We start from the raw sequence: 55,897 nt of genomic DNA, 5'->3' as shown, positions 1-55,897 counted from the left end.
TCTACTTTTGAGGCTTCATATCTCTTTGCTGAGGGATTAAATTGAAGGTTCAGTTCTTCTATCCATTAAAGGAATGGTTCATGCCGGTAGGTATTTTTATAAACTGTCTAAGTTTCACTCATTAACATGCCTAAAAACTAATTTTAGAAGAAAAAAGCCGTTTTGCGGCTGATTTTTTTGTATTTTAGAATTTCGTATTTTTGCAATTAACTTTTTGAAACCTTAGAAACTGTTATTGTCCAATATTGAGATTTATATCTTGGATTTTTAGTACCTCTACTGTTTTGAAAAGTGCCCCAATGGCCTCCCAAAATTTGTGCTGCTTTTCATCGTGCAGCTTCTACTTCAATGTGTCAATACCCAGGCTGTATCTTGACAAAAAATATGCCGAGACATATGAGGGTTCATATGATGTCATCAAACGTGTTCTAGCTATCCATCTACATGCTCCATATCTTCATTCCGACTCAACCAAAGTTACAATATCGATGCCTACTCCTGATCTAGACTCACCTATGATACCCTAATTTCCCAATACGATTGTCACTCCGCAGATTACCTCTGAATAAACCAGTCATGATGAAATTGAACCACCTCATTATTCATCCCACACTTCGGAACCTTCCATGGCGCAATCACTGTCTCGAAGGGACCATTGGGCACAACGTCCAAAATGAGGGGTATGGGCACGGTACCGGGTCTGCAATATTGACAAGGCTCACACGATTGGATGGGGGTGGCAATGTCGTTGGAGTATCCTGGCCAAAACACGATTTGACGGGCCCGTTGCTTTGTTTTTTTGACGCTCTGGTGTTACGAATGTAGGCGCCGAATAACGCCCTTGACAGCTGACGGAGGCACCACGATCCGACATCCACGAAGAAGCACCAAGCCGTCGTCCACGGAGAGTTGGAGAGTTCGCTACCGAAAGATTTCCAAGGGGCGTACCACCAGGATAGGCATTTCTTTTTTGGACATTTCTGTCCACCCCTGTCCAAAAGTGTCTAACAGTGTCAAAAGTGTCAAAAATAAGGTTGGCCAAAGTGAACAAAAGTGTTCCAAAAATGTCCAAAATTATGAAGCTTTAGAACTTTTACCTCAAAAATTACTCGTTGATGGTTCCAAAAGCAAAATAAATCTTTAAAACTTTTGCCATATACCAAACATACCAAACAACGATATTTAAAAGACATGTTCTTATCTCTTTTTTATCTTATCTACAAAGCATTCAAAAACTGTAATAATTGGATATTGTATTCTGGTTGTATAGCTTCATTTACTGAACATTACTAACTTTTTTGCAAAAAATGTTTCAATAAAAATCATCGGTCATTTGGGATTTCCCCTTAAAAAGAGCTAATTCTAAAAATTGAACAATTAACCAAATGCAAAAATCTAATAATGACACAGTTTTCCTCTATTTATGGTTTTTCTTCCATAAACAAGTTACTTGAAATATTGTTAGGCACATTTTTTTACCTTTTAAAACAGCGTTTGACGTCAAAAAATGAGAAGAATCCCTTTCTTTTCTTAGAGAAAGATATTTCTTAGTTTTAGTTGTATAATGAAAGTGTAATTCATACACTCTTTACAAATATGAAAAAGGTATTATTGGATATTTGATATACAGGTGCTAAGCTTTTTTAAATTTGAGACTTGATTTCAGTTAAAATTACATAGCCACCAAATGCCCTGGTTGCAGTGTGGCTTTGACTTTACAACATTCAAAAACTATTAATGATATTTGTTTTGACTTTACGAAGCTATATTGCATGAAGATAATGAATCGAGATCTCAAGAACACATTTTAGTGTTTATCTTGGAATTAAAAATGTTAGTGAAATGATTTGTCGGTTTTCTGCAAAGGCTAGTAGCTACTTCATATTTATGTGGTGACGGATCATAAGCCCCTGCGCTCAATCTTCAATGATCAGATGATGAACTCGATAGAAAATGCCCGAATCTTGAGTTATAAATCCCGTCTTTCTCAATTCAAGTTTACCGTTGAATGGAGATGTTGAAAGGATCACTTTATCCCGGATGCTTTGTCCCGTGCTCCCATCTCAAATCCAGTTGACGAGGAGGACGATGATGTCTATGAGGATCAAACCAATTTAGAGATAGCCAAGATTCAAGCTTGTCGGACCGATATCTCCTTGGAACGGATGTCGGAAGTGGCACGTAATTGCTCTGAATATCTTCAACTAAGGTCCGCAGTCGAGAAAGGGACAGTAACCAAAGCTCGTGATGGATACGTCTCCCTTTTCAAGAGAGTGGCAGATGAGCTCTCCGAGGATGGAGATCTAGTCCTCCGGGGTGCTTGCATCGTCGTCCCCGTTCCTGCAATAAAAGATATATTGTACGAACTTCATTCTAGTCACCAGGGGGTCGAGCGAACGAAAAGAAGAGCAAGGCAAATCGTGTTTTGGCCAGGTTTTAATTCAGATATTACGAATATGGTAGAGTCTTGCCCAGATTGTGCCTACTTTAGACCTTCTAATCCTGCCGAACCGCTCTTTTCAACCGATCAACCATCCCGGCCATTTGAAATGGTTTCGGCTGATTTTTTTTCATTCGGGGGGAAAGGAATATCTGGTGTACTCGGACCGCTTTTCTGGATTCCCATTTATTGCAAAATTTGACGCATCTCCAACAGCTGTGGGTCTTATTCGGGAACTTCGTGGCCTCTTCTCCTTGACCGGTGTGCCCAATATTTTAAGGTCGGACAATGGGACACGGTTTGCTTCGTCCGTTAAACGGGATTTTTTCAGACAGTGGGGTATTGCTTGGAAACCATCTTCGCCGCACCATCCGCAGTCCAATGGGCATGCCGAATCGAGTTTGAAAAGTCTCAAACATCTTCTCGCCAAGTGCGGAAGGAGATGGGACTCCAATGAGTTTCTTTCCGTGCTCCTGGAACTACGAAATACGCCGCGTTCGGATGGCCTATCCCCAGCTCAGCCTGTATTTGGTCAGCCCATGAGATCAAAGCTACCAACTCATTGGCGCGCATTTCTTCCTGAATTTCAGGTTCAGTCTGATGTGACCGATGCTAAACGTCTTCATGATGACCAACAACGCAAGATTAACTTCGATCGGACCGTTCGTGCGCGGAAAAGGGTTCTGGTCGGCGAACGTGTCCTGGTTTAGGATCCCACAACACGCCGATGGGACAAACTGGCCATTGTTGTCGAGAATCGCTCACCCCGACGATACTTACTTCGATTCCCATCAGGTCGCTTATTGGAGAGAAATCTTCGATTCCTTCGTCGGGCGGTCCGTGGTTTTCCTGATCCGGACGCCGAAGTTCATGAAGACATCCAATTTGCTCCCAGACAAAGTGCAAGAGATCTACGGGCTTCAGATCGATTTCAAGCGAATTAAATGTATTTCTTATGTCTATCATTTGAATGTTATTTTTGTCCACTTTGTACACTTTTGTCCGCTTGGTGTCCAAAAGTCAAGCTGATTCTCAAAATTGCCCACCCTGCGTACCATATGTATATAATTACTAACTCAGGTAAAAGGAAGAAAGAGCCCTTTGCCATACTTCATGATCCGTTCTATAAAGTGTTGTTCTTCTGCTGAACTTTGTAGACCCTTGAGAGTAAAGCAAAGAAACTCCAAGCGTCTTTCAAGGGAGATTTATTGCATTCATTCAAGATTGATACATGCATACATTGAGAAACCTTTCCTCACATAAAACAGATTAGCAATCTAAGGCACACTTGTTGAAAACTGCAAGAAAATGAATTGTCTATCTCATGGTGTGGAAAAAAAGTCAACTTATGCCAACAGTGCGCTCCACACCACCCCTGAAATGTTATGAGACAAAATATCAGGAACAAACCTTTAAAGATTCCCACTGAAAGTCAAGGAACTTCAATCTGAGGTGTATAACTTTCTCACAAAATATTCTAACTGAGCCATTTATCGAGCATAAAAAGTAAAAGGTACTTTTTGAATAAATACCAATACCAACGATCAACTCTTATGCAATAGATTAAATGAAATGTGGCTTCTTTTGCCAATTACAGAGCGTAATTCAAATTTGAAAACTCCTATGCATAGCTTAAACCCACTGCATGCCTGACATACGAGTACATTAGAACAACAAATAAAATTGTCTTCCAGTTTCAAACGAACAATACTTCAACGCGTAAGTGTGGAAGAAATAAAGTGTCACATGTTGATTTCAGGGACGACATCCATTATTCATCACTTGCTGTCACATTAAGAAAGGTGTGTCTTCTATAAAATATGGCTCTCTCCAAAAATAATGCATATCTTGAAATGTTCTAGCATATAATTGCGATATTTTCTTTCGATATCGAAAAGTGTTCCATTAGAGGTTCTTTTGATATTTGGGAATGAAGATTCTGAAAAACACTTGTGCTCGCTGAAGGTAGTACGAGTACATATATAGCTCACATATATAGCTTAGGACCAGAGTCTCTAGAATTGGGAAAGCGGACCCAAGTGAACACTTTCAGAATGCTACTTCTCATTGCGTTGTGTTCATTGCTGGCTTTCCAAGTTGTTGGAGCGGACTATGATTGCTCTTTGGGCTATAGAAAATTCAAAGGCAAATGTTATGATTGTCCTTACAACAACTTAGAATGCAACCGACCCTCCGAATCTGTGATCTATAAAAATGGCGTGATTTATACTGTTGATAAAACCGATCCTTATTGGCACATGTAAGATTGAAATTGAACCTATTGCTTGCTTGAAGAGATACCAATGTTGTCATTTCGTTAGGTATCCAAAAGAGGCTATGGTTGTCGCTAAAGGTAAGATTACATTCGTTGGGTCAAACGTGGAGGCTATGAAGCATAACAAGCCAAAAAAATCTCGTATCGTTGATCTGAAATGGAAGACGATCCTGCCAGGGTTTCATGATCCCCATATGCACCCCCTTGAGGCCAACCATAAGGCCGCTGGAACTTGCGAATTGCAACGGGATACCAAGCCTGAGGACCAATTGCATGTGTTTGAAGAGGGTTGTTTTCACAATCAAAAGGGCACAAATTGGACATTAGGTTGGGGACATTCTGTTTATACGTTGCTCGAATACGTGGCTGATAATCCGGGCAAAAACCCCAAGGATCTTTTGGACCCCTTAATCGTAGACGATCTAGGAAATGCTATCCCTGCCGTCATGATGGAGTTCACGTCGCATTCCGTTTGGGTCAACTCCAAAGCTTTGGAATTGGCTGGCGTGACCAAAGATACCAAGAACGAAAATGGAAATATCTACATGAAAAACCCGAACACCGGAGAACCAAATGGGATTGTTCTTGAAAATGCTGGCATTGAAATGTTTGAAAAGGCCCTGGATCCAAAAATGTATCCGAATTTGCGACAAATGAACTATGATGCTGCTCTGGCTTCACTTTTCGTTTTGGCCAAACATGGAATCACATCAGCCGTGGATGCCAGAAACTATTGGAAACGAGAGCACGACAAGGCCTGGGAAAAAGTGGAGGCCGAGGGTAAACTCACCGCCAAGATGATCTTGAGTATGTGGGCCTATCCAGCCATGAATGACACGGAGCAGATTGCCAAGCTCAAAAGCTTCTTCCAACGGAACCCAGCCAAGCGGCTGAAAAAGTCTCAAATCAAAGTCTACATGGACGGCATCCTTCCCACTAGAACAGCCAAAGTTTTGGAGCCATATGTGAGGAAAGATCCCGATCTCCAAATTGGAGATCACGGCATGAACTATTTCACAGAGAATCGCTTATTTGAGTACTTGTCTCAACTGCAAAATTTGAACGGAGGCGAGGGATACGATTTCATCATCCATCAAGTGGGAGATGGTGCTGGGCGAGAGGCTCTCAATGCTATTGAAGATGCCAAACCTGATGCCACCGTTGAAACCCGCCACAAGTTGACCCATGTCGAGCTTTTGAATACGAAAGACATTCCACGGTTCAAGACTTTGGGAGTCATTGCTGATGGACAAGTAGGAAATACTTTTCAAGGCACTCTTAGAGTTGACCCATAATTATTTTGTTTTCGCTTGCGCACAGGTTGCCGGGACTTTCACTATGCCAGGTTCACCCGGTCACAAGGAACTAGAAAGCTTTGTGGGTAAGGCCAAGGCTCATGACACGATTCCATTAAAGAGTTTGGTGGATTCCGGAGCCAAAGTCACCATGAGTAGCGATTACGACGTCTCAGATGTGAACCCATTTAACGGTTTGGCCAATGCCCTCCAACGATCCGATCAATCCATTGACTTAAAGGTTAGAGTTTGAAGTTAATTGACAAACCCTTTTTCATTAAGCCGTTGTTGGCTTTGATTTAGACTGCTGTTGAGTTGTACACGATCAATGGGGCCTTTTCCATGAGGCAAGAAGATAGAACGGGATCCTTGGAAGTAGGAAAGGATGCAGATTTCGTCGTCGTGGACAAGGACATCTTCAATTTGGAGTATCAAGGACGTTACAACGAAATCAGAAAAACTAAAGTTCTGCTCACAGTTTTGGAAGGAGAGGACATTTGGAAAACGAATCAAAAGCTTTAAACGATCGAACAAGAATCACGATATTCCTTTTTTTGTCTGAACGTATCCACGTAAAATGATGGGGCCATTCATTATCAAAGAAGCAAAAAATGTGTTACATGAAACGCTGGCTTATTTCAAAATGCAAATAGACAAGGCTATCAATAAAGATCAATGACGTAACTGTTTCAACACATACTCCCCATGAGGGCATATATATTTAGGGAAATGATTTAAAGCCAGTTAGTAATTAATTTTGAATAGATCAAAATGCAGATGGATATAACACACCTTCAAATCTCGAGACCCGTTTACCACGAAAACTTGATAAAAATCAATTGTCGCACTTGGAGTATGCATCCCCCGTTTGGGCTCCCATGACCGTACCAAGTCTAAATAAGATTAAAAGAGAGGAGTTTCACGCGAAATATTACAGACATGAGCCATTTAAGTTATTGGGATCGGCTCAAATCCTTGGAGCTGCACAGTATTCAAAGAAGATACGAACGAAATATGATTATCTACATGTTTAAATACCTCCATGGCCTTTGCCACAAGCCGGGAACTGTACACACATTAAGCGATAAAAGAGACATCAGTGTACCATTCGATTTCTAGCGACCTCGATGGACAACGCCGATTTCGTTTTCATACTCGTCTTGAACTGCTGGGATTCCAATCCCAGTAGCGGTAAGGAAGTCCGCTAAGAAATAGATAAAACATCACAAAAACGCTTACGTTTATTTTTTTTTCTTTGGTGTCATGTGGTTCTTTGGTTCTTGATTTTATTGGAGAATTTCGTTCAGCCTTAGGATTGTCAGTTACCCTACTCAATTAAGCATCAGAACAAAAAAGCAAAATCAAAGGGAGGAGAAGTGGTGTAGTGGTTAGCGCAGTTTCCTAGCATGGGAGAGGTCACCGGTTCGATTCTTCTCCCCGACCTTTCTCAAGGAAACTTTTAGACGCTAACCACACCCACAGACGGAGAACCAATCCGATACCGGACTTGAAACTGCCTATCGGAATTTGGACTTGGATGATGCGATGGCTGGCTTCACTGGCCGGGCGAGGTGCACCCACAACCAAAAAAAAAGCAGGGAACCAAGGTTGCGTAAAGAACTATATATTTTTCTTCCGCAAATTCAATTTTTGTTTTCCTCCTCTAAATGCGGGGTTCAAATTGTACCAAAGGTGGCCATAAATAAATCGATCAAACCATGTCATTGGAAACTGGAGGTTCAATGCCTCACAATTCCAAATCACTACTCCAACCATGTGCGTAAGAGTCACTCAATAATTTGCGTAAACTGAACAATCTGATGGAGCAAAACAGTGCTAAGAATATTTTCCTGTTTTACCGATCTTGGTCGCCCTTAAAGTAATCCCGCACCTTATTTAATGAGTCAAAGATTGAAAATAGCTTCTTCGTCCTTTGTCTGAAAGTGGGGTCGTCTAAATGGACCATTAAGCTTATGTAAAAGCATTACGAAATACTGATGTGTTCAGATTGGCTTTTTTTCCTTGTTTGTTTGCTTATTCAAATAAACTAATTCTAAAAATGATTGTATTCTGTAATACAATGAAGGCCGCACGGTCATTCAAGGTGCAATGAGTAGATCGGTTAAGATCATACTGGTATTGTATTTCACAAACAACGGTATTCATAAGGGATTGGAGCTAACGCAGTAGCTCGAATTAGCATATCGCTACGCCTTCCCCCCGGATCAAAGATCTCACAAAGACCAATGAGGTCCTTGCATTTAGCACAGGAGCTGCACTAATAGCAGGAGACGTATTCTCATCGCAATGACAACCCATCGCATGGCACCATCAAGGGCTCGCAGAAGAATCGCAACGGCATGAGGTCTGTCATGATCAGGGCTAAGAAAAATCTTTTGGGGGTCAAATAATCACTAAAGATTATTCACAGCAAAAAAAGCTCTTTCAGGTAAAGATATAAGCCTTATTCAATGCAAAAAGGCAATTTCAAGATATTACATTACTTCAAAATCATTGAAATCAAAAGCCTCAGTAATTCTCTCCTAACTTAGATCCCAAATTAATACCCTATTCCGTGCAGGCTTCGAGGTCAACCCTGGTTACTCTGGCTGCCTTATCTCAGCCATTTCTCAGAGTGGAGAGAACGGAATTGAAGTTTCAAAATTCAACCGCAATGGTGCGCTGACGTCACTTTCGTACTATTCACGGACTTCTAGAAATATGGACTGCGAACGAGCTTGCCGGCAAATCGGCCTGCTCTTGGTCATAGCCACTCTGAGCCACTTTTCGAATTAAAGTAATAAAGTAAGAAACGTAGATCTATTCAATTAACGGTAGGTCAATTTTCTATCATTTGCATGCAAAGTTGATCGCTTCAAAGTTATGTTGTCAAAAGCTTATGTAGCTGACCAAGAGCAGGCCGAAAATTCTAATTTTATGTAGCGTTTACTACATAACTTTGAACATGTCTCCTGAGTTCCCTAATCACAGGTTTGGGCTCAAACTTGGCTGAGTTCATATACTCAACAAGACCTTGTGGTCGTATGAAGTGCTTATTTTGAATAAGATGAGCGATTTAGGAATTAGGATATTTTTGCTTCCGTTTGCAGTCCATATCTCCAGAGGTCCGTGTACTAGCTTAGTACAGGGCACTCGTTAGTACTGATGGGATCAAATATTTAATCACGGGAGGTTGCGTCATTGGCTACAATTTTACATTTTCAGCGGCATGTGGCATCATTAGCGGAATATTGGAAACCCGTTAGTTAGTGGCAAAAAGTAACTCTGATTTTTCTCCGATCAATACAGGGTTGCTTTTTTTCGTTACGTTGGAAACGGCTAGTGCTTTGACTTTCCTAGCTACCTAGCAATCCTGATTTTGGAAATTTATTTGATCCCATCGCTACTAGTTAGGGAGACGGAACCAACACCATGGGCTTACACCGCACACTTCGTGCCAAAGCCCAATGGTAGAGTCCGCCTTGTCATTGACTAATATTTGCCAAACTGGACGCAGTGCATCGGTACTACCAGGTCCCTCTATCAGAGGAAGCGTTAAAGTTGTGCACTTTCCACCTTCCTGACGGCAAATGCCGCCCTCTGATGGCACCCATGGGTTGGAAGGGAAGGGAGGATGTGTTCAGCTGTGAGAAAACAACCCCAAAAAAGTCTCTCTCCTGTAATTATAGGCCAATTTCTCTTTCTTTGACTATTGCGAAGGTGCTTAAGAAGATCATGAAGTTCAAATAGGTTGAATTTCTTTGTATCCATGAAGTCATTCCTTGTAGGCAGAATGGGTGCCTAGCACATTTTAGCACGGTTACCCAACTGATTGAGCATTTAGTGCAGGTCATTGAGGGACTGGAAAGGCATGAATCAGTCGATGTAGTTTATCTCGACTTTGCCAAGGCCTTTGACAAGGTAGATCATGGCCTTTTAGTTAACAGGCTCCATGAGATTGGGATCCAAGGCAAGGTTCTCAATTGGCTAAGAAGTTTCATTTGTGGTAGGAAGCAATAAGTTAAGGCCGAGGGATCCCTGAGTGACATGCATGAGGTCAAGTCGGGTGTTCCTCAAGGCTTCATTTTTTGGGGTTCTCCTTTTCAACATCTTCATTGCTCCACTTCAGAAGCTTAGTAGCAACGGCAGTGTCTCCTCCCATTCTGATGGTACAAAATTAGTTGGCGGTAGGAATCGTCAGCATTCCAGTTGTCTGATGGAGATCCTAGACCAAATTTACTCTTGGACTGCTAATAGAAATATGGCGTTGAATGGAATGAAATTCCGTTCAATGACCTGTGGGTCACGCCATTAGACTCTCCATTAGTAGATGATGAACGCCTTCACAAGATTTCGCCAATGAAGGATTTAGACGTAATCCTCCAAGATAATGGAAAGTTCAATGAGCATATCCAGTTGAAAGTTGGCAAAGCTTTTCAAACATGTGGTTGGATATATCGCACGTTCAAGTCCAGAGATAGTATCACGAGTACAACAGTTAGGTCAGCGCACCATTGCAATTGAATATTGAACTCAATATTGAATTCAATTCCATTTCAAGGCATTGAGTTTGCAGAAGTCCTAGATCTCAACCAAACACATCTTTGTAAAAGTTCGTGCCTTACGGGTTAGTTCTAAAGCTTACGTTACTCTTCAGGTATGATTAACTGCAGTCACACCAAAACCGGATTCAAATTATGTATTTTTCAACAGAAAATGTAGAAGTCAGCCCACCAAAGGTTGAAAGTGGAGAACCTGCTCTCTTCATCGACCTCGTCCAAGATGGCAGGCTTGTACAAACGTGCCAAAAAGCCCGCCACTAACTCGGAGAATCCCGTGAGTAAATTCCTCCTCCACTGTTAAGAACTGTTTGCATCAACATATCAACATCAGAAACAGTAGTGGAGGAGGTCCAGGGCTGCCCAGAAGAACACCATCCCCTTTTGCAGCTTTTCACGGATCCCGAGATAGACGTGGACTTCAAGAAGATGAAGAGCAAAGCCCCCTCAACATCAGGGGTCTCTCCATTCCAACTTTTTCTCCGGACCCACGCCCAGCCATTCCTCCGAGACCTCTTCCGGCTCGCCCTCCATTCTTCTTTCTTCACACCAGAGTGGATGGAATCAGCTATCATCTTCATCCATAAGAAAAGGCCCAGGGACATCCCAGACAACCATTGGACCATCGCCCTGGAGAACCCCTTCTTGAAGATGATATTCACCCTACTAGCTGCCTGCTTCTCCGAATTGACCGAGGATAGGAATCTCCTTCCCAAGTTCCAATTCGGTTTTCCGCTCAACCACTACGGTAACTACTCTCCTCTATGAAATTGTGCATTCCAACATCTGCAATAAGAGGAGAGTGTGCGGATGCTTTGTGGATTTCTCCAAAGCATTCGACAGGGTGGACCGAACGCGGTTATTCCTCAAACTCCAAGTGTGGGGAGTTCCGCGTACAATCTGAGTCCTGCTGTCCAACATCTACGCAGGACTCAGATGCTCCCTTCGTTCTGCTGAGGACCTATCCCCCTGCTACTGTATTTCCATTGGCCTTCCGCAGGGGGATCCACTATCGCCAATTCTTTTCAATCTTTATGTATCCGACCTGCCCAAAGCCCTCACACACCAAAGGCCCCACCATTAATCATGTTTCTGTTCAATATTTTCAATATGCAGACGACCTGGTTCTCTTGGCTGATTCAGCTGTGGAATTGCAAAATGCCATCATTGCACTCCACGGTTATTGCCAAGAGAATGGCCTTCAAGTCAATACAATCAAGACGAAAGCCATGGTTTTCCGTAAAGGTCGTCTGCCTCCCACCTCCTCCAAATCCACCATGGTCCGATTGAAATCGTCAATAATTTTAATTATGTCGGTTTCACATTCTCCACCCAACTCTCCTTCACCAATCACCTCCAGTCCGCAATAACTAAGGCCAGGGCCAGGATTGGATACATATGCAATAGACTTCCCATCAATAATCTTCCCCTTCCAATAGTTCTTCAACTCTTCCGGACCAATATCACTCCAATTTTCCTTTTCAAATTATGTATTTTTCAACAGAAAATGTAGAAGTCAGCCCACCAAAGGTTGAAAGTGGAGAACCTGCTCTCTTCATCGGCCTCGTCCAAGATGGCANTTTCAAGGCATTGAGTTTGCAGAAGTCCTAGATCTCAACCAAACACATCTTTGTAAAAGTTCGTGCCTTACGGGTTAGTTCTAAAGCTTACGTTACTCTTCAGGTATGATTAACTGCAGTCACACCAAAACCGGATTCAAATTATGTATTTTTCAACAGAAAATGTAGAAGTCAGCCCACCAAAGGTTGAAAGTGGAGAACCTGCTCTCTTCATCGACCTCGTCCAAGATGGCAGGCTTGTACAAACGTGCCAAAAAGCCCGCCACTAACTCGGAGAATCCCGTGAGTAAATTCCTCCTCCACTGTTAAGAACTGTTTGCATCAACATATCAACATCAGAAACAGTAGTGGAGGAGGTCCAGGGCTGCCCAGAAGAACACAAGTGGTGTCTAAAACGTTCAAAGTACGGTTAAGGGTGCCTGAAGGGTAACTGAAGCCATGTAGTACTCGTAGAACGGCATATTTTTTTCATGTGTTTGGTTTGGATCTGGGACTCATATGAAGACATTGTTTTGGAGTGGAATTGAGGGTTATCCATCCGCTTTGGTGCGCTTAACTTAGTGTCATACCAAGGAAGTCTTTAATAAGAGGAAGGAGTTTCATATTTTCTCGCTCTTTTTCGTTTTCCAAAGTGGGCCGAAAGCCCGATCGGGCCGAAGCAACGCACGCTTGAGCGGTTCTTCTTGCACATCAAACAAGCGGCCAAATGGCGAAGGGGCCAAGTCGTCAAATCCGTTGGATGATCATGGTTGGGCTTATTCAGTATTACTAAAACTGAAGTTAACTCGTTCCGATAAATGAGTAAAGTCACAATAAGATGACAAGCACACAATTTACATTAGTTTACTTTTCTAACAGCCTCTCCATTGGCACCAATGAACACCGCCAACTGCCTCCATAAGGATTTGAACGCCCATATGAAGAAGTCTACCATTGGGTGGAAGACTCTGAAGGCCCTCCTCTCCTCAATATGCGTCGAGATGAATAAATCAAATGGATTCAGGTTCAGGGATGAGGGTGGCCAAAATTCTTGGGGCCAGAACTTATTGGAGCTCATCTTCAACCCTAGGTACTGCTGCATAATGTCAAAAGTGTGACGGGGATCACCATCCTGCTACCACACCCAATTCCCGGCGCTGTAGTTGCTGCTAAGGGCCACTTTTCACCAAGAATCCGGCTATATGGGTGCCATCTAAGTTGCCCTTGATCTAGATCAATGAAAGTCGAAGTAGTTTGGTTCCTTTTCATTCTAGGCAATCACTGACGTTGCCAATGGCATCATACGCGTTCTTAACTCTGCAAACGGTGCTCCTGGCGATGCTTAAGTTGGTCCGCAACGATCCTGGCGCTGTCTTCAGCCTCGATCCGCAAAATTAATTTTTCGCAGATTTTTTCCATCAGTGCTTCAAACACAAAAAGGCAAAACTAAGATCAGGTGTGCAAACGAAAGATTTAGCTAGATATGCCAAGAAACCCTTACGATTAATTCGTTTTAAACATTGTTCTTAATCACTGAGCTACAAGGTTTTTAAACCGTGTCCGAGGACATATGGAACACCTAGTAGATATTGATCCAGTATCTATTAAGTCAGACTTGGACAAGTTTTTGATTAAAATACACGTACCTCATCAACCCTACTATCAAAGGCTAGCCAGATCCGCCAATTGTGATTTGTTGGTGCATTAAATAATATTTGAATATAAAACAAGTAATATTAATACCTTTTTCCGTCTTGAACTTCGGGGGATCCCATTTCCAGTATCGGTAAGGAAATCCGCAAAGAAAGAATGCGCGTTCCAATCTGATGATGCGTACTCGGTATCAAACCAATGATGGGTAATCGTTATCAATCTGATGAGCGGGTGCAATGAGGGGCCCTTTTATTGCGTGTTCATTCTCCTTGCATTTACCTGCTTGGTATTTTTTGCTATAAATGACTTAAAATGACTCACTCAACACTTAGGCACTACGAAGCATTCAGGTGCCAGGTGGGTAAATTCATTTGATATAATACGGCAGGGGTCACCTATGAGGATATGCTGTGAAATGAGCGAATTTTGGCTATTAATTGAGCAATATATCTCTAAATAAACATAATGATATCAATGAAAAAAAAAACATTCAAATGTTGAATAATCTCAAAAGATGCGATATGATTGTGAACTTGATCTTTAAATTGTAGCAATTAATAAATTGTGTGAAGGGACAAGCGTCGTTCCTCTTGGACATGCTCCGACAGGAAGCACTATTCGGGTTGCTCCTGAGTCCGGCAAGCCAGTCAGATTGAATTCCTTTTCGGCTTGATCCAATCCCATAACCGTAATCAAGTCCATACTCGATGACAACTTTGTCTCCCTCGTTATGGTGTTCACACGACCAGTCGGAGGTGAACGACTGCTCTCGCCATCTTACTTGATGGCCGGTGAACCTCGACTCGACGTCTTCGTTCCCTTTTGAACCCCCCGTGGAAAGGCTCTGTGATGGGCTCTGCTGACGACAGATTGCTTGATATATGGCCCACCTTGCCGCAAACAAAACATGGCTTATCCCGAAAAGGACAAAGTTGGCGCCAATGGGGATGACCACATCCTCCACAACTGGTTGCAACCACCGCCAATATTTCACCTGCACATTGTTCGGCCATGGTCTAGCCACGTTACAGTGTCCTTCAGCATGTTCTCATGTAAGAACGCCCTACGTACACGTCAAATCATAAATGTTGGGATCATCAAGCTCTCTCAGTTTGGCGAAGAGAGGACCGTCATCTTGGCAACAAGCCAGGCATTGAAAGTTACATTAAAAAGCAAAAAATATAAAGGAAAGTGAAATGACTGAGCCCATCAATTATCTTGCTTGATGAATCCAAATGAAAGGCATCCAAACGTTGCTGGTCATCAAAATCAATACAAACTGATACAAGGTGTATCCCACAACTCGTGGGAATTTCCCATAAATTTGGCAAAAAAATTAACTTTATGCCTGCCAAAAAAGATTCTGATTTGTAGCTGATGTGTGTGTGGGCCGCCGTGATAATACGGCTCGGGAATGGATAAAATAGTTTTTCCTCAACTTGACTTTGAACAATGCCAACCGTCTCGGTATCATTCCCCACCCTACTGATAAAACAATTAGCTCGGCCAATGGCTCTACCATCCATAATGTTGATTCCTCTAAAGTTACCTTATCGCGAGGCGAATTTCGCTTTTCAGGTCCAATATTCATCAGCAGTTCTACTCCTCGAAATTATTTGTCACTTGGCGCTTCCAAAGCTTTACATTTCGTCCCAGAAACTTTCCCAAATGCGATTGCTACCATAAAAGATTGATGATCCTCATCCAAGACTTCAAAAGTGTTTTCAACTGGGTGATCCAAATTAGGCCTGAATTTGGCTAGATTGACTTTTTAAGCATCTTTTTATTGACTTGGTCTCCAATCTTTCATATGTCTCGCTAGCAAATGTTTTTGGGAATTGAAGGTGCTAGTGGTTATGGCGAGAGCCTCATCCTACCACCGAATTTAGCCCGTGAAAAAACAAACCAAAAAAAAAAAAAGTCGGTCGTACATCGTCCAACTTGTTCCGAAAGGCCGTGTCATCTGCGGTATCAGATTAGTTCCTGGATTGTGGAAGTGGATAACGTCTGAAACTTTCTTTGAGAAAGATCGGGGAGGAGAATCAAACCGAGGGCTTACAATATCACAATAGGAAACTTCCTTACCAACTACATACGTCACGTCCCCTTGACTTTTAGTTTAGATTAGACAAAATCTCCAAAGAACAAAAATGAAATGATATCAGTGCAAACTGTCAAAGACTTTTCGTTTATGGATATTTCTGAATGACATTGTTATATCCAGAAAGAAGTGGGAACACGAATTGACGGAGACGTTTCCAATTTGCAAGTCAGAACACAAGTGAGCTTTATTGGTCAGCTCAGAGACATGGAAAGTGGAAGAATGAGATGGAAAGTAGAGGTATAGTAAAGAGACATCGAGCGTTCACAATTCGAATAATGGACAACCCTACAGATATAAAGGCTGAATAAATGCTTAAAATAGCCGGTGTTGGCAAGTTCTTGATCATGAACTAATGATGAATCCGCATTTAAAGAATTGAAAAGTCACGAAAGCTTTTAATAAACGAAATTACGTCGCTAAGATCGCTTCATTCAAACCATAATTTGGTTTCAATTGCAGGTAAAATATTTGTGGCAAAATGGCGGTTTTCTTTGCAAATCTTCGCATTCATTGTGATACTTTTGTATTTGGTAATAAACAATAAACTTTTTTGGTAGAATATCAAGCATGCACCAAAAACAAAGAAAAACACCTTATTGCGAGACTCAAGTGACATTGAATATCCATACTATATTATTGCGAATACAATATTTTTCCCTCTTTGGCGAAAGGGGTCCATTCCGGGAGTAAGGGTCGCCATTCGAGGCGAATATTCACCAGAAAAGATGAACGGGGGGAAAACCTGGGATCTAACCCAATAACCCACGTTTTGCTCGGTCGCACGTCATTCATCTGTGCTACAACCATCTCCCTAACTCTCAAATAACCCATGAATATAAGTCTACTTTTCCATTCCCCACCTTGTGTGTCCAGAGTTTGAACCTTGCTACTCCTTTCCTTCTGTGGTACAATTATCCGGTGTTTGAGCTGCTTTCTCACTAATATCCCGATGACATGCTGGTGGTGGACCGAGTTTTCAAAGCTCTTTGTAGATTGAATGCAATGATTAGTATAATTGCCAATTTGGTTTCAGGAAAATAGTATCCATTCTACAGCATGTTTTGATCACAATTAATCAATTGAAAATTGTAAATGGCATGCCTGAAAGGTCCCCGCAAAGGTTCATTATTTAGCAAGCAAATTATCTGAGCAGTTGTATATTTACGACACAGTCTAGGTTGATGTATCAGCTAGTTTGCCTAGATTTTTCTGGGACGCTCATTAGCTTGTCATTAAACGGTCCAAATTGAATACCTGAATCATATCCATGTGCTGTTCCAAAAATCCCAAAATATAACTTTGGTAATAAAAGGGAAAACCTGACGTTAGCCTCAATCAATATTGAGGTAATGTAAGTCAAGTCAAATCCTAATACGCTTGAGCGTTGACTGGTCATTCCCCACATGAATTGATAGGGCAGTGGCCTTGTAGTTTTAAAACTACTGTATTATGACGGTTTCATATATGACAGAATCATATCGTGAAAAATACCGGCCTTTGTGTCCATTGTTACATCTTCACAATTCCTTCAAAGTCCAGTCTTCTTTTTCTTGATAATTTTGACCGGCAAATAATGTGTTTGGTTGAGAAAATGTGTTTAGTTGACCATTGAAACACAAGCAAATGAATCTTATAAAAGAATGTTGATGCTACGGAAAGTAACAGTTGACCGATTCTCAGTGCTTCAGAGCATCAGAAGTGGACTTCGAATTGCTTCTTTGTCAAAACGAATAAGATCATACGAAGATAATTTCCATCAGTCTGAAATCAGATTCATTAGAAGTAAGGAAACGATACCTCTAATGACGGACTGAGGTCAATCCCTCCAATGTCATTACCTTTCTTAATAATAGCACAGCACAGACCACCCATAAAGAAAACAGTCATTGTTCTCGACCCGCAAATCGATTTTTGTTTGAAAGAGCAAAGTAACTCTACTTCAATTAACGTCATTACGACCTTATCGCAGGAAAACGCGGGACATTTTCTTGCAATTATGTTCCCTGTACGTTCCCGTGTTGTCTTCTTTCACTGATCTTTTTCTTATTTCAAATTTATGATAGTTTTTTTTTACAAATACGTTGAAATGGAGTCGAAGACGAAATGTGTTTATTCTCCAGTTCAGGGTGCCTCACAACCCCCTAATGAGGACAATGCGGAACAAAGAATGACGAACGAAATGACAAGGAACAAAACGAATCAAAGATAGTAATTGAATTGTACAGGACGAGACAGTCTTGGAGGGTTACGGCAAAGCTGAGCATGACGAGGAGGGCCAGAACTGGGGAAAAGCGACGGAGTGGGTGGCATATTTGTCAGTGTCTTTCTCAATTGTTGGCGAGGATGATCAAAACGAGAAGCAAGGGGACGTCCCCGTTTTGGTGGAGTAACAACAGGTACTGGAGTAGAAGAATCCACATGCGCTGGTTTGAGCCAATCAACTGAGACAACTTCCTCCCTTCCACCATAGTCAAGGGTGAAAGTCTTCGCTGCATGGGTCTATACTTTGTATGGACCAAGGTAAGGTGTCTCCAACGGGCCTGACTGAGGCTTGATTTCAGGTGGCGGTGGAAGCGTTCTACAAGGCCGTTGGAGCAAGGTTGATAAGATGTTGTCCTGTGTATAGATGAGCCATAAAGTTTGGCCATTGAGTCCCATCCTAGACTTGTAAATTGAAATCCCCGATCCGAGGTGATGTCGCAATGAATTCTACAGCAGAATATCCATCCGTGAATTAGGGCTCTGCCCAATAACGCAGTGTTTATATAGTTCAAAGGAATAGCCTCTGGACAACAAGTGAAACGGTCAATAATTGTCAGGAGATGAGTGAATCCTTGACTGGGTGGATGAGGGCCGATAAGATCCACGTGGATGTGGTGGAAACGCTTCGAAGGCACAGGGAAGATTACACGTGGCGATGGACTTTGGCCCGTTGACAGTCTAAGCATTCTTTGGCTCATTTTCGACCCGGGGCCGCCATGCCGTGCCAAACGAATCGCTCGGATATCATTTTAATAGTTGTTCGAATTGATGGATGGCTTAAACCATTAATTGCCTCAAAAGCCTTGCGTCGGAAGGAATTGGGTGACCAAGGTCTGGGACGGTTAGTAGAAATATGACACTGAATTATTTTCCCACCAGCCATGTCAACATCGCTCCAAACCAAGCTCGATGGGGAGGACTGAATTCTTTGGAGATCTAGATCAAAAAGTTGGGCGTCAGCAACATCATCAAAATTCACAAACTCCCGCACACTCCTTACGGTAGGTAAAAACGCTCCGTTGATGCTTTGATGTGTTTGATGACCAGAGAGCAGGTGCTAAGCTCTGATAAGGTAGGTTGTTGACGGGCAGTCCAAGCTGGAGCCTTTCGATTAAAAGCAAAAGTTAAGGGTAAGTGGTCAGTGAAGACAATGAACTCTCGGGCTTCGAATTGCCATCAAAAGTGCCGCACCGCTAACTTAATAGCAAGCAGTACCCAGTCATACGCACTATAATGAAGTTCGGGCTCGCGTAATTTTTTGCTTAAGTATGCAAGAGGTTGCCGTGGTGAATTTCCTGATCGTTGTTCGAGAACCGCGCCGATGGCAAAATCTAAAGCATCTGTTGTGAGTGCTATTTCTGCTCGAGGATCCTGGTGCACTAACATGGTAGCATCGGCGAGGGAGGCCTTGGAGGAATTAAAAGCGCTCATCGCTTTTTCGTTCTAGGCCACAGGGAACGTACTAGCTTTGCAGTGAGCTTTGCCTGTTGCAGACAAAATTTGGTAAAGTGGAAGAAGGGTTTCAGCCACAAGTGGCATGATTCGTCGGTAAAAATTGATAAATTCAAGGAATTCCTGGAGCCCTCTGACTGTATTTGGACGTGGAAAGTTACGAACAGCCTTGACCTCGTCAGGGAGAGGCGTGGTACCGGATCCATCGACGTAATGGCCAAGAAAAGAGAGGCCAGGCTTTCCAAATTGGCATTTGTGTGGACTAAGTATGAGACCATGATCCGAGAGCCATACTGAAACCACACTGAAGGTGAGAGATATGTTCACCTTTAGAACCGCTAGTTATCAACAGATCATCTAAGTAACAAAAGACAAATCACCTAGGATTGAGTCCATCATGCGTTGAAAGGTGTTCCTAGCATTGCGAAGTCCAAAGGGCATTCTGGGATATTCGAAAAGCTCGAAGGGCCTCGTGACTGCAGTTTTGTGGGTATGAGATGGTTCGACTGGAATTTGACTATATCCCGTCATTAAATCCAATTTAATAAACATTTTCTTTCCATGTAATGTGGACGTGAAATCTAGTAAATGTGGAAGCGGGTATTTGTCTGGCTTTGTTACATTATTCAGGGCTACATAATCTCCACAATTTTTCCAAGGGTTTTGGCTTTTTGGCACAACAACAATCAGGCTAGCAAATGACGACTTAGATGCCAAGCTTTACGTTTTCATTCATGGAGGCCTTGGCAGCGGTTAATCTCTCAGGGTCCAAACGCCTCGGCTTGGCACGAGGAAGAGGTCCATCTGTTTTTCTATGAAATTAGTGACTCCGTGAGGGATGGTGGTGGCGTTGAATGTTGGAGTGGAAAGAGAAGGATAATCCACCAACAGACGTTGATATGCGTCTTCAGCAACGGCGAAGCACTCCAAGCCACAAACATTTCCAAGCTGAGAACCGACCGAAAGCAAGGGAATTGGAAGGTGTGGAAAACTTGGATCTATCAAACGCTGTCTCTTGACGTCTAACAAGGGCCCAGAAGATCGTAAAAAATCACTCCCCAGAATTGGTGAATTAACATCTGCAACGATAAATGCCCATCAAAAGGATCTGGAACCAAATTAAAGGGTGTGTGAGCAGGAGCCCAAAGTTGAAATTTTCGTTTTGTTGGCTGCTGTGAGGGGACTGGTCATTGGTTTGCTTTGGTCAGTAACCTTGGTAGGAACAACGGAGACTTCGGCACCAGAATTGACCAAATATCTCGAGGAAGAATTGTAGTCGACAACTAAAAAGAGAGTATTTACTAAATTGCCATGACTAAGGGGGCCGACCTCCGCGAGACTTAATAAAGGTCGGCCGGGTCTTCCCCCAAAAGAAGGCAATCTTGTAAGCCAGTCTCCTCTAGCCGATTTTCAATTGAATGGAGTTTGTCCTCTGTTTTGCTAAGTTTCTTCCCCTGGTTAACCTTTGCGCATCGACGAAGCGTATTTCCAGATTGGCGAGGTCCTCCCGGTAAATCATGTGAAGAATTTGTCGGTTTTTTTAAGATGACGAGCCAATCTACATGGAGAAAAATACAACCAGGCATTAAAACCGTGCTCCTGATGATACAGGTAAATACCATCGATGTGAGGGCGATCAACAAGACGGATCGCGCTGATTTGAGTGCTCCCAGGTTGTGTAGATTGCCACAGGTCATCGGCTGCCCTGGTTACATCGGTGATTTGATTTCAAACCTTAAATGGAAGCCAATTCTCTGACTGGAGTTGGGAGTTTTTGCAGAAGAATAGTCAAAGGCCAAGGCCCGGCCAAAGAGACTCCAGATCCAGCCAATGACTGAATTCGGGCAAGCCAGAGCGAAGGTCTTTCAGCCTGGTCCAACGGAGGAGCGTCTAGGATTCGTTGAATTCGTTGCTCTTCAGACGAGGGCTTTTGGCTCGAATTTTCAGGAGTTGATACTTATTGATGCCAGGGAGGAAGGGATACAGTAAGCATTATGTCACCAATAAGCCGGCGTGAAGAGAAGGCATGCGAGTATTTGTTGGAATCCACCGAGATCACTTTGACGCTAAGCTCTTCTTCTACTGCAGTGAACCAAAGTTCGGCATCGTCCGGGTCAAAACAGGCAATTTGGGAGGCACCGCATTGATCACAGTTGAGGACAAGTCCCCTGGGGTGATCCCAGCCAACGCTGCTTTTACAGCCGTTGCGATACCATTCGACAGCTCTGACATTATGTAAAGAGGTTGTTGAGAAGAAGGTTTATGATCCTCAGATGCCATTGATTAATTCACTAATTGATTTTCTCCAACGGAGAAAAACGGCGGGGTCACCAGTGAAATGGAGTCGGAGACGGAATGTATTCATTCTCCAGTTCAGGGTGCCTCAACGTCTTTCTTTTCAATCATTTTTTTGTCTGCCATGTTTGATAAAGTATCATTTCAATCCCTTCTGATATCCGTGCTTCCCTTACCCAACTCTACACCTTGTCACTTATATCGATACCCTCAACTTATCAACAATGCAGACACAGACAAAGTCTGGTTAAATTTTAAGATAGATAGCTTGCACTTTAAAGACTCAATTTTGCCTCTCGCTTCCATGGTAAAGCTTTTCTTATATGAAGATCCAGGGGGGAGATAAATTAGGGCCACTTTTGGTCCCCTCTGAAATCATTTCTCCCCACTCAAGAAATATGCTTGCTTTCAAGGTGCGAGGAAAACATTGCAGTTGCTGTTTTTCCCATCACTCTCCTTTATTTTCGGCAAGGTTTGGGACTCATTTGTGTACATGATTGAAATCGTTGTCCATGCTCCCTGGATTGAAAATTCTGGAATCACGAATTTGGAAATACCTATTTTAGATATCCCAGAGCTGAAGCTATTTTATAGTATTAAGAAACAGGAGATCAACGAGAGTACCTAGATAATGGTGGCAGAAAACCGAAGCAAGGGACTTAAGACGCGTTCCTTTTTTTCATTTTCTAGTCATATTTGGCAGCTCCTGCTGGTGAAGCTTAGAGACAGGCATTGGAGCCCGTATTTTCAAATTTTTGTTTATGAGTAGTGTGATTCATTAACTTTTCAACAATTACAAACGAAAGACCTTAAAATATTCCAATATATTGTAGACTTGCTCCATAACCAAAAAATGTAACAGCATGAAACTTGAAATATCTGAGTTGTCTTGACGAATTGAAGTTTATGGTGGTTAATGGAACTCGACACAACTTGAATCCAAAAGTGTTCGGATGTGGAAACGACCCTTCAGCCATTTCGATCCATTCGGCCCAAGGCTCTTGATTTGATGGGGGTACGATGTCTGAACCATATATCTTGAAGTTTCGAGTGGCTCTGAAAATAGAACACATCAAAATTGTAGGCTACACCTACCTTCTGAATCAATCTCACCAACCTGTCATTATAACCGGCATTGTGACCATTTCTTAAAATGACTTTCTTCGGAACGATGTGATAACCATAATCTATGATAAAGTATCTCCCCTTTCCTGAGGCAACCCAATAATTGTTATAAATTTTGTCACACTTTGAGTCAGTTAAAGCATAGCGAGCGTACAGGGTGCCATAGAGCGTGGTTTCGTCTAAAATGGTGAGGTTAATCTTCTTCGACAAACCTGAATCATGATTTATAAGTGTTTGAATATCACTTCAAATTAAGAATATGTAACCTGTTACTCTTCAGATCTCATGACTTACCTGTAGAACTGAGGCATTTTTGCCTCCTTTCAGTGCAAAGGTTCACCTCAAAGAGTTTAGAGCAACACGTGGGGGACGAATAGGGATCTAATATACCCCCTAAACATGACGGATTGGCGTCTGGATCATATCGGGATACTATACTTTCGCAACAACCCTCCTCGATCAAACCCAAAGGATAGGATTCTGGACAAGTAACTGCGAGAAAATGTCGAGAAGAGGTTTTGAATTTGGACTTTTTTCCAAACGGATTATTTCTAACCTGGATCTACCCTGGAACGACATCGGCGTTCCCTATCAGGGCAAGTGACCCATTTGTCATTCTCACAAGATGAGCTGGAATGTTCGTACCGTAGGTCTTGATTTCGACTCAAACCTTTGTAAGTTTTGCAGCACTTAAGTCCATAATCAAAAGCCCAAGGGTGATCCACCGGACACTCCAAAGAGCCTAACATTGAAAAATAGAAACTATTGAAACATTCTGAATAGTTACGGTCATGACCTAAAAATGAAACAGTTTCTTACTTTTCCCTTCTTGCCGCACAAATTTGGGTCGCATTGTAGTGCCAGTAATGATAACATTGGTCCTGAGAGAGGCGTTGATTGGCACTAAAGTGAAGATTGCCCCTACTAAGAGTTTTGTCGTCGTAGAGGACATGGTTGATCCGACGATGTCGACTTCTACACTTTGACTCTCAACCGCTAATCAAAAACCAAGGGCATTTTAATCATTTGCTTTCCTCGTACGCATGCTCCTTTATATTGATTAGTTGTTCAATAATTGGTTGACATGGGTTAATTTGACCTGATTAAGTTGTTTTTGACTTTGTTTACGTCAATGGTGTGCCGTTGGGAAATAGACTCAAAGTACTTGAGCTAATCATCCATTATCGATTGAGATTTAATGAACATCGTGGTGCCACACTTTGGATTGGTTAAGTTTAAAGCACGGAACCCCAAGGCAGCCCATAAGCCTAATGACAATATTTCATGGGAACCCATGGTAACCTCATAAATGTGGACATCAGAAAAGAATTTCATGCCGTGATGTCAGTCTTTCTTTAAAACAAACACGACTTGAATGAGAAGCAATCCAAGATGCTCAAACCACCCCTGGACAGGAGTCGCATTAATCTGAAGGGATGGGCATAAGTCTTGCAAAATACATTTTTATCGAAATATTGCTGTGTACTCAATAGAAGGTCTTCAAAATCAAGTGGGCAAAATCTTGTATTCCATTAATATAAAGGTCATTCAAAATGACCTCCTTACTTTCTTTAATCCTTCTAACAACAAAAAAGGGCAAAGGCACGGGCTGCACGAACAGTAACTCAAGGTTCAAGCCTGGTGTGAGGAAACTTTGGACCATTTTGAGTCAAGAGCATGTGGTCTCCTTCCTCATCAGATCTCAATCTTTTGACTTTTTTGATGTGGTCCTAAGTGGAGAGGTGCCAGCAAAAGGGACAGGAAACACCAAGATGCCATTTTAGCCGCTTTAATGGGGGCTTGGGACCAGACTCCAAAGGCAACGGTTTGTGCAGTCTTTGCCCTTGTTTGTTGTGAGAAAATTATACTTTCAATTGAGTGCAGAACAACGTTTTGTTAAAAATGTATATTGCAGGACTTATGACCATCCCTGTAAATTACTGTACCTACATACATACACGGTGGGGACATCTGTGTGTAACACTTTCGACGAAAATATATATTTGTTCACAACATGGCAGGAATTTAATTTGTGATTTCAAGAATGTAATGACACGGCAGATTGATATTGAACGAACAAAATGTTCATTCAACAGACCAACATTAGCTCAAAAACCTGTTCCAAATGGCTGCTAAAGCAAGAAACTGGCGACTTTATCTGGGGTGAATTGGGTCCAAACTGCCCAAATATGGGACTGGAGTGAGTCCCTATTTTGATGAACTTTCGCACAAGTCACCACTCCCTCAACGGGCCACCATAACTAGTAATCCACTGGGGTCAGATTGGGTGTTGAAAGAGGATGATGAAGTCTTTGGGGCAGAGCTCGAAGAAATTGGTCTCAAGGGACCATTGTGTTGTGCAAGCCATATGAGCAGGGGCATCATCATATTGTCGGATGTTGTGATTGCCTGTAGGATATTGTTTCTTGTGTCAACGAAACACTTTACTTTTCTAAAGATTCCAAAAGTTTTATTGGTTTTATCTCAGCATCGATCAAGCATTGGGGATTAAATGGAACATCGTTGAAAATTAAACCAGAAGAATTACCTTGAAGGAATTATTGGTTCTTTGAAGTTCAAATCTCTGAACAGAATTCCATCCCCAGAGAACCTCAAGTCTCTTCACAAAAATTCCATCCCAAGCAAACCTCAAATCTCTGACAATCAAGGCCTCCACAGAGAACCTCAAATCTCTGAACAAAATTCCATCCCCAGAAAACCTCAAACCTCCGAACAAAATAACATCCACAGAGCACCTCAAGTCTCTGAACAAAATAACATCCCCAGAGAACATCAAGTCTCTAAGCATCAAGGCCTCCACGGAGAACCTCAAGTCAGTGAGCATCGAGGCCTCCACATAGAACCTCAAATCTCTGAACAAAATTCAATCCCCAGAGAATCTCAAGTCTGTGAACAAAATTCAATCCCAAGAAAACCTCCAATCTCTGAACAAAATTCTATCCCAAGAAAACCTCAAATCCCTGAACAAAATTCCATCCCCAGAGAATCTCAAGTCTCGGAACAAAATTCCATCCCCAGAGAACCTCAAGTCTCTGAACAAAATTCCATCCCCACAGACTCTTAAGTCTCTGAAAAAAATTCCATTCCCTGAGAACCTTAAATCTCTGAGCACCAAGGTCTCCACTGAGAACCTTAAGTCTCTGAGCATCAAGGCCTCCACAGCGAACCTCAAGTCTCTTCACAAAAATTCCATCCCCAGCGAACCTCAAATCTCTGAGAATCAAGGCCTCCACAGAGAACCTCAAATCTCTGCACAAAATAACATCCAGAGAACCTCAAGTCTCTGCACAAAATTCCATCCCCAGAAAACCTCAAATCTCCGAACAAAATAACATCCACAGAGCACCTCAAGTCTCTGAACAAAATAACATCCCCAGAGAACATCAAGTCTCTAAGCATCAAGGCCTCCACGGAGAACCTCAAGTCAGTGAGCATCGAGGCCTCCACATAGAACCTCAAATCTCTGAACAAAATTCAATCCCCAGAGAATCTCAAGTCTGTGAACAAAATTCCATCCCAAGAAAACCTCAAATCTCTGAGAATCAAGGCCTCCACAGAGAACCTCAAATCTCTGCACAAAATAACATCCAGAGAACCTCAAATCACTGAACAAAATTCCATCCCCAGAAAACCTCAAATCTCCGAACAAAATAACATCCACAGAGCACCTCAAGTCTCTGAACAAAATAACATCCCCAAAGAACATCAAGTCTCTGAACATCAAGGCCTCCACATAGAACTTCAAATCTCTGAACAAACTTCCATCCCCAGAAACCTCAAATCTCTAAACAAAATTCCATCCCCAGAGAATCTCAAGTCGCTGAGCATCATGGCCTCCACAGGGAACCTCAAATCTCTGAACAAAATTCCATGCCAAGCGAACCTCAAATCTGTGAGCATCAAGGCCTCCACAGAGAGCCTCAAGTCTCAGAGCATCAAGGCCTCCACAGAGAACCTCAAATCTCTGAACAAAATTCCACTTGAGTTACTCTGGGGATGGAATTTTGTTCGGAGATTTGAGGTTTTCTGGGGATGGAATTTTGTTCAGTGATTTGAGGTTCTCTGTGGATGTTATTTTGCTCAGAGATTTGAGGTTCTCTGTAGAGACCTTGATTCTCAGAGACTTGAGGTTCTCTGTGGATGGAATTTTAATCAGAGACTTGATTGAGGTTCCCTGCGGATGTCATTTTGTTCAGAGATTTGAACTGCTCTATGAATTGTTGTGATTGTCAGAGATTTGAGGTTTCGTGTGGATGTTATATTGTTCAGAGATTTGAGGTTCCATGTGGATGTTATATCGTTCAGAGATTTGAGGTTTCTTGTGGATGTTATATTGTTCAGAGATTTGAGGTTCTGTGTGGATGTTATATCGTTCAGAGATTTGAGGTTTCTTGTGGATGTTATATTGTTCAGAGATTTGAGGTTCTGTGTGGATGTTGTATCGTTCAGAGATTTGAGGTTCCTTGTGGATGTTATATTGTTCAGAGATTTGAGGTTCTGTGTGGATGTTATATCGTTCAGAGATTTGAGGTTCCTTGTGGATGTTATATTGTTCAGAGATTTGAGGTTCTGTGTGGATGTTGTATCGTTCAGAGATTTGAGGTTCCTTGTGGATGTTATATTGTTCAGAGATTTGAGGTTCTGTGTGGATGTTATATCGTTCAGAGATTTGAGGTTCCTTGTGGATGTTATATTGTTCAGAGATTTGAGGTTCTGTGTGGATGTTGTATCGTTCAGAGATTTGAGGTTCCTTGTGGATGTTATATTGTTCAGAGATTTGAGGTTCTGTGTGGATGTTATATCGTTCAGAGATTTGAGGTTCCTTGTGGATGTTATATTGTTCAGAGATTTGAGGTTCTGTGTGGATGTTGTATCGTTCAGAGATTTGAGGTTCCTTGTGGATGTTATATTGTTCAGAGATTTGAGGTTCTGTGTGGATGTTATATCATTCAGAGATTTGAGGTTCCTTGTGGATGTTATATTGTTCAGAGATTTGAGGTTCTGTGTGGATGTTATATCGTTCAGAGATTTGAGGTTCCTTGTGGATGTTATATTGTTCAGAGATTTGAGGTTCTGTGTGGATGTTATATCGTTCAGAGATTTGAGGTTCCTTGTGGATGTTATATTGTTCAGAGATTTGAGGTTCTGTGTGGATGTTGTATCGTTCAGAGATTTGAGGTTCCTTGTGGATGTTATATTGTTCAGAGATTTGAGGTTCTGTGTGGATGTTATATCATTCAGAGATTTGAGGTTCCTTGTGGATGTTATATTGTTCAGAGATTTGAGGTTCTGTGTGGATGTTGTATCGTTCAGAGATTTGAGGTTCCTTGTGGATGTTATATTGTTCAGAGATTTGAGGTTCTGTGTGGATGTTGTATCGTTCAGAGATTTGAGGTTCCTTGTGGATGTTATATTGTTCAGAGATTTGAGGTTCTGTGTGGATGTTATATCATTCAGAGATTTGAGGTTCCTTGTGGATGTTATATTGTTCAGAGATTTGAGGTTCTGTGTGGATGTTGTATCGTTCAGAGATTTGAGGTTCCTTGTGGATGTTATATTGTTCAGAGATTTGAGGTTCTGTGTGGATGTTATATCATTCAGAGATTTGAGGTTCCTTGTGGATGTTATATTGTTCAGAGATTTGAGGTTCTGTGTGGATGTTGTATCGTTCAGAGATTTGAGGTTCCTTGTGGATGTTATATTGTTCAGAGATTTGAGGTTCTGTGTGGATGTTGTATCGTTCAGAGATTTGAGGTTCCTTGTGGATGTTATATTGTTCAGAGATTTGAGGTTCTGTGTGGATGTTATATCATTCAGAGATTTGAGGTTCCTTGTGGATGTTATATTGTTCAGAGATTTGAGGTTCTGTGTGGATGTTGTATCGTTCAGAGATTTGAGGTTCCTTGTGGATGTTATATTGTTCAGAGATTTGAGGTTCTGTGTGGATGTTATATCATTCAGAGATTTGAGGTTCCTTGTGGATGTTATATTGTTCAGAGATTTGAGGTTCTGTGTGGATGTTGTATCGTTCAGAGATTTGAGGTTCCTTGTGGATGTTATATTGTTCAGAGATTTGAGGTTGAAATTGATATCCAAAATAAAGGTCTTGGCAGATTGATGAATGACGGAAAAAGGACCATCATAAGGAGGTTCGAGTGGGCTTTTGACCCTATCCACACGTACCCAAGCAAAAAGGCAAGTCATGAGCTTGGGGGGCAAAAACGATTTCAGCTGTCTATGAAAGGTAGAGGGTGGTGGAATGACTTGGCTCATGAGGTCGCGGAGCTGACGAAAAAGTTGTGTTGGCGAATTGTGAGCACCTGGAATACGCACAAGATGCCTGGCTCCCAAAGACTGGATACATACAATAACTGGGCTGGGGATTAGTTGGTGTCGTCCTTGGGGGCACATTGGATGCCATAGAGGACCCATGGCAGGTGGTGGTGGATCCAATGGCAACCAGCCAAGTGTGCACATAAGGCGTCCTTCAGCTGCCGGTGAAATCTCTCGATGAGACCATTGGACTGAGGGTGATAGGAAGTGGTGTGGTGTAACTTGGTCCCTATTAACTTTGAGAGCTCGTCCCAAAGGGCAGAGGTGAACTGGGCACCTCAGTTGGTGACTATGCTTTCGGGTACACCAAATTGACAAATCCAAAGCCCAAGCACAAGTTAGGGCAGTCACATCGTGCATTGGTATAGCCTCCGGCCACTGGGTGAAGCAATCAATAATAGTGAGAAGGTGACGATTACCACCCGAAACTTCCAAAGGACCCACAATATCTAGATGAATCACTTGGAAACGGGACGAGGGTACTTCCATGTGTTCCACAGCCGTCCCGATGTGACGAGTGACCTTGGCGCGTTGGCAATCTAGACATTCTGATGTCCACCGGGTGACATCGCGGTTCAGCCCATGCCAAATGAAATGGCGACCAATCCAATGCCGGCCAGCACGAGTTCTGGGATGCGCCGTGCTATGGATGGATTGAAATACGGTTTGGCGCAAAGCAGAAGGGACCCAAGGTCGTGGGTTTTTCTGGGACACATTGCACCAGAGTGTGATTCCACCGGGTGACATCTCGACGTCGGCGAGCTTCAGGGACGTCAGGGAAGTACGAACTGCTGCCAGTTCCGAGTCATTTCTCTGGGCTTCAGCCAAACATGCCGGAGAAACAAAGTCATTCAACATACAAATGCGAGACAAGGCGTCAGCTACCACATTTTGCTTCCCAGACACATGTCAGATGTCCGTGGAAAATTCCGAAAGAAAGGAAATTTGACGTTGGACGCGAGCAGAAACGGCATCACTGATTTTGGAAAACACAAATATCAAGGGATTGTGATCTGTGAATAGTGATAATTGCTGCCCTTCCACAAAATGTCGAAAATGACGCACGGCCAAATACAGAGCCAAAAGCTCACGGTCAAACACACTGTATTTGATTTCTGAAGGTCGAAGTTTCCGCAAGAAAAATGCCAGCGGGCGCCAAAGCCCGTCGGTCAATTGTTCGAGCACGGCTCCCACGGCCACACTGGAAGTGTCTGACGTCAATGCGAGCAGAGCAGAGCCGCAAGGGAACGTCAACAGGATAGCTTGTTCCAATTTCTTCTTGTCGTGGACAAAGTGATTTGCGAGTTCAAGATTCATGATAAAATCTTTGGACTTGATTTTAAGGGACTCATGCAGAGGTGCCAGAACCCCCGCTAAGCCCAGGATGAATCTGTGATAGAATACGATCATTTTTGTATTTGATCAGGCAAAGGAGAAATGCCACGGGCGGAGATTTTGTGCCCCAAAAAGGCCAGTTCAGGAACGCCAAACTCGCACTTTTTGGAATTCAAGACCAAACCATTGTCGGCAAGTCGTTGAAAGAGGATTCGCAGGTGGATTAGGTGGTCACGCTGAGTTGGGCTGGCTATCAAAATATCGTCCAGATACACGTAAACAAAGGGGAGATCGCCCAAAATGGAATCCATCATTCGCTGGAATGTTTGGTCCGCATTTCGCAGCCCAAACGGCATCTTGACGAATTTAAAAAGACCGAAAGGGGTGATACTGGCGGTCTTGTGAATATCCGCCAGAGCCATAGGGATTTGGTTATACCCCTGAACTAGGTCCACTTTCGAGAAAACAGTCGTTCCATGGAGCCCGTCGGCAAAGTCTTGGATGTGTGGCACAGGATATCTATCAGGTGTAGTTCGGTTGTTCAAAGATCGAAAATCTCCACAACACCGCCTAGCACCATCGGCCTTGGGCGCGACGTGAAGGGCGGACGTTAATTGCTTCGAGATCGGCGGCAAATCCCCATGTCCAACATGCATTGGAAGTTGGCTTTGGCGGCCACCAGTTTGGGACCCCTTAAGTGTTTGGCTCTTAAAAAGACCAGATGGCCAGTGGTGGGTAAATGATGGAAAATGCCGTGTTTGGGTTGAACGTTGTTAAATGCAGGGGTCAAAAGTGCTGGAAATTCATCCAATAATGAAGCAAAGGGGTCGGACGGGGCTCGTCGTACCAATGTCAGTGCCGGGGCGACGGCCCGGCCCAAGTGACCTGGGATGGAATGTTGAGAGAGGGGGTCAAACAAACGTTGGCGCGCTAGATCCGCCATCAGATTGTTTGCAGCCAGAAATTCTGCCCCAAAAATGACTTGGTCGAGGTCCGCCAAGAAAAACGTCCAAGAATAGTGGTAGTCTCCCAAGAATAAATTCCGCGTGACCCGACCAAAACATCAAATGGAGGAACCATTGGCTGCAGAAAACGACGGAGTGCCTCGAGTAGAATTGCGAATGGTATGAGAAACGGGTATGATGCTAACTTGAGCACTGGAATCAACCAAATATGACAAATTGTTTATTTCANAAACGTTGGCGCGCTAGATCCGCCATCAGATTGTTTGCAGCCAGAAATTCTGCCCCAAAAATGACTTGGTCGAGGTCCGCCAAGAAAAACGTCCATCGATGCTAACTTGAGCACTGGAATCAACCAAATATGACAAATTGTTTATTTCATCACAGACAAACAATAAGCAACCACCAACATTGGTTATTGATGGCCGAGTTCCTCGTTTCCCTGGACGGAATGAAGAGTGGAGGGTTTGCCAAATTTGGAAGATGTTGCCTGGGTCGTGTTACCGAAGTTGCATGGGCCTTAACATCGATGGGCCTTTGCCCCCCAGTGGTTGTGAAATTTGCGGATTCTTTCGGATTTGGTTGATTTCTGGCCCGACGCAGGGTTGACACTATTCACCATATTGACAGTAGGCTGGATGGCGGAAACTAATTTATCCGCCGCCAGCGCCAACTCCCTCGGGGAAGATACATCCAGGAGAGGGACCAAGTGGGGTCGAACACTCTCGGGCAATTGATCCACAAACAGAATTTTGAAGAGAAAACAAGTTTCGTGCTGGCCCAACAAACTTCGCATCTCGTCCATCATGGCGGTAGGAGATCAATCCCCTAGGGGAGCCACATGAAGGAGCTTCTGAGCCCTCTGACAAGAGGACAGGGTAAAAGAGGCAAGAAGACGTTCCTTCAAGACCGTGAATCTAGTCCCCTTTGGCGGAGGCGAGGTGATGAGGTCTTCGTCCCGCTTGGCCGTTGCGTAGTCCAGTGAGGCAATGACATGGTGATATTTTGTGTCATTGAGTGAGATCCCTTTTAGAGTGAAGAGGGACTCAGCTTGGGTAAACCAAATGACGGGGCCTTCAGACCAAAAGACAGGCAGCCGAACGGAGGTTACTGCCACCGAAAGAGCAACCGCATCATCTGCATCTTCCTTAGAGGGTTTGGAAGTCGGAGTGAACAACCGTACGAGTTGAACTAGCTCACGTCGGGGTCACCAATGAAGCGATCACAAAAAACAAGTTTCTTCATTCGTGTATTTCCATTAACTGACTCATTACAATACTTGAACATGATACAAGAACATGGAGGAATCCTGAGGAGTTAGGTTCGGCTCGCAAGCCGCCACAGATATACCGAGGAAAGAAGCCAAAGGCAAACCTGTTACGGCTAAATACGGTAACACTTGTAAACATTGCGATGGTAAGGGACATTGGGCCAGGCAATGTCCAAGCAAAATGCCGTTTAAACCGGAAATCTCAAGAACTAAACAATTTTCTGAACCCCAAGTTACGCGCACATGACCAACAAGGAGAAGGGAGCTGCTGTCGGCACCCTCCTTTGAACAATGGAACGAACAGAACACTCCAGACCCGGCCAACTTCTATGTTGATTCCCACGTCAATGACAAAAGTCGGAACCCAATGCCATCCTAGGAGCCCCTATGATGGAAGAAAATGCCTCTGATTGCCGACTTACAACTAACAGTTGATATCCACAGAGAACCTCAAATCCCTGAACAAAATGACACACACGGAGAACCTCAAATCTCTGAACAAAATTCCGTCGACAGAAAACCTTAAGTCTCTGAGAATCACAACATCCACAGAGAACCTCAAGTCTCTGAGCATCAAAGCATCCACAGAGAACCTCAAATCTCTGAATAAAATGAAGTCCTCAAAAAACATCAAATCTAAACACGTAAATGTTGTTAATTCGTTCCAAGTTTTAACAATTTTGTCAGAATGAAATAGCATTCGAAAAATAATACTATCAAAACATACCAATAAAAACTTTCACCAAATTTTCAAGAAGGCTAATCGAAAAATCGACGGAGCTGCAAGAAATTGATCAAGTCTTTTAAAATGCGTGGAAAGGTTCCAAACAAAAAAGCCAGTTTTTCTTCTGGGGTTTTGCTTTTTTCAATTTCTTTTGTTTTGTAGAATAACTCTGTTGTGATATTCACTGATCCAAAAAGCTGCTTTGTGTTCTTCAACTCTGAAAGTGAAGCCCAGATCCCGGCGGCCTCCATTTCTCCACAGCAGCGGGGTCCTAAAATGTTGGGAAACGTGGCAGGGAGAAACTGCCGTGATTGGGAGTGAAATGGGAGTCGATGAATTCGGATTGTCGGATTAAAGGCGACACTTCTCGATTCAGCCTGCCATAGCAACAGGTCGTGGCAATAATGCGGGGACCGCACGGAAAACTCGCGATTTTCATCCATATCCAATAGGCACGTAGAATCTGCCGACGCACCAAGAACGGCGACATCCCCCCTTCTGATATCAGCTGCAGCGGTGGCACAACAAGTTCCAAATTTCCGAAAAAGCTTGGCATTTCTGGCTTCAGTTGGGCGTTTTCCGCCGCGGCAAATGCCATTCGATTTCCGGTTCTCCTGAGGAGAATGAGGATTGTCGGAACAGTCCCAATGAGGCCTACTACGGCTTTCATCACTGATCCATTAAAAGCCGAGGAAGTTTCTACTGACGAATCAAAGGTCTTCATTGCAGCTTCGTATTCAAATGGTATACCTGTAAGAAGCTAAATTAAATGTTACTTGAAACATACACCACTAGACAAAAGAAAGGAGGACTGACTGAAAGTGCACAGGTAAGAAGAAACAGGGCCAATTGGTTTTGGTGGAACATTCAAGTGGTTTTCAAAAATGTATGAACAATACATGAAAACACATTTTCAAGTATTAACCTCTAACAAAAGATTTTAGTTGTTCATTTCTGTTTGGTTGTTTGGACACAAATTCTTAAAATCTTACCAAAACTTACCAAATGCTCAAAACAGGTCAGAAATCATATGATGAAATCATATGTCCTTTTAGAACTACACTTGAAAATATCACCAAAAACTAACTGAGCTTTTTCTTGATTGAAAACCAGCCCCTAACCCGAAGCCAGTAATCACATTGCCTTCTGTGCTAAACTCTTAATGGTTTTCTTTAATTCGCCTTTGTTTTAGGAGGTTTCAGTGACGTCTTTGCACTTGCCTGTGAAAATCACCAATTTCGCGCTGCCGAGTAGTTCCTCATCACTTTTCCATTTCACTCCCATCAATGAGAAGATGGGTGATTTGGAGTTGCCGCTTGTCTCACTCACCACCGCCGTCTTCTCAACATTATATTCTTGGCTATATTCTCTCATTATCTCTGCTGCCTCGAGACGTTTGATCCCAAACTTCTCCATTACTTCCTTAATGGTGACCCGTTTGTCGTTTTGGTCGTCGTTAGTCACAATAAGTCGCCATGACAAAATGGACACTGCCATGATGAATCAACGTTCTTTTGTTCTTTTTCCTGGAATGAATTTCATGGTGACCAAATGGTTTTGACTGATACGAGCAAATTGCATGACTAGGAAGTCTGATTTGGAGCTGAACGAACAATTGCAAGCAACGACAAATGATACGATAAGTTCGATTTTCGATTTTTTTTTGGGGGGGGGGGGGGGGGGTCTAATCTAGGTGGACAAAGTAAAAATTGAAAAACAACAAGAAATGGCAAAAAAGAGATTCAGCACAGCTAAACCAAGGCTTGAAAGAATAAAAATAGATGAGCCAGTCGGAAGAAGCTCAATCTAACTTTCTCCCTCAGAGCTGGATTTGATCAACTTACTCGAGCTTGACTGTTTGCATCTGACATCAAGCTTAGCCAGATGGTGGAGAAGCAAAAATGCCAACTCGGAGTGAAAAAAGCCAGGTTTCTTAAATGGCTGATCTTTGTATTAGAAAAGAAAAATATTCAAAATTATCGAGAGCTCAAAATAAGCCATTGGAAATGTCTGCGAATCTGCCATTTTGTATTGACAAAAACAGAAAATTCAAGAAGTTGTACTTAGGTACTATGTCGCAGTTTATTGTCGGCGCTCCCTTTCATACAGCGCTTAGTTTTAACGGCCTTTTATAATGCAAATGTGTCAAAATTCATCGCTCAACTTTGGTTGCCGTGAACAAAGTCACTTTTGGGTGTGGCCACTATGTGTGTATCAAAGGTGACCATGCCTGAAGTACCATTGTGAAAGATCGCCCTTATTTGATATGGTTCCACGGCTCAATTACGCCATGAGTTATGACAGTTAGGGGCATGGACTCTTTCAAATTAGTTTTCACATATTCCAAGTTCACTTTGTAGCTATGGACACTGCTATTGATCAATTCCTATTGTCAGTCGCCATTTCATTAGGGATTATCTACCTCGGTCGGCCAATTTGGCTCTCAACTACTGATTTTCAGATACACCTTAGTTTTCCCTGCTTTTACAAATAAGTCCATCGTCAATTGAAACAGAATAGATCGATTGGGACTTAAAAATTGAAGTTGAAAACGTACCTGAGAGCGGATCAAAGATCCAATAAGGACCGATAAGGTCGGGCCCAGTAAAGGCACAGAGAGTGGATAAAATTCACACGTTGACTCCCAAAATATCGGATCCGAGGGGGCGGTCCAGGGGATCAGTCGACGAGGTCGAATCCGAGGGGGCGGTCCAGGGGATCAGTCGACGAGGTCGAATCCGAGGGGGCGGTCCACGGGTAGGTACACAGAGAGATTAACTGAAGAGCCTGCTAACTATTCTCGCGCGAGTTTGAACAGGCTTGCCATACATGATACTTTAGGTCAGAGGAAAGTGATATCGAGTTCAAATCGATGTTATCAGAACGTGTAACGTTAATTAGACCATAAAGATGTGATACTATGAATTAGAATTATGAATGACAGCCGGGTTTTAGCCCAAAAATGATTGGCAATAACTTTATACAGTGTAATTTTAAAAGGAAATGTACAAAATGTGGCCTGAACCTTAATTCTGGCAAGCCTGTGGTAAAGCTCATACGCGAGCACTTGTTAAAGCATATTCGCCATTTTGAATTTCGCTGGATGGCTCCCAGCCTGCTCCTCATGCTTCACGCAAAAATGATTGACGATCCATGGTTGCCAGATGGCTAAACTCATAGCCAAATTTCTTCGATTTGGGCTAAATTGAGACCCTTGTGGCTATAACAATTTGAAGTGATTAATGGCTAAATTTGGGCTAAATTTGATCATGGACTGTTTTAAATTAAAGTACTCAGTATAAGTGCTGGACATGACAGCAACTTCTACATTCTTAACATTTTTTCTAGCGACTTCAACTAATTCTTTACCTGAGACTTTACCTGAGTCTTTACTTGAGTCTTTACTTGAGTCTTTACTTGAGTCTTTACTTGAGTCTTTACTTGAGTCTTTACTTGAGTCTTTACTTGAACATTCTTAACATTTTTCTAGGGACGTCAACTAATTCTTTACCTGAGTCTTTACTTGAGTCTTTACTTGAGTCTTTACTTGAGTCTTTACTTGAGTCTTTACTTGAGTCTTTACTTGAGTCTTTACCTGAGTCATTACCTGAGTCTTTACCTGAGTCATAATTTGAGACTAATTTTTTTAGAAGTGCTGGACATAGTAGCTTCTCCAAACTTGACACTTTCCCTCCCTAGGGACATCATCTGAGCCTTTACCTGAGCCTTTACCTGAGTCACTTTTGCCTATAAATTGAGATACAGATGAACAATATGTTATTAGTTATCAAATCAAAGTCTTCACAACAACTTGACCTGGATTAAACCATTCTTCAGATCTGCGCTCTTTAATTAGTTTTGGGATCATCAAAAATCAAAACTCCAAACTGTATCCTCTTCAAGTGTGTTTGTCACAGCTTTGCACTACTAAACTAAAGAAATGCTAAATATGTTCAATTCTGCTATGTATGTTAAGGAATTGGAAGCACATGATATTTCTGCTTTGGAATAAGAAATACATACTATATGTACTTTTTGGGATAATAAAACTTATTATTATGTACATTAGTCTAGACTTTTTTATTGTATTGGAATGGCTACATCGGGCTAAATTGAAATCTCAGTTTGGCTATTTTAATTCTCTTGAACCTGGCAACCCTGTGACGATCTGCTCTTTGTGAGTCAGCCTGCAGCAAATCAAGGCCCGATTGGGCTAATGCCTCATAATTAGACCTGGCGGATAAGATCAACTTACCTAAATTTAATTTTGTTAATTGGCGATTTTAGGGGGAAAGGAGTGGTTTTTTTTCCTTTTTTGAGTTTTTTTTTCTTACCCAAAATGGGCGCGATTGAAATGGTTCTTTTACTTTCAAAAGCAGGAAGCAAACTTGGAAGGTGGTTTTAAAAAACCCAATCTTTTTAAAGAACCTCAAAAAATGGTCGCCACACACTAAATCAAAAGCAAACCTTCATTAACAAACAATGCTTTTTGTACTATCTGTGATTCCCCTGTTTACTTTTTTCATGAGCACTGAACAAATCCTAGTCAAATTATGTGTGTTATTACTTTCTATTTAACTTTTTTACCATTCTTGACTCCTTCATTCTTTGATCCTTGAATCAATTTTTGTACATGATATTCCTGCATACAGTTTTATACATTTTACAATCTGACATGACCAAGAGTCGCAATAAAGGTTATTAATATTAGCATAACACCTTGCTCCCTTGTTTTGTTCTATTTCCGACCTTCATAAAACAAAGAGCATGAAATAAATCCTGAAGAAATTGACAACACCAGTGCCATGATGGCAACACATGACAAGTAGCAAAAATGTCACACTGGGTTGTCATTGCTCCTGATGCATGGAACCCATAGTTTAGCTCCTAGTAAGGTTTAGTATAGAAAGCTCGTTCTCATGCCACAATTACATTTCTTTAGAGCAACAACTTAATCTTACAAAAATTATATCAATGTCAGTTGAATAATCTGTTCGTTGCGTTTCTCTTTGTTCTTTTTTTGAATAATGCATGAGGTTAAAAAATGAAAAAAGAAAAAATGTATTTTCTTATGCCTTTTATATATACTATATTTAGCCTTTTTTGCAATAACTTACCGTTTTTCATCTTTTTCTGACTAATTTTGCCATACCGTTGTATTGGCCCTATTGACAGTTTTTAAAGGACAAAACCGCATTAGAATATAAATATTGGCAAATTCAATTTTCTATTGCTTTCTGTCACCCTTCCGGTTTTTGGCACTCCCACTGTAGCATTACCCCTTCAGAGCCATGCATGAACGACCGTTTTTGGGAAAACTGTACTAATCAGCAGATTTTAAACTTACAAACAACAAAAAACTTGAAGCACTTTATGTTTTCTGTAGTTTTCTCTCAGATTGACGGTTTGGGCGTGGTTTGGCCAGAATGGGGTGGTCACTACTGCATACATTGAGATGTAGTTGTTGCTAATGAGGGTTACAATAGGGCTTGTCAGGTGAATGCGTTCATGAACAACTGACGTCATTCCATGGAGTAAAACCAAAGACAACATGCCCAGCCAAACCGCACTGTGCATACCTTGAATTCTGACATTTATTTCATTTTGAATGCTTGTTTCAGCAAATAGTATTATGCTGATGAGCCAATTTGATAGTGTGTTCAACAATTAACACCAAAGATGTTAATTTTGTTGGGTTTGTAACACAGCTCACTCAAAATCACTTGATTATTGAAAATTCAATGAGCGTATGGTGCAAGTTGACTGTGTTGTTTGTCTTAGTTCTCCCTCCCCAAAATGCCCAAAATCGCGTTTTTCCTTGAATTTCCTTTACTTGACATGCCCCATAGTCATTTTCATTCTCCTCTGGCTTCTCTCCTTGCGGACAAACAAACGTAAAAGCACAAGAATACGCTCTAAGATGTCAGATTTGAAGAAGGCAATTTTAGTTGAACAACTTAATGCTGATATATTCAAAGGCAAGAAAAAGACCATTAACTCTTCTGAGAGACCTTTCAAATCCTAAAACAGTTAAATTATTAACAATCTTTACCTCCAAATTGAAATAAAGAAGCAACTATGTACATATTGCATACTCGTAGCTACTGATGGGATCAAACAAGTAATCATGGGAGGCTGTGAATAGAGCTCCCAATTTACATTTTCAGTGGCATATGGCATCACTAACGGAATGTCTGAAACCCGTTATTTAGTCACAAAAAGTAACCCTGATTTTTCTTCGATCAAACCAGGGCTGCCTTTTTGTCAAACCTAAACCTTTACGTTATCATGGCAGTAATATCTTCCAGCTTATGGTGCGTCTACACGGCAAATAATTCGGCAAATAATTAGCCATTTGACAAACATTGTTTGGCATTTCACAAACATATCTCGATTTGAACATGTTTAAAGTTTGTTTGCCAAAGAGCAAATATTTCATGGACGACAGCATCCTCCCCAGCCCTTCCAACCAAGGTGTCCATTTTCAGCGAGTAAAGAACTTAACTCATTCGATCCATGATGGTTTATCACAGAGAAAAATGTATTGATTGTGGTTCATTTTGACACAGGATAACCCCAAATTAGAGTATGAAGGGGCCTGGAATTGTCAATCAGTGTTCAAAGTCATCAGATGTCATCCTATCCCCTCTTAATTCAGTAGTCACACTTCCATCTCCTATCGAGGATTGAATGATGGTCGATCGAAAAAAGGTATTTGAAAGACAGGTTCTTAACTCTTTTTTTCTTACGTTAGATTAGAAAGCAAGCAGGGAACAAAGTCTCCCTCTAGTAGAATGAAGCTGTTGCAAAGGATTCAAAAACTGAAATAGCTAAACATTATATTCTGGTTATCTGGCTTCATTTATTCAACATTATTAACTTTTTGCAAAAATGTTTTACTTAAAATCATCAGTCATTTGGGATTTCTTCTAAAAAGTACTAATATTAAAATTGAATTTCTACGAATTGCTAAAATCTAATAATGACATATTTTCCTATACTTATGGTTTTTCCATAAGTAAGTTAATTGAGACATTGTTAGGCATATTTTTAACTCTTAAAGATGCGCTGATGTCAGGAAATGAGATTCCCAATGTTTCTTAAAGAAACATATATCTTAGTTTTTAGATGTATTATAAAAGTGTAATTCATGCACTCCTTATAAATATGTTATGTATATTACAAATATGAGAAGTATTATTGGATATTTGATATTCAGCTCTTAAGCTTTTTTGAAATTATTTTTTTTATCTTTGTTAAAATTACCCAGCCACCAAATGCCCTGATTATAGTGTGGCTTTGACTTATTAACATTCAAAATATATTAAAGATATTTGTTTTGACTTTATAAAGCTGTATTGTATCAAGATAACGAATTTCGTTAAGTGTATATCTTGGAAATTAAAAACGTTAGTGAAAAGGCTAGTTGTTACTTCATATTTATGTGTTTGAAGAAAGCTTAGATTTTATTGATTACTGATTCTATTTCTGGTTCACATCTAGATTTGGTAAAGAAATAACATGATTTAGGGTTTAAAAGTGTTTGCTTGTCAATCCCCTTTTGCACAATTGTACTTAATTTTGGACACATTCTGCCCACTTTTGTTCACTTTTGTCTACTTTTGTCCACTTTTGTCCACTTTTGGACACTTTGTTCCACTTTTGGACACTTTTGTCCACTTTTGTCCACTTTTGGACACTTTTGTCCACTTGTGTCCAAAAGTCACGCTAATTCTCAAAATTGCCCACCCTGCTTCTAATACAGGGCACTATGCTCATCAAAAGGTTTTTCAACCAAATGGCTTCTTGAGAGGAACTAGAAAGGGCCATGTATTTGGCCTCGGTTGAATGTACTAAAGGAGTCTTTGGCATTATCAGAATTTTTTTATTTTAAGGATTTTTTTTAGGGAAAACAGGCAAAATCAAGGGAAAGAACTTATTTTCAAACAAAATAAAAAAGGTGAAGATACCAAAATGATGCAGAAAATGCGAAAAAGAATAAAAAGTAAAAATTAATGCATTTGCACCATTTCGACAGCCTGTCAATGAGTCTGGACTCAAGTTCTTTCTAAAAGAATTGAGTACAGCCAACCTTTCTATTTTTCTTAAATTTAAAAAAAGGCCATACAGCAGACCTTAGTCAATTATGTTTTGACCACAAAGAAATATTTTTTGAATAATGTTTTCATTAGGCCTTGTTTAGCTTGGTAAAAACAGGATGAGTCGTTGCGCAGACTTGGCAAAAAGTAAAAAAATCAAAGGCCTGTCGCCCGAGCGACCTTGTTTATTCTATTTTCCATACATTGAATAGCTTTGCCTCCCAAGCGTCATCCCTGATGGGCTTGCTCATTTCAAGGGGCTCACTAATCAGATTGATGCTTCAAATGGTCATCAGAGACGTCCAGGCATATCAGGACAAAACCACCACAACGTGGCTGGCAATAACGTAGTAACTAATACATCGATTGAGCAATTGCGTTTTGTCTTCTTTCTACTTCATTGCCAACTTGAGCGTGAAATCCGCCATAATTAGTCAAATGCGGACCCCAAATCCGCCAAACCGCCAACACGCCATCAAGATTTTTTCCCGCCGCGAACTTCGAAAAACCGCCGCATCTGGCACTTCTGAATGAAACGGTTCGAAGCGTTTAGAAAAGGATAACTACTCTAATTCGAGTGCGGACTATATGAAATATCTATAACCGAGATCTTAATCGATAATTGATGATGGAAAATTGCTTAACAACCATGTAATCTCCTTTGAGATGTATTCTCGCAAATAAACATGTATAATAACGGGGAGCTGAATAAAACACGTACACGAAGAGTTGGGATTTTGAGAGGACTGTTAAATTGACAGCTGATTCAGCTGACGTCACACAGATAGTTTATTTCCAATAAGTTTACATGTTGGAGATCTCTCAACCTCTCATTGGTTCCACGTAGCTCTTTCGACAAGAATTGGAACAAACTTCACTTACAAATACAGAAATAGAACAGACCAAAAGATTAAAAATGAAGGACTCCTGAAACACAAAAGTAACTGACCTAAGTTTGGGGTAAAAACAGTGATCAATTGAAAGGGATCAAATAATATTCAAAACAAATGTTGCCAAAATATTTGGAAAGCAAAAGTTCCAGCCATTCCCTTTGTAGACTAAAAAGCTAGTTTCCATCAAATGGGCAACCCTTGTTTTACGCGGGGAAAATCAGGGTTTCAGGCTAACTTACAGATTTTCGTCATACAACTAGTAATTTCAAAAAGAAAATGTAAATTGATGATAATCCTATTAGCAACCTCCCGGGACTATTTTTATTCCAATCATTAGCAACTGCCTTTAAAACAATACAGTTAAAAAAGATCGGAAGGACAGCTCTAAACAGTTTTTCTTTTCCTCGTTTCAAAAAAAAGGAAAGTAACTGGACGGCTACAAGCCCGTTCCGTTACAAATATCGTTGCTTTTGCAGAAGTGTAGCTCGTTTCCGGTAGCGCTAATGAAAAAATAGCGGTTCACTCAATCATTGCTAATGGTTGTTCTTGCAAAGGGACAAAAAATTGCTCCTTTTTTCGTCTACGAAGGAAAGGGCATTCCCGCTACATCTCATTGTTGTGCTTATTGAGGACTAAATGTGCAGGTTTTGTCACATAATATGGGGTTCAAGACTCGACATTCTGCTTTAAGTTTTAGAAATAGTCATATTATGTAAGAATGAAATAATCTTTACAACATCGTTATCTTTATGATCATGAATTATCAACGTTTATTGAAAAGTCAACACTACAAAACCATGATAACTTGGGACTAAAATCTATTGACACTTTCTCATTGTCTCTCGAATCAATTAGGGTACTTAGCTCGTAATTTTTATTTTTGGTTAGACAGAAGTAAGTTCAGAGCATCAACATATCCTTGGGCAGATTCCGGACTGAAGCTCCCATCCCAACTTGCTTCGTAGCGGAAGCCATTGACCACAGAAGCATACCACACCATGACCCCCAAAAGATCTCTATTCAGGCTCTCTTGAGCCAGTTCCATAATGGTTGAAGCGCTAGCTGATCCCTTACATCCCACCATAATGCTGTTAGTAGGCACATTCACCAAGATCGGGAAACCATCCCATTGTTCACTTCCCAAAGCGAAGTTATCTACATAATTAAGAGCCTGTGTGCCTTCATAGGTCATGATTCCAATAGAATCAGCAAGATTATTGTTTGATCCATCCACATTCCATGACTCATTGATTACATCAGACTCAGCTTGAACCTGAGGAAAGCCATAGGTAGGTTGGCCAATAATAATATCCGGCTGAAGCTGCCGCAGTTTTTGAATGAAGTGGACCAAATTGGGACCAGCCTCGGGTCGGGAACCGGCTCCTTCTTCGATGTCCAAATCGATCCCGTCACATCCGTACATGGCTGGCCATTCAGCCACTTGCATCGCCATGGCCTCGGCCTTTTCTTGGGTGGTGAGCCAATCCCATGGGTTAGTTTCAAAACTGTACAAGTAACCACCGATAGCGAATAAGATCAAAGTGTCACTAGGAATGGCACCCTCTACTCCTGTTCCTCGAGTGGCAGCCAACTTTTGGAACGAGGTTGGTACTCTCATGTCAGCTGGATTGATGAAAGTAAAGAACAGTACGTTGGAGCCTTGTTGTTGATATTCATAGAGTCGAGGCTCCCAATCGGCGTCGGTGCCAAAATCTCCATCAGCGGCCTCATCAGCCAGTGCCAAATACATGCCCAAGACCTTGTTTGGGAATCGGTTTGGACCAGGAGGGCTGGGAGACCTGGTTGTGGTTGTGGTGCTTGATGTCGGAGTCATTGTTGTCACATTTGGATCAGTGTTACCTTGAGAAAATAACTGTCCAAGTATTAAGTGGAATGACAATAAAGGTTATAAAGGGTAGGGATCTTACCTGGTGTTGTTGTGGTAGTTGTGACCCCATCGGGTAAAGGTCGCCCTCCGCAATCGACAGCTCCAGCAAAGTTGCAAATTTGTGTCAACTCTTCGAAGAGCGTTCCAGGGGGGCATGAGTTCAAGAATGGAGGCCGATCGTACACACATTGGTAGAAGTTTTGGCAGTTCTCAGGATCTGGAAATATTCCCTCTTGACCTTGGCAGTCAAAGGCAATTGCCGTGCCAAAAAGACATGCCAAAATAACACAATTCCTAATTTTCTGATGATTAATCATAGCTGAGGGAGACTCTTTCGGCCTTTGGGGAACTAATGAACGAATAACGAGTACAACTTTATTGTTTTATCGTTTCCAGCGGTATTTACGTCAGATTAGTTATCTTTTAAATTCTTGGATCATTTTGAAACGCAAACAAATAATACGGATTAGAGTTTTATGACTAGCAGAAACTTCTATCCCGCCATTAGAGGCATTTATAAAACACAGACTTGAAGTGCAACCCTGTCCATAAAATTGGCCAAGTTGGTTTCATAGTGGTCTTAAACCGAGATTCCCAAAAACAAGGTTGCATTAGATTGCTCCAAGATGTCAAAGAAACTAGTTTTTCCGTCGTTTTTAGGGATTTTTTTAAATTCACTTTGATAACTGACTGAACTGGAAATACCCGGGGGAGACCTCTACTGAACATACTTTGCATGTGGTCTGAATATTTTACAAGCAAACGTAAACAAGGGGAAAAAAGTACGAATTATGGAATAGTGATATGCGAAAAGGCTCAAAGTCAAACGTTAGCTAAAGTGCATTTCAGGCCGCATACGGAAAAGTGCAACTGAACGCCTAATCAGCAACACATATTTGCGTAATTATTGGACATCCGAAAAATAGGAAAAATTAACTAAACGGGCAAATAAAATGAGACAAAATTTACAAAAAGGTAGGAAAATCGGAGATAAAAAGGTTTTAAAAAAGTAGCAATAGTTTAAAACAAGGCAAAATAAATTGTAAGGTTTTTAAATACTTGCTCAAAGATGATATCAAATTTTCTCATTTGTTGAAAGAAGTCAAAGCAAAAAAATAAATTCATATTTTTGTAAAATAAAAAAGAAACTAGTTGTCCATAGACTTTTTGTCAATGAAGCCAGTTGTGAAATTGTTGTAAAGTTTATTTTTCAAGTAAGTTACATCAAAAGGGCTGCTCATATTTTTTACCATATTTCAATTTGTTTTCTGCTTTTTCAATTTTCTTTAACAAGTGAACACGATGAGGATGACAAGTGAGAAAAAGGCCCAAAACATAGCGATATTTCCCCTAAAACGACATTTTAAATAATTTGCCCAAAATGTGACCAAAAAGGAAAAAAACCTATAACTTCTTTTCTTATGTCTAGTAGTTCGTTATCTAATTTGAACCAATTTCATACGATATTTTTTTTTCGGTTTGGTTTTTAACGGGCCTATCTCACCGCTACAGAGAATGTAATCCCCAGTACTATTAAAATGAAAGGTTATAATTCGTTTACTTGTTACCTTTCAAGCTTTATACGATATTTGGTCCCCCGACAAGTTTGAGTTGGCAGACCGAGCTAGTCCTTGATTGTTGGGTTGATCTGGAATGCTATCTAAAAAATTGTCCAAGTCTGACTTGAAAGATGCTACCGCATCAACAAGGCCTACGTATTTTCTATAAACATTATAGGGTAGCAAATTAAACAATGAAGGAGCCCGAGAAAGAAGAGAAGTGGACTTCATTGTTCGAACTAGCCTGGATTCTCGAGGGCTTGAAGGTGCTCTCGAAATGCACATTAACCCTGGACGGTCACTAGAATTGACTCTAAATCCTGGACTGGGACAAAGCTCATGGATGCTTTTGAAGACGTATAGTATCAGCTACCTTTCGTACCTTCTCTGAACACTGTACAGTCCCAACCTTTCTAACCTCTCCCAATAGGAGAGCTCTCTCAATCCTGTGATGTTCCTAGTGAAACATCTTTGGACTTGTTCGACCTTTTGCAAACCTGCTGAACTCATTGGAGCCCAAATGGGCGAGGCATATTCAAGATGTGGCTCGACAATTGACTTGTGCAGAGTTAGCATCGTGATACTATCTCTAGATTTAATCGTGCGATATAACCAATCATACATTTGAAAAGCTTCAACTGGTTATGCTCATCAAACTTTCCATTATTTTGGAGGACTACATCTAAATCTTTCATTGATGAGTGGAGTATTCAAAGAAGTTGACCCGAAGGTCATTGAGCGGCATTTCATTCCGTTCAGGGTCATATTACTCTCAGTCACCCAAGAATAGATTATTTCTGGGTCCTTTGCAAGGCTGGTGCAATCTTGGCCATTCCTACCAAAAACTAACTTTGTACCGTCACCATAAGAAGAGAAACTGGCAGTAATATAAAGCTTTTGAAGCGGGTCAACGAATGTTACTAAAAAGAGGGGCCCTAAAATGGAGCCCTGGGGAACACCTGACTTGACATCATGTATGTCACTAAGGGATCCCTCGACATTAACAAGTTGCTTCCTATCCTGAATGAAACTTCTTATCCAATTGAGAACCTTGCCTTGGATCCCAATGTCATGAAGTCTATTCAACAAACACCTATTCTCAAACACCTTCACAATATTCGAAGTGAGAGAAATCGGCCTATAGTTACTGGGGAGCGACTTATCCCCCCCTTTAAAAACTGGAACAACGTGAGCTAATTTTAGTGAAGATGGAAACTTGCCCTGATCCAAGATGCAACGCATCAAGTACGAGAAAATAGGAGCAAGAACCAGTGAGCATCTCATCAGATATTGAGATGTCACGCCATCAGGAGCAGGAGAACTTGAAAGCCTCAAGTCCTTGATGGCCTCTAAAGCATCTTGATCCGTGGCTACAAGATCATCTAAACGCTCAACTTGACTGACCTTGTCAATCTCAACAGACTCATCTTCAGAGCAATTTTCGGGTAAACTGCGGGATCCAACTCTTTTCCAAAGAATTGGAGAGCTGACATAAAAGAGCTTACTGAACAATCGACAGATCAAGCCTCCGGATATGACAAACTAAGACCTCTACTTCTTCATTCGACATTTGTACATGACTAATGTGCAAATCATTTCTAACGTATAGGCATTCACCTCCATGTGGGAATATGGGATTATCAGGGCGTACCTTATCACAACGAACTAAGTTGAAACCAACTATGGTTAGTTCTTCATCTAAGACCCCTGGTCGAAGCCAGGTTGCTGTTATAGAGATGAATGAAATCTCTCTCTCAACGACTAGTTCTTCTAAGATCTTAACTTTTGTGCTCTCTTTTTTAGAAATCAGACTATGCACGTTCAAATATAGCCCCTTTACGGGCCTCTCTTTTGACGGACCAAGTTCGCAAGATCTTGGACCATCCTCTCCAACTGTAAAAAATCCCGCTTATCAACAAAGCTACCTTCTACTGGAGGCAAAGCATGAGCTAATGGGGATGGTTAGGTTTGAGGAATGGGCTGGGCAGCTCCATTAGAATAGGAAGGAATTTTGGGAATAGAGGTGGGGCAAGGAATATTAGGGATGAGAGTGTTCATAGGAATAGGGGTGGAATGGGAATTTGAAGGAAGAGGAGGGAATTGGGAGAGATGGTGATGGTTAGGAGGAGAGGGAGGGTGAAAGTTAAATTGGTTAAGGAAGGAGGGTGGGATGAGATTAAGTTTAGGAATAAGGTCAGCTCAAAAACCACGAAACTGAGCTATCCTATTTCTTGCCGACAAGTTATTTGATATAAAGTTGAAGATGGGATGTTCAGTTGCATACATGTGTACCATGTGTACACACACAACAGCCATACAATAAAGCCCTGTGGACTTATGAAAAAGGCTTTGTTCATCTCGTTCCTAAGGCAAAGGTCTTTAGATATGTTTGCTCATGTAGCAATGGTCAATGATTTTTAATAAGCTTTAACACGATTCTAAGTTTGTAAAGTGAGTAAAACTTCATTCAAGTTAATTCACAAAGATAGTGGGTGGTGCTTGTCGCATTTTACAAACTGTTCAGAGAAATTCCAGCTTGGCTTGTTTCGCTCATTTAAATACTGGTCTTACATAGTTTCATTCTCTTTGCACTCAATCCTAGTACCCTGTATTAAAACAATGCAACAGTGAGGTCAGAGCACCATTGCAGTAAATTTTGAACCGTCAATTCTGTTCCAAAACATTGAATTTAAATGGATCCCAGACCCAACCCAAACACATTTGGTATATGTTTGTTCTCTATGTGGATTAGTTCTAAGGCTTAAATTACTCACCAGGCATCCTTATCTGCAATCACAGCCACACCAGATTCAAACTAGGTATATTCAAATAGAAATATAGAAAGTGGCTCAACAACTGGCATTTGAAGCATTCGAAGTACGTTAAAGGGTGACTGAAGGGTAGCTAAAGCCGTATATGACACGTAGAATCAGGGAATATTATGTAAATGCGTTTGGTTTGGATCTGGGCCAAGGCTAACTCATCGTTTTGGAAAGGAATTCAAATTAAATGAGATACCCCTACGTGGTTTCGTGAGCACTTATTTTGAATTGCGATTGTGTAAATATTAAGTTTTTCAATAATAGATGCCTTCACATTCTTCCAAATCGAGGTCAAAATTCAGCTTAATACGTCTTTTCACTTGGTCACAACAGCTAGATCAAGCAAGATATACTCAAGACCATTTTTGAGACTCTTGGTGACCTTCTTAAAATCTCCCAAAATGGAGAACCAGGTAGAAGGCCAATTGGATGACCCATCACAACGTTAGGAATTTACCCTCTTCCACAAACTTTGTCCTGCCAACATTCGAGTACTTCAAAAAGTTTTTGCGAACGCCAAATGCTTAATTTCGTTGGGTGAAAAATTCACGTCCGTTTTAATTCCCATCAAATCTCATTGAATTGCAATTAAAAAGTGCCAGTGAACGAGCCATTATCAGCATGGCTTTGCACGGTGAACAGTCACATGAAGCAATTCTTTTTTTTTTTGGTTTGGTTTTTCACGGGCTTTTCTAACCGCTACAGGGAATGTAATCCCCAGTACTATTAAAATGAAAGATTATAATTCGTCTATTTATTACCTTTCAATTTTTATATGATATTTGGTCTACCAACGAATTTGAGTTGGCAGACCGAGCTAATCCTTGAATGTAGGGTTGATCTGGAATGCTATCTAAAAATTTGTCCAAGTCTGACTTGAAAGATGCTACCGGATCAACAAGGCCTACGTATTCCCTACGAATATCAGAGGGAAGCAAATTAAACAATGAAGGAGCCCGAGAAAGAAGAGATGTGGACTTCATTGTTCGAACTAGCCTGGATTCTCGAAGACTTGAAGGTGCTCTCAAAACGCACATTAAGCCTCTACGGTCACTAGAATTGACCCTAAACCCTGGGTTGGGACAAAGCTCATGGATACTTTTGAAAACGTACAATATCAGATACCTTTCGTACCTTCTCTGAGTACTGTACAATCCCAACCGTTCTAACCTTTCCCAATACGAGAGCTCTCTCATTCCTGTGATGTTCCTAGTGAAACATCTTTGGACTTGCTCGACCTTTTGCAAACCTGCTGAACTCATTGGAGCCCAAATGGGTGAGGCGTATTCAAGATGTGGCTGGACAATCGACTTGTACAGAGTTAGCATCGTGATGCTATCTCTGGACTTAAACGTGCGATATATCCAACCACACATTTGAAAAGCCTTACCCACCTTCAGCTGGATATGCTCATCGAACTTTCCATTATTTTGGAGGACTACACCTAGATCTTTCATAGATGAGACCTGCTCAATATCTTTACCTCCATTATCTACGAGTGGAGTATTTAAAGGAGTTGACCCAAATGTCATTGAGCGGAATTTCATTCCGTTCAGGGCCATATTACTCTCAGTTACCCAAGAGTAGATTCGATTTAAGTCCTTTGCAAGGCTACTGGAATCTTGGCCATTCCTACCAGAAACTAACTTTGTATCGTCAGCATAAGAAGAGAGACTGGCAGTGATACTAAGCTTTTGAAGCGGGGCAACGAATATTATAAACAAGAGGGGCCCTAAGATCGAACCCTGGGGAACACCTGACTTGACATCATGTATGTCACTAAGGGATCCCTCAACCTTAACCAATTGCTTCCTACCAGAAATGAAACTTTTTAACCAATTGAGAACCCTGCCTTGGATCCCAATTTCATGGAGCCTGTTAACTAAAAGCCCATGATCTACCTTGTCAAAGGCCTTGGCAAAGTCGAGATAAACTACATCAACTGATTCATGACTCTCTAGTCCCTCAATAACCCGCTCAATATGTTCAATCAGTTGGGTAACCGTGCTAAAATGTGCTCGGAACCCATGCTGGCTAGGAGGAAGGACTTCATGAATATCAAGAAATTCAACAAGTTTGAACTTCATGATCTTCTCAAACACCTTCGCAATATTCGAAGTGAGAGAAATCGGCCTGTAATTACTGGGGAGCGACTTATCTCCCCCTTTAAAAATTGGAACAACATGAGCTAACTTTAGTGAAGATGGAAACTTGCCCTGATCCAAGATGCAGCGCATCAAGTACGAGAAAACAGGAGCGAGAACCAGTGAGCATCTCATCAGAAACTGAGATGTCACACCATCAGGACCAGGAGAGCTGGAAAGCCTCAAGTCCCTTATGGCCTCTAAAGCATCTTGATCTGTGACTACAAGATCATCTAAACGCTCAGCTTGACTAACCATGTCAATCTCAACAGACTCATCTTCAGAGCAATGAGCTGTTGCTTCCGAACTCAGTGGGGTTGAAAACACACTAGAGAACTGATCTCCAAGCATGTTAGCCATAGTCTCTACATTGCTAATGGCTGCCCCATCAACCTCAAAAGGCCCAACAGAGTGTTTCATTTTTCTCTTAGAGTTCGCATAAGAGAAAAATGCCTTCGGATTCGACCTGACCTCCTGAACCACCTTACTCTCAGTTTGTAACTGGTCATATTCGATGGAGGCCTTAATCTTACCCTGAACTACGTCCAACTTTTTTTGGAGACTAGCCACAATTACTGGATTCGAAGTGCTCTTCAGCCTTTTTGCTAGTTTGCAACTCTTTTTGAACAAAGTCTTCCTATATTTTGGAATTTTTGTCCGTGTACCACCTTTCGGAACACATTCAGAGATTGCTAAACTGGAGCAAACTTCCTTAAAAACTGAAACTAACTTATCAATGGCTGCATCTATGGACGATTCCTGTTTCAGAATTGAAATCAGGTCAAGTTCTTCTAATCTTTCTATAATCAACGGCCAATGTTCATCTTTGAACTTGAACTTAGCCAAACCGACCTTTTTGGCCGGTTTTACTCTAGAGCACGCCGGCTTTTGAGTAATGGTCGACCCTATCTCAAGAACATGATGATCTGACAGATTAGTAGGTGTCACATGGACATACTGGATCAGATCAGGGTCATTGGAAAAGACCAAGTCGAGAACGCTATTCTCTCTAGTGGCTACACCAACGTGCTGGGAGAAATTGCGCAAGATCGCGAATTCTTCCAGCTTTTCGAACGACTGAGATGTCGATTTCGAAATGGGAATATACCCATCAGGACTAACCTCCCACTCTACAACGCTAGCCGGAAAATTAAAGTCCCCTACAAAGAAAACCTTCGAGCAAACTGCCAGGTCCAACTCATTTCCAGTGAATTGGAGAGCTGACGAAAAAGAGCTTGCTGAACAAGAAGGGGGTCTATACATTGTAACAATAGACAAATCAAGACCTCGAAGATGACAAACTAAGACCTCTACTTCTCCATTCGACATTTGTACATGACTAATGTGCAAATCATTCCTAACATATAGGCATACGCCCCCATGTGGGAATATGGGATTATCAGGGCGTATCCTATCACAACGAACTAAGTTGAAACCAACTATGGTTAGTTCTTCATCTAAGACCCCTGGCCGAAGCCAGGTTTCTGTTATAGAGATGAATGCAATCTCTCTCTCAACGGCTAGTTCTTCTAAGATCTTAACTTTTGTGCTGTCTTTTTTAGAAATCAGACAATGCACGTTCAAATATAGCCCCTTTACGGGCCTCTCTTTTGACGGACCAAGTTCACAAGATCTTGGACCATCCTCTCCAACCGTAAAAAATCCCTCTTATCAACAAAGCTACGTTCTACTGGAGGCAATGCATGAGCTAATGGGGATGGTTGGGTTTGAGGAATGGGTTGGGCAGCTACATTTGAATAGGAACGTATTTTGGGAATAGGGGTGGGGCAAGGAATATTAGGGAGGAGAGTTTTTATAGGAATAGGGGTGGATTGGGTATTTGAAGGAAGAGGAGGGAATTGGGAGAGAGGGTGGGGGGTAGGAGGAGAGGGAGGGAGGAAGCTAAATGGGTTAAGGAAGGGGGGTGGGGTGGGATTAGGTTTAGGAATAGGGTCAGCTCTAAAACTACGAAACTGAGCTATCCTATTTCTCGGCTTTCTTTGCGTCCCTTCAACATGGACGGAGGTACACCGTACATTAAAGCATGTCTTAAGTCTCATGGACTGACGGCACATGTACGGGTGAAAAAAAGGACAATCTACCTTTGAACATCCCTTCTTACTATTGTACTTCTCAAGGCCGAACTTGAGAAGTTTTTGACACCATTTAGGGTGGTCAAACTGACAGCCTTTTCCTTCTTCAGGACAAGGCTGCTTTCGATAAACAGGACAGACTATTTTCTCTACAACTGTCTTTTCCTGCGCTTTTTCAAGAGGAGATACTACTTCAACTTCTACGTTGGTCAAATTAGTCGACTTCTCAACTACTGGGTGAGCCTGTTCTTCAAGCAGCACCCTGGTTTCATTGACCCAAGCAACTAAAGCCTCTATAATAAACGGCTTATTGACTATGGAAGGATCCTTTCCAGCTAAGACCAGGTCCAAACATTGTCTAGCCTCTTTGCTGACTTTTCCTAAAATAGCTTCCATCATGAATGCAGGAGGAACTATCTATTAGTAACAAAATCAACAGGCCAAGAAAAAGAGAAGAAAAGAACTAAAAAAGCTGTGCAATCTTGTCCTGAGATACAGGACAACAGAGCAAAATAGGAATGAAATACTTCACATCAAACTAACATACAAATCAAAGATGGAGATAGTAAACAAGAAGTAAGTGACAGAGAAAAGCAAGGAATCAAGAACATATGTAAACTAGGACATCAACAAGAAAACACAGAAATAAACTCAACTAACTGGTCGAACACAAAATAAATCAATACAGTAATGAACAATAAATTCTAACTCTAAAGTACCAATACAATCAAACTGAAGAACTACACATAACGATTTGGAACTAGAAAAACTACACTAAAAATCAGAAAGAAACTGCTAAAGCTAGACATAAACATAAATGAGAAATAAACTAATTAGGATTTAAAGTAATTACGTCTTACCAAAGAGCCGTGAAAAACCAAACCTGAAATTGTAAAATTGTGTTTTGTTAACCTCCTTATCTTAACCCCCATAAAAATCGAGTCTTTCTTTTGTCTTGTGCACTTGCCAAACTTCATTGGTCGTGCTGTGGGTTAGTCAAATCCTGATTTTAACAGAGATTTATGCCAATCACTTTTGGTTCGTTGATTATTAGTGAAACAATATTTTTGTTGTTTGAGATATCGTGCATCTGAAATGAAATACTAATATTTGCAATATCTTAATTTAGAATAATTGAAGTATTATAGCCAATCATGTATCACGTTAGAGGATTTCTTTGTCACTTTTATCCGCATTATTCAGCATCAATTTTATTCACTTTTTCTTAAATCTCACATACACTAGATTTTGTTTAGACCAGAGCATTACAGACCTATGGGAATTTGGCATGCATCAAAACCAAAGATTTATTTAGCATTTTGCCCGCACTGATATCAAGGACAGCATGAAGAAGAGACTTCTTGTACTGAGGGTCAAAAGTTTCCTTCACTAAGGGTGGTGCCCAGGACTGGTCAAATTTACAATGAATTGATGATCTTGTTCTAAGGGTAAGATATCAAGTATTAGGTTCAATTCCTAGTACAGGCATTGACCGTTTATTGGCCTTTCACGCTTGAGATTGCATGTTTTGACATTTTGGGATTGCATGATGGATCAAGCAAGATGTACTCAATACTGTCTCTGAGCTATAATTGTTGTGACAGCGTGAAAAGACGTATTAAGCTGAATTATGGCCTCGATCTAGAAGAATGTGAAGGCACCTGTTAATGAAAAAGTGAATTTTTTAATCAGCCGCAATTCAAAATAAGAGCTCACGAAACGACGTGGGGGTATTTCATTGCTATGGTGGGCTTATCTCACTTTTGTACTCTTCTAGATACTGAGCCCTACTCAATCCATTCCTATCTAATCAAAAACGAGACGCATGTAAGGCCAGGGTGAAAAAGCCCGTCACGAATAATGGTCTTCCAGATCTTGCAAGTTGAGATTTAAGGCCTTATAAAAAGAGCGATATCTTCCCAGACCTACCCTCATCTCCCAAGAATTAGACTCAGACGGCAGCAAAGCTTAATCACGGACTAGAGATTTGGAATGCGAATGAAAACAAAAAAAAATGTTATCTCCTAAACCATTCAAAAAAAATTATTCAAAAGAAGCACTTTGTACAACCACAAGTTCTTGTGGAATAGTTGAACTTTGCCAACTTTGAGCCCAAAACAATGCTTAGGGAACTGGTCAAAGTTATGCAGTAAGCTCCAAATAAAACTCTAATTTTCTGCGTCTTGGTCTGCATCATAACCTTTTAACAACATAACATTGAAACGAACTACCTAACTTGCGACTCTTGGTCATGTCACATTGCAAAATGTATAAACTCCATGTATAAATATCATAAACAAAAAGCGATTCAAGGATGAAAGAATGAAGTGGTCAGTCAAGACTGATACATTAGTTGACTAGAAAGTGATATCACAATGAATTTGAATAGGATTGGTTCAGTGCACATGAAAAAAGTGAAGAGGGGAATTGCAGATAGTACATAAACAGGTGGGTAGAGGTAGATGATGAAAATCTTGGTTATTGAAGTCGAGTGGGTGGGTCAGATTGAACAGATATTTTGTCAGCTCCCGACGTTGATGGCAGTGGGCCGGGAGCCGGACAAAGGTGCGTGATTGCCAATACTCCGAAGGGATGTCGGGCCAAGGGCAATAAGGTGTTAGCAAGTCCTTGACCGGGAAGGACAACTTGTGTCCGGACATCACCTCCGGAAAGGTCAGGTTCCCAACACTGTTGGACACTAACCTCGCCAGCCCGATGGTGAGGGGCTCGGTTTC

The 55,897-nt window shown here is 41.5% G+C and overlaps 4 protein-coding genes across 4 annotated transcripts; 1 reads left to right on the top strand and 3 right to left on the bottom strand.

Moving 5' to 3' along the window:
* Positions 1-4,287: 4,287 nt before the first annotated feature.
* LOC131883236 (putative amidohydrolase YtcJ) lies at positions 4,288-6,694 on the top strand. Its single transcript, XM_059230660.1, has 4 exons — positions 4,288-4,700; positions 4,762-5,968; positions 6,036-6,251; positions 6,314-6,694. Exons 1-4 carry the CDS (start codon positions 4,495-4,497, stop codon positions 6,530-6,532), a joined length of 1,848 nt encoding a protein of 615 aa, XP_059086643.1. The 5' UTR covers positions 4,288-4,494; the 3' UTR covers positions 6,533-6,694.
* Positions 6,695-22,699: 16,005 nt separating this feature from the next.
* Positions 22,700-24,000, bottom strand: LOC131883630 (uncharacterized). Its single transcript, XM_059231142.1, has 5 exons — positions 23,839-24,000; positions 23,576-23,761; positions 23,314-23,511; positions 23,012-23,231; positions 22,700-22,950 (listed from the first exon to the last, which is right to left on the bottom strand). The coding sequence occupies exons 1-5, from the start codon at positions 23,969-23,971 to the stop codon at positions 22,704-22,706; spliced, it is 984 nt and encodes a 327-aa protein (XP_059087125.1). The 5' UTR covers positions 23,972-24,000; the 3' UTR covers positions 22,700-22,703.
* An 8,773-nt stretch (positions 24,001-32,773) lies between these two features.
* LOC131883431 (uncharacterized) lies at positions 32,774-36,489 on the bottom strand. Its single transcript, XM_059230907.1, has 3 exons — positions 36,222-36,489; positions 34,885-35,190; positions 32,774-34,414 (listed from the first exon to the last, which is right to left on the bottom strand). Exons 2-3 carry the CDS (start codon positions 35,159-35,161, stop codon positions 33,936-33,938), a joined length of 756 nt encoding a protein of 251 aa, XP_059086890.1. The 5' UTR covers positions 35,162-35,190; positions 36,222-36,489; the 3' UTR covers positions 32,774-33,935.
* A 6,908-nt stretch (positions 36,490-43,397) lies between these two features.
* On the bottom strand, positions 43,398-44,929 carry LOC131883106 (uncharacterized). The gene is made up of 2 exons (XM_059230457.1): positions 44,585-44,929; positions 43,398-44,516 (listed from the first exon to the last, which is right to left on the bottom strand). Exons 1-2 carry the CDS (start codon positions 44,859-44,861, stop codon positions 43,531-43,533), a joined length of 1,263 nt encoding a protein of 420 aa, XP_059086440.1. The 5' UTR covers positions 44,862-44,929; the 3' UTR covers positions 43,398-43,530.
* Between the last annotated feature and the right edge of the window lie 10,968 nt (positions 44,930-55,897).

This window comes from Tigriopus californicus, chromosome 7, assembly GCF_007210705.1.
Source record: "Tigriopus californicus strain San Diego chromosome 7, Tcal_SD_v2.1, whole genome shotgun sequence".
In the NCBI taxonomy this organism is placed as follows: domain Eukaryota; kingdom Metazoa; phylum Arthropoda; class Copepoda; order Harpacticoida; family Harpacticidae; genus Tigriopus; species Tigriopus californicus.
Note: the sequence above shows the minus strand (reverse complement) of the source record. Positions and strands in the feature narration are given on the sequence as shown.

What these genes read in the sequence shown, in the direction of transcription:
- LOC131883106 (XM_059230457.1), bottom strand. Translation starts at nt 44,861, where the DNA reads ATGATTAATCATCAGAAAATTAGGAATTGTGTTATTTTGGCATGTCTT. An exon ending in AACTACCACAACAACACCAG is followed by an intron (nt 44,517 to 44,584) that starts GTAAGATCCCTA and finishes TATTTTCTCAAG; the next exon opens with GTAACACTGATCCAAATGTG.
- LOC131883630 (XM_059231142.1), bottom strand. Translation starts at nt 23,971, where the DNA reads ATGTCCTCTACGACGACAAAACTCTTAGTAGGGGCAATCTTCACTTTA. An exon ending in TGTGCGGCAAGAAGGGAAAA is followed by an intron (nt 23,762 to 23,838) that starts GTAAGAAACTGT and finishes TTTCAATGTTAG; the next exon opens with GCTCTTTGGAGTGTCCGGTG. An exon ending in TCGTTCCAGGGTAGATCCAG is followed by an intron (nt 23,512 to 23,575) that starts GTTAGAAATAAT and finishes ATTTTCTCGCAG; the next exon opens with TTACTTGTCCAGAATCCTAT.
- LOC131883236 (XM_059230660.1), top strand. Translation starts at nt 4,495, where the DNA reads ATGCTACTTCTCATTGCGTTGTGTTCATTGCTGGCTTTCCAAGTTGTT. An exon ending in ACCGATCCTTATTGGCACAT is followed by an intron (nt 4,701 to 4,761) that starts GTAAGATTGAAA and finishes TCATTTCGTTAG; the next exon opens with GTATCCAAAAGAGGCTATGG. An exon ending in ATCAATCCATTGACTTAAAG is followed by an intron (nt 6,252 to 6,313) that starts GTTAGAGTTTGA and finishes GCTTTGATTTAG; the next exon opens with ACTGCTGTTGAGTTGTACAC.
- LOC131883431 (XM_059230907.1), bottom strand. Translation starts at nt 35,161, where the DNA reads ATGGCAGTGTCCATTTTGTCATGGCGACTTATTGTGACTAACGACGAC. An exon ending in GAAATTGGTGATTTTCACAG is followed by an intron (nt 34,415 to 34,884) that starts GCAAGTGCAAAG and finishes AGCTTCTTACAG; the next exon opens with GTATACCATTTGAATACGAA.